The sequence below is a fragment of the Furipterus horrens genome, unplaced genomic scaffold (assembly GCF_987537825.1).
Source record: "Furipterus horrens unplaced genomic scaffold, mFurHor1.1.pri manual_scaffold_11, whole genome shotgun sequence".
Classification (NCBI taxonomy): Eukaryota; Metazoa; Chordata; class Mammalia; order Chiroptera; family Furipteridae; genus Furipterus; species Furipterus horrens.
Window position 1 is genome coordinate 60,505,441 of NW_028327181.1, and position 60,594 is coordinate 60,566,034.

Consider the following 60,594-nt stretch of genomic DNA (forward strand, 5'->3'; position numbering starts at 1 on the left):
GAGTGAATGGGTTTCTGGCCGCTGTGCTATACATCTGAAGCTGAAATAGAATAGTGTTGAATGTAAACTGTGATTGAAAAAATTTCCTACCATTAGGCTTGCTGTTCAACTCACAGAACACGTGCCCTAAAGTGAGCATGAGGCAAGGAGGGGACTCAGCTCCCCTGGCCAGTCCTAGTTCCCCCTTGGATCTTAAAGTGTGAGCATTTCATGTGCTAACAATGAGTCTAGTGTTCAAGGATTTGCATTTTTCATACAGCATGGCTCCTAAACACAAGACATCTACTACGTTTTGTTCTCAAACGGAATAAAAACCAGTTCTGCTGTGCTTACGAAGAGGAGTTTGGGTCTTTGAAGTGATACTTTCCCAAGGAATTCCCAAGAATAATTTTGACTACAATTAATTTTTGACTGACTTGGGAACTTAATCCTTGACTAAGCCACAACCCACTTGTATTATTTAATATGATCGGTGCTAAAGGGAGCAGTTGGAGTTGTAGTATAATGCAGCTCTGCTGTGTGTAGTCAACACTGCTCATGAAAAAGTTTTAGCTACCAGGTGTACATGAAGCTAAAAGATGTACAAACAGTTGCTTTGAAAAATGGACCTCTCATCCTGGCTTGGCCAGTAATGAGCTGCTCACCATAATCTTTCAGAGACTCCAGACTGAAGTACTAGACCAAAAGATAATCTCTAAGATCCTGCGAGCCCTCATGTTATATGATTGATATTAAAATAAATTGAATGATAATGAAACAACTCTTAGGAGGCCTTACTATCTCCTTGTGTGTCATTTTGCAAATTGTATATTCCTTCTGTAACAGATTCTCAGCCCCGAACACGTAATGTTTCACTCTAGCTGTCATTTGTAGGTTTTATAGGCAGCTCAAGGACATCATTTAAAACATTCCACCAAAAAGGATATAAACTTCATTATCACTAAAGAATCATAGCCTTGAATTCCTGAATTTTATAGTTATAGTACTCATAAAAATGTTTAATAACAAACTTGGCTCACTTGGAAGTGACCAGTCTAAAGGACTTTGCTTCAATTTGAGATGTAGATTATGTTTATTTTTAAGACAATATTTAATGATTTATCAACAAGTTCATAATTCTGCTAAAGATTTCTGAACAATCTCTTTTGATCACTCTAAATGTAGGCATAATCCATTTTATGATTCCAAAATGCTATCAATCATCTAATTAAGGCACTGATTTTTTTTGTCGCATTAAGTGGTTATCATGATTTTCTACCTATGTCAGACAATGAAAATGGGACAATATGTTGGCAGGTGGAGGGATTGAGCAAAAAAAAAAAAAAAAGGACTCATGGACATGAACAACAGTATGGTGATTGTAGAGGGGAGGTGAAAGAGGGTTTAAGGGGAATAAATGGTTATGAAAAACAATAAAAATAAATTATTAAAAATTGGGACAATGTGAAAACTTACAGCTGCATATGTATGTGCCTAAGAAAAGCTTCCTGATTATGTTCCATTTGTCAAAGCCTAGAGTAAAAACCCCCATAATCTAACCATCCACCAATGGAATATCTACAAATGGTTGCTTTGTTGCAAATTGAAAAATAACATACAACAACCCTTAGCAATTTATAAATCTGTAGGTTTACTGCTTAGACTGGCATGTCTAAAGTACTTAAGTTTCAAAATGCTTCCACTTACATTATATCTTTTGCTTAGAGAGCTAACATTCTTTGGAATTAGGTACCTGGGTATGTATCCTAACTCTACCACTTTACTAGCTGTGTGATGATGTGCAAGTTCCCTAACCTCTCTGTTCCTACATTTCCTCATCTGTAAGACAGGAATAGTAACAGTATCTACCTCCTGGTTTAGGGTTATGGTAACAAATAAATGAGCTAAAATTTATATATTGTAAGACCTGTGGCGTTGTAAGCACTCAATAAATTTTAGCTATTATAACTAGACTCACATTTCAGGAGAGGAAACTAAGACTCAGATTAAATAACTGTTTATGACTGTTAATAGTAGTTAGGACCTAAAACCAGGTCTACCGTCCTTCAAACCTTGGCCTTTAACATAAGAAAAATTTAATATGCTGCCTTTATTATTTAATATAAGAAATCAGGTTTTTTAATTGAGGGCTTTTAAGGAACAAAATTCCCCATCTCCCCCACCCAGTCCTAAATAGAGAGACACCACTGTTTTCATCCACTTTCAGGTGACACACAGGTTATCTTTTCTCAGTTTTCCATGTACCATGTGAGTGTGTTGCTTTACTTCTATCTGATGAATCATTCTTTTTGGAACAAGGAAGACAGAAAATTAAATTTAAAAAAAAGTTGAAAAGCAAAATTGGAAATTTTATAAGAAAACATTACAAAGGGTATACACTGGAAAAGGTGGGTTTGAGTCACCAGCTCCTGCCCGTTAACTTTATTCTGAGATTTTTATGCTTCATCTCAAGAAAAGCCTCAGAAAAGAGAACAAGAATGCCATAATTATATTTAAATATTTGCTTCAAATACGAAAAAATCATAGTTTATAAACAAAAAAAGAAGTTTAAAAAAAAAGCTATGGGTTTGTTCACTGCAGCTTTAAGTAAAGCCAGTCTAAAGCATTCCTAAAAGGAAACCAGGGTGTATGGTCTCCAGTGGTATTTAACTATTATTTCCTCAAAGGTCTCATTTCTCCTTAAGCATCTCTATCATTTTCTCTTCCATTTGCCCTTCTTTTCTTTTTATCTTCCTTTCAATTCTTCTCTAATTCCACAAAATTTAGATTTTGGTGAGCATAGGTGCAAAGAGAAGTGTTTTCAGAGTAGCCCAACCAGGACCCCCTTGTAGCTAGCTTCTCACAACAGTTCACAGGCATCTTCCTTTCTTCTTGTGAAAGAAAAATGGAGGCAGTGTCCTCTGTGTTTCAGAATAAGATCTCAGCCCCTCAGTGGGCACAGCTGGCTTTTCCATGTTTGGCCTCTATCCTTGCACTCTTCAGTTCCCAAACAGAGACCTGCTGCTTTCGGATTTTTGCGTAAGCCATTACTTCCAACTAGAATGCCTTTCCTCATTCATTATCACTTAACAAAGCTCAAATTCTCTCAAACTCAGATGATCTAACATCTGTTCTAAGAAGCTTTCCCTAAGGCTCCCAGTCTGACTTAGATATTCCTCTTCCATGCTCCACATCACACTGGGCGAATGTCTACCAGAACATAATGGTTAGGGTTAGGGTGCATCACCTCCAAAGAATATGCCATCTTCATCTATTTCTTTTCAACTCCACTGCTGTCTGCTTGATCCAAGTCACCATTCACCTTCTGCCTGGATAAATTATAGTCTCTTAACAAGTCTCTTGCTTACATTCCTGTCTCTCTCCAGTCCATTATTTCTACTGCAGCCTGAGTGATCTTTTTAAGAAAAAATATTTCATGTATACAAAATATAATGTATAAATTAGGTGTAATAAATAAAATTAACACTCATGTACCCATCGAGGTTTTAAAAATAATATATTGCTAACACCTTTCAAGCAGACTGTGTCTCTTCCCTAAAGATAAATAATATTTTGAATTTGATCTTTAATATGCTCTTGTTTTTTGAAATTTATTTTACCACATATGTATATATCTCTAAACAATACATTATTTAGTTTTACTTGCTTTTGAACTTTAAAATGGCTGCATGCCATTTGCTTTGCAACACTGTATGTTTTTTGCTCTCAATATTATGTTTCTGAAATTCATCCATGTTGATTTCCACTTCTGTGTAGTATTCCATTATATGAATATGTCACAATTCATGCAAGTTCCTGTTGATAAATTATTGGATATTTTCCAGGTTGTATGCAATCACCAACAATGCTAAAATAAACAGTCTTGACTACAACACCTAGTGCACGTATACAAAACTCCTCTAGGGTGGGGTTAACAGAACCGACTGTGATGATGAATATGTTCTATATCTATGCTGTCCAATATAGCAGCCACATGTAGTTATTGAGCACTTGAAATGTGGCTACTAGAATTGAGAAAGTAAACTTTTAATTGTATTTAATTTAATTATTTTGAATGTAAAGGGCCATGGTGGCTACTGACTACCATATTGGGCAGAGTATCTTTAGAATATATACTCAGTAATAAAGTCACTAGCTTATATAGTATGTAAATCTTCAACTTTACAAAATATTGACAAATGTTTTCCAAAGTGGTAATATTAATTTATACTCCCACAAGCAGTATGCAAGAATTCTCAATATTCCTTTTTTTACTGTCTGCCTTTAAAATGTTTGCCTCTCTAGATATAAAGTGACATCTTATTACAATTTTATTCTGCACTTTTGTCATTACTGCTTATTTGCCAGTCATACTTTCATTTTGTGAAATGCCTATTTAGGTCTTTTTTTCTTTTCCCATTTCTCTCTCAGGTTGTTTGTCTTTTTCCTTTTTATATTTAGGAGTCCTATATATTTTTAAATGTTATTTTTTCAAATTAAATGTGTTACAAATATCTGCACTGTATCCTTAAAAAGATAAATCAGATCATGTCCCTTCATTCCTTCCCATGGCACTTAGAATAAACTCTAAACTCCTTACTATGGTATAGTGAACATTATAGTTGACTCTCAACATCCATCCCACTCCCTCTCCTCAAACCCCAGTTGGGGAACTGATTACTGCAGTGGGAATAAAACTGACTGATAAAAGGGTAATCCCATTCCTCTAGCCAATGATTGGTTTAGGAGAAAGCACGTGACTTCACTTTGGACAATAAAATTCAGGGAAAAATTTACCAATAGCTTCTGAGCGAGATGGTCTTCACTCTTAAGAGAGGTAAGAAAAAGCCAGACTTTTCCCCACTGGACTTGAAGGAGGAAGCATTCGGTGAAGAAGTCCAAGGATGGTGCTAATGCTGTGGGTGGCAGGTGCCAGTGCTGTGCAGGAGCTGGGTTCTTTATGACCTTGTCGGGGCCTGCTTGTTCCCTCTTCTTGCAGCTTTATCTCACCAATCTTCATATGGCCGGATCTTGATTGCCTTTCAGTCTCAGCCCCAAAGGTCACTTCCTCAGAGGAGCTCTTTATACCACCACTGTCCCTGGCCAGTCACTAATACATTATGCTGCTTTAGTTTCTTTATTCCACTTTTGAAATTATGTTAATATACGTGTTTGTTGTGTGTCTCCCCCACTAGAATGTAAGCACCAGGAGGACAGGAACCTTGTCTGGCTGGCTTTCCTGTGTATTTCTACATCTAATACAGTACCTGACACATAGTAAGTGCTCACTGAATATTTTTTGCATTAATCAAAAAAAGTGATTAGTTTTCTTTTTTATTTTCCACTGGATTAAAGCTCCTTGAGGTCAGGGACTAATGCCTTACTCATTTTTTGAATTTCAAGTGCCTAGTACAGTTGCTGCTAAACAGTAGGTGTTCAATAAGCAGTTGAATGAATGCATAGAGAGAGAGAAATAAAATATTTGAGAAAAGAACAGTGCCAACATATAGCCTTTTATGAGCACTATCACTAGAAGAATATTCTCTCCCATCTTCTCACTGCTTATGGTAGGATTTTGAGGGTATAGTAATATTTCCATGAATATTACTGGCAAGATGGTGGCGAAGGTAAACAGGGCTTGCCTCCTTGCACAACCACATCAAAATTACAACTAAACTACAGAACAACCATTATTATGAACTGCCAGAAATCAAACTGAATGGAAGTCCTATAACTACGGAATCAAGGAAGAAACCACATCAAGACTGGTAGGAGGGGCGGAGGAACAGAACAGGCTGGTCCCACACCCACATTTGGCCGATAAAAATTGGGAGGGATATCTCAGGAGCAAGGGGTCCCAGTCACACACCAGGACCCCTAGCCCAGAGATCCAGTGCCAGAAAAATAAGTCTCCATAACTTCTGACTTAAAAACCAGTGGGGACTAAGGCAGTGTAAGACAGAAACTTCTGGAGTCTCAGACAGTTCCCCTTAAATGGCACACACACAAACTTATGCAGACTTACTCCCTTTGAATTCCAATACTGAGGCAGAACCTTGAAAGACACCGGAGGCACATGTGGAGGAAATGAAGTGTCTGATACCAGGGTGAGAGCTGGGGGGCAGCTTTCTCCTAGACAGAAGTGTCCATTGTTCCTTTACTGAGCCCTCCCCACTCAGAGCCACAGCTCATAAGCAAGAGCCATATCTGAGACTCCATCAACCTGGCTCACACTGTGTGCCCCACCCTAGTGATTCTCTGAGGCTCTGTCTAACCCCACTTTCAGGCCTACCCCCACTGTTTCCAGTGACTTTTCTGTACAAATGGCTTCTCTTGGCTTATGCTTCAGATTTTCCTAAATTCTCTCAAACAAGCAGCATCTGGTCTCAATGATTCACATACTGCTTGCTAAGTGGCCCAGGCCTGGCACCAGTAGCAGCTGGCCTTGGTTCACAGCTTGGCCTCATTGGGGCCCTCCAAGGTCATCTGCAGATTGCTTTGTAACATATGCTGGGTGGCTCCAGACAGAACACAGGTGGTGGCTGACCTTACCCTGCACCTCCTAGGAGGCCCCAGAGCCTGCTCACCTAGTGGACAATTATAGGCCACATTGGAGCACCACCACCCAAACACTGCACAAGCAACACACTGAAGGGGTGGATTCAGTGGGCACCAGAGCCCTGCTGAAGTAAGTCCTGCTTTGTGGAGTGGGCCCCTCCACAGTTGATTCTCCATGGTGGTTGGAGGTAGGTGGTCAGTGATCATAGCCAAGTCCTTGCAGCTGATCGGGTTGGGTAACTCCCTCCCACTGACCTGCCAACAGCAATCAAGGCTCAACTACAAGAGGAGATATACACAACCCACGTGGTAGACACACCTCAAGTACCCAGCTTGGGTAATAGGGGAGACTGTGCGGCTGGACCCTATAGAACACCTACTATATTAGGCCACTCTACCAAGCCAGGGAGTCATAACAACTCTACCTAATACATAGAAACAAACACAGGGAGGCTGCCAAAATGAGGAGATAAAGAAACATGGTCCAAATGAAAGAACAGATCAAAAGTCCAGGACTTCCAGCCAAGATGGCAGCCTAGAGAGACACATTGCATCTCCCTCCACAACTAAGAAGGAATGCAACTACCTCAAAACTAGAACCAGAAGTTCCAGAAAATCGAGCTGCATGGAAGTCCAACAAAGATATAAAGAGGAAATACTCATCCAGACAGGTAGGAGGGGTGGAGCCAGGGCAGAGAGGATGTGGTGTGGTGGTGGCAGCAGCAGCGGTAGCGGCAGGCTGGTGGAAAGCACAGTCACATGTTTTAAAAAGTAGGGAGGGACACCTGGGGAATGTTCCTAGCACCAGACCAGACTGCACAGCTTATGGTTCCAGCATTGGGGAAAATAAAGCTTCATTGCTTCTGACTGTGCAAACCAGTGGGGGTTGGGGTGGAGAAAGAAACTGCTGGTCTTTCAACAGAGTCTGCTTGTTTAAAGGGCCCCCATGGTCCTAGAATGTCTTCTGACCCACCCACTCTGGGAACGATGGCCAGGGCAACAACTAGAGAGGCTCCAGTCCCATAGGGGAAGTGTGAGAAGTGCCTGGGAAAGGAGCGAGTGCTGAGCAAGTGGCATTGTTTCCTCTCCGACCCCTCCCTCACATACAGCACCACAATGTGGTGAAATGAGTTGCCTTGTACTGATGAATATCTAGGGCTCTGCCCCTTACAATATAACAGGTGCAACACCTCTACCTAAGACACAGAGGCAAACAAACACAGAAGCCTGTCAAGATGAGGAGACAGAGAAGTATGGCCCAAAAGAGGGAATGGATCAAGGTTCCAGTGGAAGAACTAAACGATGAGGAGATAGCCAACCTAACAGAGTTCAAAACGCTGCTGATAAAGATGCTGACAGGCTTGACAGATAGGCTTAAGTACTGCTAATGTATAAGGGAAGAAGTGAAGGTTATGCTAAATGAAACAAAGGAAAATCCAAACAAAACCAATGGTGAAGGGAAGAAAACTGGGGTTCAAATCAATGATTTGGAACATAAGAAAAAAAAGTCAGCCAGTACAGAATGAGGAAACAAGAACTGAAAAAATGAGGTGAAGCTTAGAAACCTCTGGGACAACTTTAAACGTGCCAACATCTGAATCATAGGGGTACCAGAAGGAGAAGAGGAAGAGCAAGAAATTGAAAGCTTATGTGAAAAAATAATGAAAGAAAACTTCATTAATTTGGTGAAGAAAATAGACATAGAAGTCCAGGAAGCACAGAGAGTCCCAAACAAGCTAGACCCAAAAAGGGCCACACCAAGACACATATAATTAAAATGCAAAGTTTCAAGATAAAGAGAGAATCCTAAAAGCAGCAAGAGAAAAGCAAGGAGTTACCTACAAAGGGGTTCCTATAAGACTCTCAGCTGATTTCTCAAAAAAAAAGTTTTCAGGCAAGAAGGAACTGGCAAGAAGTATTCAAGGTGACGAAAAGCAAGGACCTATAACCAAGATTACACTATCCAGCAAAGCTATCATTTAGAATGGAAGGGCAGATGAAGTGCTTCCCAGACAAGGTAAAGCTAAAGGAGTTCATCATCACCAAGCCATTATTATATGACATGTCAAACGGACTTATTTAAGAAGAAGATCAAAACTGTGAACATTAAAATGGCAACAAACTCACAACTATCAATAACTGAATCTAAAAAATAAAAACAAAACACAATTAAGCAAACCAGAATCGGAACAGCATCATAGGTATAGGGATCATGTGGAAGGTTATCAGCTGGGTGGGGAAAGGGGGAGAAATGGAGAAATGGTGCAGGGATTAAGAAGCATAACTGGTTGGTACAAAATAGACAGGAGGACGTTAAGAACAACATAGGAAAGGGTGAAGCCAAAGAACTTATATGTTGGAGGGAAGGGGTACTGGGCAGAGGAGAGCAAAGGGGAAAAAATTGGGACAACTGTAACAACATAATCAATAAAATAAAATATTTATAAAATACAGAAAAAGAACTAAACGAAATGGAGACAAGCAATCTATCAGATACAGAGTTCAAAACACTGGTTATAAGGATGCTTAAGGAACTTAGTGAGGACCTCAACAGCATAAAAAAGATCCAATCAGAAATGAAGGATACACTAATTGAAATAATGAACAATTTACAGGGAATCAATAGTGGAGTGGTTGAAGTCAAGAATCAAATCAGTGATTTGGAACATAAGGAAGCAAAAAACAAGCAATCAGAACAGCAAGAAGAAAAAAATTTTAAAAAATGAGAATAGTGTAAGGAGCCTCTGGGACAACTTCAAGCATACCAACATTTGTGTCATAGGGGTGCCAGAAGGAGAAGAGGAAGAGCAAGAAATTGGAAACATATTTGAAAAATAATGACAGAGAACTTCCCTAACTTAGGTGAAGGAAATAGACATATAAGTCTAGGAAGCACAAAGAATCCCAAATAAGATGGACCCAAAGAGGCCCACAACAAGACACATCATAATTAAAATGCCAAAGGTTAAATACAAAGAGAGAATCTTAAAAGCAGGAAGAGAAAAGCAGTTAAGTTACCCTGAAGGGAGCCCCCATGAGACTGTCAGCTGTTGAAACTTTGAAAGCAAGAAGGGATTGGCAAGAAATATTTAAAGTGATGAAAAGCGAGGACCTACAACCAAGATTTCTCAACCCAACAAAGCTATCCTTTAGAATTAAAGGATAGCTAAAGAACTTCCCAGACACAAAAAAGATAAAGAGTACATCACCACCAAACCAGTATTATATGAAATGTTAAAGCATCTTCATTAATAAGAAAATCAGAACTATAAACAATAAAACTGCAATGAATGTGTATCAATAATTGAATCTAAAAAACAAGATAAACAAACAAGCAGAACAGAAACAGAATCGTAGATACAGAGAACATTTTGATGGTTGCCAAATGGGAGGGAGTTGGGGAGATGGGTGAAAAAGATGAAAGGATTAAGAAGTACAAACTGATTGTTACAAATAGTCATGGGGATGTAAAAAGTACAGCATAAGGAATATAGTAGCCAAAGAATATGTATGCATGACCCATGGACATGAACAATGGTGTAGGGATTACTGGAGGGAGGGGGGCATCTGGGTAGAGGGGGCAAAAAGGGAAAAACTGGGACAATTATAATAGAATAAACAACAAAATATAATTTAAATTTAAAAATGCATACCCTTCAAAGAGCTTCAATCTGCTTATAAACCATGTTTTCAATGTTATTTCTCACTTCCTATGTCTTCTTCCCCCTACGATTTACTCTATACTCTTGCCACACCAAATTCTAGTGCAGTTGAATTTTATGCAAGGGATACATTGCTAAAAACTTCATACGAAATTTAAAACATCCATAATTCAACACTATTTAGTAATAGTATTTAGCAAGACTATTTAGTGATAAATGTAAATTTATTGAAGGGAAGAACTCTAATTCACTGAGCTACCAGCAGCTTTTAAAGTATAGAATTCCTGACACATGTTAAACATTGTGAAGGCTTCCATTCACATGCTTCAAATTTCATGCCTACAGTAAGATGTTATTAATAGTTTATCACAAACAGTTTCAAATTTGCATAATTCAAATACTCACAAATCTTGGCCAGACTTTCTCATTGTTCCTGAATCATACTCAAGCCCATTCATGCCTCTTTGACTATGCATATGCTGTTTCCTCTGTCTGGTATGCTCTGTGAGTTGCTGGCACCTAGAACAGTGAATGACAAAAATATCATATCTAGAGGTAGGAATGATAATTGCTGGTATAATGTCATTCTAGAACACTGGGAAATGCTTATTTAAAAAAAAAAAAAAAGAAGAAGAAGACCAAGAACCAGTCATAACTTAAAATGAATGTCAAATATGTTGAAACTCTTAAAATCTGAATTTGAAGTTCTCTGAGCAGAGGGACACAAGGTATGGGTTAAGCCCACATAGAGTGCAGGAATGGTAGGGAAGGTAGGAAAAGTCCTGAAGCTGCCAGTTACCAATACTCAGATGGGTGTATGTATTCTGGAAGAAAATTATAGTGAAGGAATGTAAGTTTCTTTGGGCCCAGCAAGTCCCAGGATTCAGTATCTGAAAGCCTTAGTGGAGTCAGCTCCTGCTGGCTTTGTTCATCCCAGGGAGGCAGGAATTACGGGTTAAGGGTAGGGATAAGGGTGGAGGAGAGAGGTAGTCCTCCCAAACTCCACCTAAGTCACCTTACATGAGGGGTTGAGAAACTCAAGTATCCGGAGCCAAAAAAATGAGTTCAGCAAGCTAGATATAAAGGAAATTACACGGGTCACATTGACCTGTTTTTCCCCATGGCCTGTTGCACCCCCCAAGGAAAGGGTGGCCACTGTGAGGCCAACCTGATACACTGACTAGATCCTAACCTGTTTTTTTTGTTGTTGTTGTTGTTGTGTTTTTTTCACTTTTGATGGAGAAATGACTATGATGAAGAAATAACAAGGTTTTCTTTTGACTTAAAATTTTTTTATTTATCGATTTTAGAGAAGAAAGGGGAGGGGGAAGAGAGAGAGAATTTGTTGTTCTACTTATTTTTATATTCATTGGTTGATTCTTGTATGTGCCCCAACCAGGGACTGAACTCACAACGTTGGCATATTGGGACAATACTCTAAGCAAGTGGCTACTTGGCCAGGGCAGAAACAATATTTTTAAGAGAAGCCAAAAACCCAATTTGTATACAGAACTTCCCAGTTCTAAATATCAGCTGAAAGATTTTAAAACACCTCACAGACCAAACAATACATCCAGGTGAATTTGGCCCAGTAGGACTACAATGTGTGACCTGAAATTTATTGTCAGGTCTGGTGAAAAATGAGGAGGCTTTTTGACCAAAGCAAATCTCAAAGTTAATTGGGGCAACACTTAAAGATTTCATAGAATTGCAGAATTTTTGTGTTAGAGTCTAGCCCAGACTTCCACACAATAGAAAAATCTGGTCTTTTCCATCAAAATAGACGCGGTTGATTGACCCATGTCAAAGACTGGTGGACAACAAAGAGGGGGTCAGAGGATGAAGACTTTGTATTGAGATTAGCCCTGTCTGCTTTAACTGGGGGCAGCCCATGGAAGCAACAGCATATCTGCAATGGCAGGTGAAGTCACTTGACAGGATTTATAAAGATTCTCTTTTCTATTATTGTGGATCACATACTAGAATTAAGTTTCTGGTTGTTTTGTTTCATGAGGTGTCACAGGGACCAACAACATCTCTTCTGGATGGAGTTAGATCCTAAGAATTCTATTCTTATAGAAACATCTTCCTGAGTGGGTCATTTGGGGTAGACCTACTAGGAAACCAGTTTCTTTTTCTACCTTCTCTCTGTGACCATGTGGGGGCCGAGTGCATGGGTGTGAGTTGCTAGGTGGAAAGTCGGTACTAAGGGTGTGACCCTGACAATGAGGGCAGAGCAGAAGAACTGGCAAAGTGATGATGATAGGCATCTCTGGTAATGGGGTAGGGAAATGTAATCATTGGCATGTAAAGGGTAGCAGTAGCTGCAAAACTAGTCCCCTCCACCTTCCCCAAGATTCCATCCCTCCTGTCCTGGGCCCTTATTTTATCAATATATCTAATCTCTCATCTGTCCAGGTTTCTATGTTTCATCCTCTAGGTAGACATAAGTTTTCCTTTTCTTCCAAAAGAGTTTACCTGATATTTCCTTTTCTTTCAACTTACTACAGTGTGGCTTCTGCCCACCCTGTCCTTCCCCTGAAGCTGCCCACTGTAAGGTCACCTCTCACCCAGTTTACCAAACTCAATCTTATCTTTCTGAAGCTATCAGGCTCATTCACCATCTTCTCCTTGCCTTCCTGAGATTCCAGGACATAACTCTCCAGGCCTTCTCCTTCCTCTCTGACTGCTGTATCTTTTTCTGCTGGATCCTTTGCCTTTACCAGGTCTTTAAAGCTTCCTGTTTCCATAACTAATGCTACCCCCATATGGCATCTTTGTAAGACATAGTAAATGGTGCACCATATTGACTGGGCACAGACCTGGGCCAGGGTGCATGGCTTGGCAAGCAGAGCTTGAACTGAACTTCAGGCCCCATTTACCCCACTCAGCCTGGCACCCTTGTGCCATGAATACCCCGTACAACTGCATGCTGCCACCCAGGGTGCTATTCTTGGTTCACATCTCTTTTTTGGTTTACTCTCTTTCCCTCTGCAAATTTGTTGCTTTCATTGTCCCAAGACCTCTGTGTCCTATTTAATTGCTAGACATCTTTTAATTGGCCTTCTGGACTTTTCCTGGTTGAACTGTGAGAACTCCAAACTTGACAATGTCCAAACTGAATTAATCATCTGCTCACTCACATACTCCCAAACATGTCTATTTTCCTGTATTCCCCTTCTTGGTAGATGATATCACTACCCATCCTCTCATTTAACTGAAAACTTCCAGATTATCTGTACCTCTTCCCTTTCCACAGTTCAAGGCTTTTGTCATCTCCCAAAAGGACTACTGGAATAGGCTTCTAACTAGTTTCCCTATCTCCAGCATCTCTCTCCTCCAAATCATCCTCCCACTGCCATTGGGCTTTTTTTTTAAACATAGAACTGAGCATATTCTCCTTTGTTTAAAGAACTTATTTTGGCTTCTAATTAGCCATATGATAAAATCCAGGTGCTTTGGCATGGCATATAAAACCCTTCATATCCTGACCCAACCTACCTTTCCAGTCCTTACACCTTGCCTCTGATCTCAAAACCTTCCTTGCTCTTAACCACATCAAACTATGATGCCGTTTCTTGAATATGATTTCACCCTGTGCTTTAATTCCTCCGTGCCTTTGCTGGCGACTTGCACACCTTTCTTCTGTTTTTGTTTTCTTTTAAAAACCTATTCAATCTTTAAGATTATCCTTACTGGTCATCTCTTCTTTCAAGCACCTTTGGCCCTAATTAACAGCTCTCTCCTTACTGTTTCTACAGCATTACTCGTATGCTAGTACAGGTTGTCTTAAGTTATTTTGCATCTTTCTCATTACATTGTGAGTTTCTTAAGGGCATGATTAAGCTTTGTTAGTCTCCATATCATCAGCAGCTTGCCGAGTGTCTGGTATATGGCAGATATCGAAAAAAATTTTGAGTTGAATTGGGCAGGATGCTCAAACATCATTTTGTGAAAGGATCAATGATTTCTTTCAGCGTAATTTTCAGCCTGTTGCTTTTCTTCATACATCGGAAGACTCTCAGGATAGGACAGTTAATGGGCCCTGTTGGAGATATTCACTAGGTCACATCCCCAAACTTTAGCTAGGTCTTGCTGGAGACACAGACACTGTGATTTCTTAAATGAATGATTAGTGTCTTAGTGTGAATTTTTCCAGATACTAGTTCTTAGAACCAGTGATGCTTTTCAAACCAGGATCTACATTCTAGATTTCACATAAGATTCTCACTGTTTCAATGATAAGAAAAATATATTTGTATTTGTTTTATCACTCGTAGTTCCCATCCTAACATCTCACTAAGGTTTGTGATTTCAGAGCACATGAAACAAAATAAAAGGACTAAACAATCTCAAAACCTTGGAAAACAGCTGAGTTATTTTGACAGCCTGGGTGGAGGCTCCTGCAGGCTTTCTAGAGAGTCTGGCAAAACAGCATTGTCTGCAAAACAGCATCGATGCTTAGCACTGACCTCTGTCAGTTCCTTTGGTTTAACTCCACAGTACATGCTGGGCTAGGTAGGTGACAGTCACCAACTCCATGAAGGCCAGAAGGGGTAGTTTTCTTGAAATTAGCAGATGCACATTGGTGGAACCGTGGTAGTAGCTTCTGAGAGGGTGAGAAGCGGCTTGGTACCCATTTCCCCTCAAATACAAGAACTTGGTTCTTACTAGAACCCAAGCAACAAGTTGCCAGTGAAATCGCAGTGAGGGGTCAGCCAAGGACGCCTCTATATAGGAAGAGCCTTTGGGTCCATCTTTTGTGGTGAGTCAACCCGTCTTAAGCTGTGTCTGTGCTTAATATGCGGCCCCTCAGCTCCACCCTGTCGCCCCCTCTTGTCTCCTGAAGAGGTTTAATGGAATCAATGCTCCAGAGCTAGAGTGTTCGGGCTCTGGGCCGGCAGGGAACCAACTCCTCAGGCTCCGCACGCCCAGCCGGCCAGGTCCCAGGAGGCGCGCGGGTGGCCAAGAAGCCGGATCCCAGCTGCCAGCGGGTGCCCGCGCCGCCGGAGGACCTTGAGCAGCTGAGAGAGGCAGCAGGGGCGGGACGGCCTCCAGTGCCGCCCGGGGGCGCGGACGCGGGCAGGACGCAGCGTGCCTACGAGTCCGCCCCCGTCAGCCCTCCGCCGAGCGGGGCAACAGCCTGTGGGCACTGACTCAGCAACGCGAGGGAGGGAGTTTTGTCCCTCCGCGGACCCCGTTTCTCGCGGCCTCAGCCCTCCGCCCCCTCCCGGCCCGTTTCGTCTTTCCGGCGCCGGGGCTGCGAGAGGCAGGTCTGGACTGCTCGCCAGCGATCCGCAGTGAAACCCGGGCGCTCACCTGAGGACCCTGGCAACTCCCGTTCCCCAGCCGCGCAGTGTGGGCGCCATGAACAGCGTGGGTGAGGCGCCGCTCTTCCTGGCCGGGGCCTGCCCGGGGTCCTCTCTCGTTGCTCCGCGGAGCGCCGGAGGCCTGGGAGCGGGGAAGGGCCGGAGATGGAGCTCTCTCTCTGGGCGGGCTGGAGCGGCCTGGGGGAAGACGGCATCTTGGGGGACGACACCGGTAAAGGGCTTCCGCACTGCGATGGTCACCTCAGGATTCTCTGATGAAGTTCAGAGCCGGGATGTGGGAGTCCCGCATCAGCCCTCTTCACCTTTTTTTGTGTGTTATAAACCCATTTGGTCTTCCAACAGGACTGAATACGGAGAAGGTAGCTGCTCTGATTCAGAAACTGAACTCCGACCCTCAGTTCGTACTCGCCCAGAATGTCGGGACCACCCACGACCTGCTGGACATCTCTCTGAAGAGGGCCTCGGTGCAGGGTACTCAGCATGTGTTCCAGCACGTTGTGCCTCAGGAAGGCAAGCCAGTCACCAACCAGAAGTTGTCAGGTGAACTCTTCAAACTTCTTGCACATGACTTGACCTTCCTGACAGTGCCCCATTTTGAGAATGGTCATAGCGGAACAGAGGTTTGTAGTGAGAGAACTGGTAGAAAATTCCTGGAGAACAGGCACAGGTAAAGGCAGGTTCCAGAACATTACTTTGTGACTTGTGTTGGTGCTCTATGGCTTATTACTGTATTTTATTTGAGCAGTAAAGTGACAAGCCCATGGTCATCTTATTTGAATGTAGTTCAGTAGACTCTATGCTGAAGTTAAGTGATTGCCTCCCCGTGTCTTGGAGATATATGTGCTCTTGATACAAACAGACCATGCAAAAATAATCATTTTCTACAGTACTCCCCAAAATTGCCTTGAAGGCCGTATACAAGTGTACAAAGTGGAAAAGACACAATGTAATTGCATCAACATGTCATAGAATGTTATTTTTAAACATGCTTCTTTGTTGCAACTTGAGAAAATGTTGGCTCAGTTACCACCAACAGACCAGTTTATAATACAGAAAAATATTCAGTTCTCATGTCTTACTGGTCAAGGGCTCTTGTTTTTCTGTCTCCTATCTAGCCGCGCTGTCAGAAAGACAGCTACAGTGAAAGGAATCTAAATAAGGAGGACATTCTCACAACAAAATTGTACTAATAGGACTTTAAAAAACAATCCTCACCAGGGGATATGTTTTTATTCATTTTAGAGAGAGGGGAAGAGAGAGAGAGAGAGAGAGAGAGAGAGAGAGATCAATGTGAGAGAGAAACAGTGATCAACTGCCTCCTGTATGCACCCTGACAAGGTATCCAACCTGCAACCTAGGTATGTGCCCTGACCAGGAATAGAACCCGCAGCCTTTTGGTTCATGGGACGATGCTCCAACTGAGCCACCTGACCAGGGCCTAAAAGGACCTTTTTAAAGTATATGTATATATATTTGTTTATTTCTTAGAGGGAATGGGAGGGAGAGAAGCGTTGATTGGCTGCCTCTCACAAGTGCCATGACCAGGGACCAAACCCACAACCCAGGCATGTGCCCCGACCAGGAATTGAACTGGCAACCCTTCACCTTGCGGGATGACGCCCAACCAACTGAGCCACACCAGCCAGGGCTAAAAGGACTTTTAAAAGTCTATCCATTTTAAAACTACTGCCAGTGTATTTATTTTGACAGACACCAGATCAGTGCTTGCTTAGAGCCAGTCAGACCTCAAAACTGTACATTTAACATGAATACATTTTATTATATGTAAATTATACCCTAGTAAAGTTGATTTTTAAATTTTAAGGAAAAAATAATGACCTTGCAGTAATTAATATTTTGCTGCAGTAGAAAGTGGGTGGGTTGGTATGCACTCTCAAGCCACAAATTATATAGTTAGTAATGTAGTGGCCCTACATAGTTTGGATTGAAATAAGCTCTTAGGGAAAAGCCTGGAAATGTTCATTTGGAAGAGATCAAGTCATATATTCTGTAGTACCACTTTTATTTACAAAAGATACAAATAGCACATGAACTACGCAGTTCATTTTCATCCAGTTTTTTTCATTAACAGTTCATGCAGATTCCTGCTAATGGGAAATAACATAGTAGCTATGAGAGAGGTGGCATACAGATAAACCCAAGGTAAAGGTGAGGTCTACTAAGTCATTATGACTTCCAGAAAACACTGTAGTTACTTATATTTTTCATGTTATAAAGTTACTGTTGGGTCAGTGGAGAATATTTGCAAAATATGACAAATATTTTTTCTGTCAGGTCGTATGTGTGTGTGTGCGCGCGTGTGAGAGAGAGAAATATGGGTGGATACCTTAAATATTGTTAGGTAAACTACCTACCTTTTTCACTTACCAATATATTGTAAACATATTTTCATATCAGTAAAAGTTATGCCCAAATATAAGTTGTTTTTTCCCTCTGAATTTTCCTTCAGAAGAGAGGTATGCACTCTATATTTGAGGCCTTATAAAGACTCTCTTAATGAGCACTCTTAGTTAATTTATTTTGAAGTAAAATACAGTTTGGCAAAGACTTTATTCTGAAATGACCTCAATTCATGCTAATTTTGGATGCTTATAAAGATCAATTGATTGAATCAGTTTTTTAAAAGGCCAGAAATTTGAAGAGTATACTCCGATGTTGAAAATAGGCCTTCTAAAATAAAATTGCTTATGTCATTACAGGAAACAGTGACATTGTAGAGTTTGTGATTATCCACTTTCAGGACAAATTAAGAATGTGATTGTTTAGTTGGAGCGTGGCATAAAATGTTCAGGGACAGCATCATGCATGGATTCAAAACGTTACTAGAAGCCAGACATACTAGGTGGAAAAAGAACGGTGTGTGCTGATTGAAAGAGTGGATCTAATCAAGGCAAAGGCTCTGATGCCAAGATGCATGTGAAGCATATTTTAATTCTCATTGGGAGAAGGGGGATTGACTTAGGTTACCTTATATTGAAGCATACACTATATGGTCCAGATTAAAGGGTAGGGTCTTTTTAAAGCTTTACCACATAGTGACAAATTGCCCTCAGATATTTAGTACCTATTTAGATCACTATCCAGAGTGTATCATAATGCTATTTTCCCAACTCCTTGCTAATATTGGACATTATAAATTAAAAAATAATGTTTTCTCACTTAACAGGTTGTCTTATAATGAACTTAAATTTTTTTTTTTTTTTTTTTTTTTTAAACTGGTGTGGCTCAGTTAGTTGGATGATATTTCGCAAAGTGAAAGGTCACTGGTTTGATTCTTGATCAGGGCACATGGCTGGGTTGAGCATTCCATCCCTGGTCTGGCGCTTATGAGAGGCAACCGATCTATCTTTCTCTTTCACATTGATGTTTTTCTCCCTCTCTTTCTCCCTCCCTTCCCCTAATAATAAATAAATAGCAATCTTTAAAAAAAAAATTTTTTTTGGTTACCACTGTATCTTTATGGCCATTAAATTATCTATGATCACTGCTCATGTTTCTCTATCGGTATTTCTTTTTTCTTTCTTTACAGTTTTTAAATCAAATTCTGGTCAGTTTTATTAAAGAAAAGTGCTGCATAATTTTACCAGTTTGTTGTGGCATACTTCTAGTGATATCAGAATCACCTGGATCAATAATAACCAATGTGCATACTCTGTAGTATTTTCCACACACTATGCCCAGTTCGATATTATTGCCACTGTAGTGATGGACTCCAGTCTTGGCCAACGTGGCATAGTACTGGATTTCAAATTTCCTCAAGGCCAGACAGTTGTTGGCAAGGATGATCAGTTTTGCTTTGCCCTGTCTGATCATCTTCAGAGTCTGCTTGTACCTCACCACGTACTTTCTACTTTTCCTCACAAGTTGTACCTAGAGTTGATCAGCCCCAGTGACTTTTTCATCTTTTTTTTGGCCACCATCTTCCTGCCTTAGGTGTGGGATGGCCCCTAACCAAAAGCAGCTGCCAAGATGGGTAGGGGGCAAGAAAGCTCTGTATCAGTAGTATTTCTAATGTGATTTTCTTGTTTTTAATTTATTTGTTTTTTCAACATTTTATTTATTTTTAGAGGGGAAGGGAGGGAGAGAAACATCAGTGTGTGATTGCCTCTCATGTGCCCCAAACTGGGGACCTGGCGTACAACCCAGGCATGTGCCCTGACTGGGGAATCAAACAAGTGAACCTTTGGTTTGCAGGCTGGTACTCAATCCACTGAGACACACCAGCCAGGTAATTTTTATTTTAAATTTATTGATTTTTAGAGAGAGAGAGATAAAAGCATTGATTTGTTATTCCACTTACTCATGCATTCGTTGGTTGCTTATTGTATATGCCCTGACCAGAGATTGAACCTGCAACCTTGTTGTATGGGCATGATGTTCTAACCAACTGAAATACCTGGCCAGGGCCTAATATGATTTTCTTAGGTGGTTTGTAATGGATTCCTTATGTGATATGTAAACAGATTTTTTTTTAAATGTTAGAAATATTACAGCTTTACATGTATATAGTGCAAATAGTGATTATTACTTTTATTTTTTTCATCTTTCAGGTTTTTCTGATTTAGACTTAAATTATCCAAGATCTTGTCATTGTTGGGAAATACAGTGTAGTCTGTGTGACCACTCATCATAATTTCTTTGTTTGCTTTCTTGTTTTAGGACGATGCTGGATCTTTTCTTGTCTGAATGTTATGAGACTTCCATTCGTGAAAAAATTAAATATTGAAGAATTTGAGTTTAGTCAATCTTACCTCTTTTTCTGGGACAAGGTATGGGACTGATCTTGAAAGATTTTTTGGTTTCACTGTAACGTTAGGATGGACTGTCTCTTCATTTTTTGCTTTTCAAGTTGTAGCCCTACCTCCATTTTGTAGATATGACACCATTTATTCTGATTTCCAAAGTATCAGAAGTTGACTTTTTCAAAGGCAGAACTGCTTTTGGTTGGTAGGTGGCTACATTTTGCAATGAAATAAGTCTACTCACTAACCCTACTGCTTCCTTGTTTCTTTCTTAACTAAATAAAAAGTTTTAATTGTGTTTTTAATAATTTTTTTATTTTAGCACCTTTAGGTTATTTGATTTTTCTAGCACCTAATTCCCCTTCTCTGAGTAGTGCTTGACTGAAAACAGTAAATAATTTTACACTATTTTTTAAAATCTTTAAAGTGTATGTTGTGTGAGTGTCCATTAAATGTTTATTTAGTGAAGGCTGTAAATAACAGATTTTATTTCAAAATAAAGCAGTGCCATGTTTTGGATAAACAATTGGAATGTGTACACACAGGTATAAGAAGAAACTTTAAATATTTTTATGAGGACAGATACTGATATTTAGTTATGTACTTTAGTTTTAAAATACCTACTATGTACATGTGAAACTAATGTGTTATTTCAATTATGTCTCAATAAAAAAGCTAAAAACAAAAACACCACCAGAAACCATCATGTCAATTATACTCAATTAAAAAGAAAAAGCAAACCTGTTACATTGGGTCTATAATAGTTCCAAGCCTTCTGTTCTGTTGATAATGCAAATAAAGGTATTAATTTTATTTAACTTCTCTGCTTTAGGTTGAACGCTGTTACTACTTCTTAAATTCTTTTGTGGACACAGCCCAGAAAAAGGAGCCTGAGGATGGTAGGCTGGTGCAGTATTTGCTTACCAATCCTGCAAATGATGGTGGACAATGGGATATGCTTGTCAATATTGTTGGTAAGAGCTTTTCTCTGATGGAAATGAAACAGCATGGTTAAGCAAGGCTCCATAGTTAGTCATGGTCTGTGTCTTTGATGGTTATGTACAGAGTAGCATTGGTCTCCCAGAGGGGTATATAGTTAACTCCAAGAACTTTTATCTCACAGTCTCACCTATAAAGTACCTTTCTTAAATGAGAGGTAAGGCGATAGGTACTGTGAAGGATGGATTGGAGAAGAAAAAGTTGTATTAACTAGAACTAACTTTCTATAAAAAAGATTTTCTCTTAGTAATTAAGAAACACATTGAGACTTCCAGTCAAGAAGGAGGTATAGGTAGACACACTTTGCCTCCTTGTGTAACTATAGAAAGAATTACAACCAGATCTCAAAAACAGGTAACAACCAGAACCATCAGAAAATTGAGCTATATAGAAGTCTGACAATTAAGGATTTAAAGAAGCCACATTCATCCAGACCAGTAGGAGGGGCGGAGTTGCGGAGATGGGGCAGAAAGGCAGTGTGGCTTGGACACGCAGTGCCAGAATGGGCGGTCCCACATTCGCATGTGGATAAAAATCAGGAGGGATACCCTGAGAGGAAGTGATCCCAGCCCCAGGCCAGGCCACACAGCCCAGGGTTCCAGCACAGGGAAGATAAACCCTTCTTACCTCTGGCTGTAAAAACCAGTGGGGAGTTGGGGCAGTGGAAGAAACTGCTGGATTTTCACCGCTTATAGGGCCAGCATGGTCTTAGAATGTACACAATCCCCCAGGTAGCAATTGGAAGGGCACCAGTTGCATACAGGAAGTGGGTGAAGTGATTGGAAATGGGGCAAGTGCTGGCAAATCACCAGAAGCCAGGCAGTGGCACTGTCTCCTCTCTGAGCCCCTCACTACAAACAGAGCCACAAAGCAGTGAAGCCGGTGGTCCCACTCTGGCAGTTACCTAAAGCTCTGCCCTACACAGTTTACAGGTGCCTTTGCTACATAGGCCACACTACTAAGGGAGTAAAAGCAGCTCTACCTAATACACAGAAACAAACACAGGGAGGCTGCCAAATTGAGGAGGCAAAGAAATATGCCCCAGATGAAAGAACAGAATAAAACCCCAGAAAAAGAACTAAACAAAATGGAGATAGGTAAACTATCAGATACAGAGTTCAAAACACTGGTAATAAGGATGCTCAGAGAACCTGTAGAGTACATCAAAAAAATAAGAAATGAATGTTACACAAGCGAAGTAAAGAAAAATCTACAGGAAACCAACACTTCCATAAAGGGGAAGAAGCTAGGATTCAAATCAACGTTTTGGAACAAAAAGAAGAAATAAATATTCAACCAGAACAGAAGAAACAAGAATTGAAAAAAATGAGGAGAGGCTTCGGAACCTCTGGGACAACTTTAAACATACCAATATCCGAATCATAGGGGTGCCAGAAGGAGAAAAGGAAGAGCATGATGCCAGAAGGAGAAAAGGAAGAGCATGAAATCGAAAACTTATTTGAAAAAATGAGAGGAAACTTCCCTAATTTGGCGAAGGATATAGACATACAAGTCCAGGAAGCACAGGGAGTCTCAAACAAGTTGGACACAAAGAGGACCACACCAAGACACATGATTAAAATGCCACAGGCTAAAAATAGAGAATCTTAAAGGCAGCAAGAGAAAAGAGAGTTACCTACAAAGGAGTTCCCATAAGACTGTCAGTTGATTTCTCAAAAGAAACTTTACAGGCAAGTAGGAACTGACAAGAAGTATTCAAAGTGAGGAAAAGCAAGGACCTACAACCTAGATTACTCTATTCAGCAAAGCTATCATTTGGAAGGGCAGATAAAGTACTTCCCAGACAATGTAAAGGTTAAGGAGTTCATCACCACCAAGCCATTATTACATGAAATGTTACAGAAAGAAGATCAAAACTGTGAACATTAAAATGACAACAAACTCACAACTATCAATAATGAACCTAAAAAACAAGAACAAACTAAGCAAACAACCAGAGCAGGAACAGAATCATAGATATGGAGATTTTTTAGAGGGTTATCAGTGGGAACGTGGGAGTGGGAGAAATGGGGAAATGGGGCAGGGATCAAGAAGTGTAATTGGTAGGTACAATATAAATGGGGATGTTTAGAATAGTATAGGAAATGGAGAAGTCAAAACACAACCCATTGATATGAACTTAAGGTGGGTACCAGCCAGAGTGGGGGCAAAGCGGGAAATATTGGGACAAGTGTAATAGCATAATCAATAAAATATACCTAAAGAAAATAAAACTTGCTGAGGCCTTGGGAAAAAAAAGGAAACACATTAAAACTTCCAACTGTTTGAAAATGTCCTCATCCTAAAAAGGGTTGTCTTTTGGGAAAACCTCATCCACTGAGCACTTTACAAAGTATGATAGATAAAAAAGAATAGAATTAATTCCATGGTAGATGGATAAATATGGAGATTAAGTAACCTGTTTAATTTTATGAAGCATACGATTGTTAAGTTTTATGAATTAGATCAATAAAATATGGCCTAATTTTTGAAGCAATAGCTCTTTTGCAGGGATTTCTAATGCGAGAGTGCTGGAGTTCACTTTTACATTATTGAATATGAAAATTTATTTTCTTTTAGAAAAATATGGTGTTATTCCTAAGAAATGCTTCCCTGAATCTCATACAACAGAGGCAACTAGAAGAATGAATGATATTCTGAATCATAAGGTACAACATATGGAGCAGGGAGGGATTGAATGTACTGGACTTACCTTAAAACTTCTGATTTTCCAAGGGGATTTCTGGACATTTCAGTATATACAGTTTATGTACAAGATAGCTAACCAGTATCTCTTAAAAGCAATGAAGCTATGTACTAACTAAAAAAAAATAATTGAGATTAGGGTTTGTTTTGTCTTTTTATAAGTCTTCTGCTTTTATTTCTGTTGCTTTTAATATTTTCTTCTAGGCACTCAGGAAATAAAATCCTATGCTTATTAATATGGGGCAGAAGAACCCTGGGTACTATGCCTCTCAACTTGGTTCTGGTGGAGGTGGGCTAAGATAGCTTTATGTACTAGTTTAAAAAAAAAAAAAAAAGAACTACTTGTGAGATTTCCTTAAAGAGTACGCTGATTTCAGAGGCTTCCCCAAAACACATCAGTGTAGTTTATTCATACACTAAAGATTTGATGTAGTCACTGAACTTCTTTTTTATTGCTTCATTTATCTTAATAAATCATTCCCTCTCTCTGCATAACCCATTTCCCAAGGAGGATTATAAGCCCTATAGGGATGCTTCTTTGCCAGCCAGACATCTTTTTTGAGAACTAGGAGTTGCCAGAATCTGCTCTCCTGATATATGAAGCTAAATTGGAATTGTCATTCTTGGGAGAAAGATTACATTTTAAAATAAACTGTGTATGTGTTTTCCCAATTAGAAGTAGGTTATTTTCTACGTAGGAAATGCTGGGGATTCTTATCCATAGGCTAAAAGATCACTAATAGTATAGCACTGGGTTCCATTTCAGATGAGAGCAAAATGCTCTTTAGCATCGTGGTTAGATTTCAGACTCATCTTTATTTATGACATCTCTAAAAATTGAAAACAACAAAAATGAAAACTATATTGGGGGGTTTGTCATAGCCATGGACATAATAGTTTGGCAGAGAAGTAGACAACCAGTAAAATTCTAAATAAAAACCTGTGAGAGTGATTTAATGGCATAATCATCTTAAGTCTCCTCCTTTTTCTAAGGGTCACAGGTCTTATAGAATCAGATGTTTTCCCCATATCCAGGCATGTACTGTCACAAAGAGTACCATCTCTTACAGGGCAGGAGCTATTCATCTAGTATGTTTTGGGAATAATCCATGTTTTTTGTTTTTTTTACGGGAAGTGTTTTTTAGTTATGGATTTCAGTAGACTGGTTTGCAAAAAACATATTTGCTTTTATGAACTTTGCCCTGGCTCTTTGCTGAGTTATACTTGAAAATAGAACTAGCATTGGTCTGTTAGGCTAATTTGCAGTTGAATTTGGGTAAATATTGTAATACTGAATAACTAACTAAATGTCATAGATGAGAGAATTCTGTATACGACTACGGAACCTGGTCCACAGCGGAGCAACCAAAGGAGATATCTCAGCTGTACAGGATGCCATGATGGAGGAGGTAATAACATTATTTGGATTTTTTGTGATCCTTCTAAAGAACTCTCAGAATGTTCCCATTGTTCAACTGATTAGGAAGTATAGTCATTGCAGTAAATGTTGAATTGAATTGAAATTTACTTATGTTACAGCTGTAAAAACTGAGGTATAAACTTTTCATTTCAGTATGGGACTTGTACGTTCCATCTTCTAATTACCGATTTAGTAGTCTATATAATTCATTCTTTTATTCATTTCATAAATATTCAACACCTGTGAGTTTGACACTGGGGATACAAAGATGAGAAAGACAATTTGTACTCTCAAGGAGCTCAGTCCTTTGGGAAAAAGAAACACATGGATAACTATAGATGCTGTGATAGAGATGTGTAAAGAAGGATTTGGTGGTCATGGATGACAGAGTGACTAATTCAGTCAGCTGAAGATTTCATGTGAAAGGTGTTTGAACCAGCTCTTGAAAGAACAGTAGGAATTTACCAGATGAATAATAGGGAAGACCATTCTAGACAAAAGGAATAGCATGAACAAAGGTGGAATTCTTAGAGAATAATGTAGCTGAAACATAAATTTTGTGAGTGTGATTGGTACCAAATTAAGCTAGAAGGGCAGAAATGTGAGGGATCTCAGGAGATACCAAGGCTTTTGTAGGTATTCTGTAGGAATAAAATGGGAAACTATTGATGGTTATATCCATTAAAATTATGTATGTATAATAAAATTGATGGTTATATCAGAAAACATTTTGGAATACCCAAAATGCATTAAGCAAATATAAGGTAATAATATTTATTATCAAGGCAGTTAAAAATATAACTGAATACCGTCCACAATCCAGATGAATATGCATAAACCTCTGAAATTGCTTTGAGAAAAGAATAAACATTTCCCTTTTTCATCTAGTGGACCCTTAACTAGGAATCACTCAACTAACAGCTTCCTTTTACTGCAATGGACCACACTCATGTTTTCCCTTGAATTTTAGAGAGGAAGTGTAGTGTATTTGAAAGTGTGGTCTGGAGTCAGATTGTCTTCCATTCTGATCTTATTACTTAACAGCCATGTGACCTGGGTCATTCCTTAAGCTCTCCAGTCTCAGTTTATTTAAATGCATAGCCCATGCTTAACACAATAGCTGTTTCTGAAGTATTTGTTGAGTGGGTTAATGCAGAGATTTCATTTTGCCAAATGCATTTCAATTATCTCATACTTTGCTCTTTCGTTACTTCTAAATGTTCTCATTTGAGAGAGGTATCTGGGTGTAGTAGAAAAAAATAGGCAGACATGGGTTTCAATTCTGGCTCTATCATCACTTAACCTGTCTAAAAATTCAATTTGGGACTTAAAGTATATTCCTTATTGGACTTTGTGGGAATCAGTAAAAATTAAATATAAGAATACAGGGCATAGTGTCTGGCACATAGCAGTTGTTCAATAAATGTTTCTCTTTCCTCTCTGCTTGGAATGATTTCTCTTGTTGAGGCCATATCTCTTGCATAATTTGCTTTCATTCATGATTATACTAAGATGGTGGGGTGTAGTAAGGTTGATGTTTCTATAAATACTTACGGAAAAGAACCCAGGTAATACTTCTTGCAGATCATAAGCATTCTGCTGGATTTTGATGTTTGCTTTAATGATCTTTTAAAGGATGTATTCTAAGATCCACTCCTGGCCGTGGAACTGACTGATATGTTTCATATATCTTTCTTCTCCTACTCCTGTTCCTTGGAAAAATAGTAAGACATCATCATACCAAATCCTGAGTATGGATGTTTTTAGAATTATTTAGTTAATGATTCTGCCTAAACTGTTGACTACAGAATTCTGTACAGTAGATTTTAGATTTTACAATCCTCTAAACGACTCCTCTTTATTGAACCTGACTCTTTGGTAATGAGAAGTGTGGCTGTGGTTTCAAAGCCACAGATTAGTACCTGTGACATGCCTAGCCTTGTAGGTATATCAAAATGATGACTCATCAACAGCCAAGAAGCTCAGAAAGCTTTGAATGAAAGGGGTTTATGCTTAAGGCATTCTTTCTAAGGGAAGAGAATTACAGGTTGCTTGATGAGATGACAGACAAGTCAGATCTGTTTTAGAAACGTGTTGTCACTGCTGTTGCAGTGTTTTCTCAGTGCATTTCTCTCTCTCTCTTTTTTAGCCTCCAGATACACTTAGGATTATTAATGTATTCTCTACCAAAACTGTTAAAAATAAAACATAAAACAAAGACTAGAAATTATATTTGTCAGTACCATGAAAAGAGACAAGAAGCCATTATTATTTGCTTAGGAAATTCTATAGCAGTGGCTCTCAGCTCTTAAAAACTATATAGTTGTAGCCTTGCTCCAGACCTACAAAATTTATTTACTTGAGAAAAGCCAAGTTATCTATATTTTTTTATGTTTTATTGATTATGTTGTTACAGTTGTCCCAATTTCTTTTCCCTTTGCTCCCCTCCATCCAGTGACCCCCCCCTCTCTCCAGCAGTCCCCCACCCTTAGTGCATGGGTTGTGCATAAAGCTCTTCTCAACATTCCCCTGTTTATTCCCACCCTCCTACCTTGCTTCTTAGTTCCTGCACCATTTTCCTCCCTCTCCCTCTTCCCCCTCCCAGCTGCCCTCCCCCTACATGCTCCCCATACCTATGATTCTGTTCCCACTCTAGTTGTCTGCTTAGTTTACCTTTGTTCCATTCCCTAGCTTCTGTTGTTAATGGTTGTGATATTGTTTTCATTTTTAATCTTCATAGTTTTGATATCCTTTTTCTTAAATAAGTCCCTTTAACACTTCATATAATAATGACTTGGTGATGATGAACTCCTGCAGCTTTACTTTGGGAAGCACTTTATCTGCCCTTCCATTCTAAATGATATCTTTGCTGGATAGAGTAGTCTAGGTTGTAGGTCCTTGCTTTTCATCACTTGGAATATTTTCTGCCGGTCCCTTCTTGCCTGCAAAGTTTCTTTTGAGAAATTAACTGACAGTCTTATAGGTGCTCCTTTGTAAGTAATTGTCTTCTCTCTTGCTGCTTTTAAGATTCTCTCTTTATCCTTAACCTTTGGCATTTTGATTATGATATGTCTTGGTGTGGCCCTTTTTGGGTCTAGCTTGTTTGGGACTTTCTATGCTTTCTGGATATGTATGTCCATTTCCTTCCCCAACTTAACGGAAATTTTCCTTCATTATTCTTTCACATAATTTTTCAGTTTCTTGCTCTCCCTCTTCTCCTTCTGGCAACCCTATGATTCGGATGTTGGCACGTTTATAGCTGTCCCAGAGATTTCTAAGCCTCTCCTCATTTTTTAAAATTCTCCTTTCCTCCTTCTGTACTGGTTGACTGTTTGTTTCTTCATTATGTTCCAGTTTGTTGATTTGAATCCTGGTTTCCTTTCCTTCACCACTTGTTTCATATGGATTTTCATTCATTTCAGCCAGGATAGCCTTCATTCTTTCCCTGTTCTGTTTAATCTTTGTTGTCAGAGTTGTGAGCATCCTAATCACCAATGCTTTAAACTGTGCATCTGTTAAGTTGTCTATCTCGTCATCCGTTAGACGTGCTATCTGCTCATTGCTTAGTTGTGCCACTGGGCCCTTGATCTGCCCCCACTTCTGGGTCGTACTACTCTCTCCTATGTTTGCCTCTGCGATTTGGGCAAGGGCTGTCGCACCTCTTACGTTATAGAGGGCGGAGCCTTAGGGATTCATCAGCACAGGGCGACCCGTTTCACCACGTTGTGGCGCTGTTTGCGGGGGAGGGGCCTGAGAGGGAACAATGCCACTTTCTCAGCACTTGTCTCTTTTCCAGGCACTTTCTCTCACTTTTCTATGGGACTGGCGCCTCTCTAGCTGTTGCCCTGGCTGTTGTCCCCAGAGTGGGTGGGTCTTCGGACCTTCTAGGACTGTGGGGGCCATTTAAACAAGCGGACTCTGCTGAGAGACCGGCAGTTTCTGCCTCTGTCCCAACCTCCACTGGTTTGCACAGTCAGAAGCAGTGAGGCTTGATTTTCCCTGGTGCTGGGACTGTAAGCTGTGTCCCTCCTGACTTTTTAAAACGTGTGACTGCGCTTTCTGCCAGCCTGCCACTGCCGCCTCTGCAGTCGCCACCACACCGCGTCTTCTCCACCCCTCCTACCTGTCTGGATGAGTATTTCTTCTTTATACCTTTGTTTGTTGGACTTCCATGCAGCTTGATTTTCTGGAACTTCTGGTTGTCTCTAGTTTTGAGATAGTTGTATTCCTTCTTAGTTGTGGAGGGCGACCCAGCGTGTCTGTCTAGGTCTCCATCTTGGCCAGAAGTCCCTATATTTTTATTTTAGAAACTTCTTTGATTAAAAAACAATTTTAACATCAAAAATATAAAAAGACATACAGTAAAAAGTCTTTTTCCCACCTGTTCTCCATCCTACACACCCCAAATTAGTTTTATTAGTTTTTGTATTAGCAGTTAATCTCCTTTCAGAGATTCTTTTTTTTTTTTACAATCAAATACAACTATATAGTATTTTCCTCCTATTTTGGGGGCACAGAATGTTAGTATATTATTCATATTCTGTACAATGCTGTTTTAAATTTAACAACATTTTGGAAATCTTTCCATATTGACACATAAAGAGCTGCATTTAAAAAAATACTTGCATGGTATTCCATTGTCCGGATATACCATAATTTAACTAATCCCTCTTAATGGACATTCTGGTTATTTTCAAACTTCTGTTTAAAAAAACTCCAACCCTGGCTGGGTAGCTCAGTTGGTTAGAGCATTGTCCCAATATGCCAAGGTTGTGGGTTTGATCCACAGTCAGGGGACATACAGAAGCAACAAATGAATTCATAAATAAGGGGAACAACAAATTTATGTTTCTCTCTCCCTCTCCCCCTCCCCCTGACTCCTCTATCTCAAATCAATAAATAAATTTTTAAAAAACAGAAAATAAACTGCAAAAAATAATCTTGTACAACACATCATTTTGCATATGTATCCATATACCTGTAGATTATATCTCTACAAGTAGAAGTTTTTAGTGACTTTATTGGAGTTGTGTTGGTTAATAAAATTATGTAGGTTTCAAGTGTACAATTTTATAATACATCATTTGTATATTGTATTGTGTTCACCATCCAAAGTCTAGTCTCCTTCTGTCACCATTTATCCCTCCTCTACCCTTATCTCTGTAGGCTAGTTTTGGCCTGGCCAAAACTTTGCCTCTCCTCTCTAAAGTATTATATTTTTTAGACCCTTCTAAACTACTTTGCTTTGGAGAATGGTATGGCCATTCTCCATGCTTCAGAATGGTATGGCCTAACATGTTGGTATCTTAACTGCTTTGAATTTCATCTGGTTTCATCTGGCTTTGTAATGCAGCTGCTTTCAGGAGGCTATAGCCCCACAGCTAATAATTGGTAACATGAACTATATATAGATAGCTCAAAAATTATCGTTTTCTGTAAGAAAAAATGTTTACATAGATCCTTCACATTGAAAGAGAGAAAAAAAGGATATTTTCATCATTTTCAACTATGAAATAGCGAAGAACCTACAGTCACTTTGTGGGGGGGGCGGGGCACTGACGGAACAGTAGTGACCAAGGCAGACATGGTCCTTGCTCTCAGGGACTCTACAATACACAAGTAAATAAGCAAGAAACCATATGAAGTGATATATGTTCTGAAAAACATAAAACAGTGTGATGGATAGGGTGGTCACAAAAGGCCTTTCTGAGGTCAAGTCTAAGCTGAGACATGAGTAACAAGAAGAATCCAGATACGTACAGGTCTGGACACAGCATATCAGACAGAGGGGACAGTAAGTGCAAAAAAAGCCCTAAGATGAGAGACAACTTGGTATTTTTGAGGAGTAGTGTGACTTGAGCCTGGAAAGAAGGTGGGAATGGCTGAAATAGATCTTGTAGAGGAAATGAGAACCAGCTTATACAGGGCCTGTAGGCCATGAGAAGCAGTTTGTGTTTTATATTAAGTGGAGTAATCATTGGAAGGGGGTTTAAGCTGAAGAGTCATGTGGCTTAATTTTTGTTTTTAAAAAATTCTCTCTGAATGCTTTGAGAATGGAGTGTAAAACTGGAGAGGAAGTGGGGAGGCCAATTAGAAGGCTATTATGGTTGTATAGATGAGTCTAGTGGTTTGGACCAGGTTTGTGTATAGTACAAGGGAAAAGAAAGAATTGGTGATGGCATGGTACCTTGAAGTGGGGGGCTTGCAGACATTAGAGAAGGCCTTTTGGCGGTTGGGGCAGTGTGAGGGAAATAGGATGTGGAAAGGGATATGTGAATGAGAGAAATAATAATTGAAGAAGGAAAGTGTTGGAGGAGGGAAAGAATAGATGTGGTCTAAAGTAGGGCTTTCAAGCTTTAATGTGTGTATGAATCCCCTGGAGAGCTTGCTAAAATGCAGATTCAGTAGTTCTGGGGTGTGCCTAGAGAATCTGCATTTCTAACTATTTCTTTGATTCAAACACCGCTCTGGAAGTAACCTCAACATCATCATTTGACTGTTTTCATCTCTATGATGCTCCCTACATAAACTTATTTTCTTTCAGATGACAAAGGGCACATTTTTTTAATGTACCTTTTTATGTGTTTTCCTTGTCTGAAAATATAATGCCTTCAGAAAATATCTTCCTGCTTGCTTTTGCAGGCACAGCGTGTTTTTGTTTTTGTTTTAACAGATCCTTGCCTTTTTTTCATTCCCCACCAGAAAGCAGAGTTTTCTTCCCTTCTTTCCCCTTTCTCTGCATGTCTGCAGTCACCAAGGTCCCTACGCCTTCCCTCTTGTAACTAGCTCATTTACCATCAGCACTCAGCTATCTTCAAAATTCACCTAGTTTCTGTGACCACTTTTGTGTACTTGTGGCCATTCTGCTCTGTGATCGAATAGATGATTTTACCTTTGAGCCTAGTTTCTCTATCAGTAAAACTAAAAAGTTGGGGTAGATAGTTTCTTAAGGACATTGTAGCTTCGCATTTTCATAATAGAAGTAACTAATATATCTCCTGTGTTTTAGACTTTAGTGTACACTCAGTAACCCAGTATTGAGTCTGCCTGTAGCTGGCTTTAAACGCTCACCCTCCTAAGTATTTATGACCGCTTGGCAACCATTTCATCCTGCCTTTCTCCTCTCACTTGATGTCTGTCTGCTAGTTAGCCATGGGTGTAGAAATTGACTCCGTCACACAGGATTTGTCTTTAAATCGGGAGCTACAGATTCTTTCCCCAGGTTCCATGTCTCAGGCTTTCTGTGTCCTTTTCCTTTTTTTCATTCCCTTTCCGGATTCTGTTACTCACCAATATTCAGTTGTGCTCACTGTCTGGTATCTTTTTGTTCTGAATGCCAAGGGCATCCTTATGAGAAGCAGGTGACACTCCCAAGTTGCCCACCAGAGAGCAGGCTTGGATATCCAAAGCTCACTGCCAGTTTTGTGCTGTTGGGAACAGGGAATGTTATTTCAGAACAGCAGAGTTTCTGATCAAGAAAATATAGTATCAGGGACCCTGGAGATAATACTTTGGAGAATTTCTTTTAATTAGAGCTTGTTTAACTATATTAATTGGCTTGGAGCCAAATATCCTTCTAAAGTGTTACAGCCTGATTTGAATGTGAATGGTTTTGGATATAAAATAATGCAACATGTCTTAAATCACAGTTTTACTAAAATCCAAGAGAAAGAGATGTGACCCTAATCCTCATTTATTCCTTCTATGTACTCCTGTCACATTATAAAACATGCGGTATTTATCCTGCAAAAGGGTTCACAGTAGAATTCCTTTAGATGGCAATAAATGCAGATTTCCTCTCCTGCATTCCAGGGGAGAAAGAGGCAATGATTTAACACTTTTACTTTAGGTAAGGAGTCAAGTGCACACTAAGGCACTATGTAAATTGTAGTGTAAAGCATTCATATTTATATTTAGAATGTGTTTAAAAGTAAATGGAAATTAACTTTGGTGTCTTTATCTTCACTGGGCCTGGGCCTAACCTCTTTTTTTTTTGGTAAGGGCCTGGCTGAGCTGGAAAAACCACCATTAGATGACTGAGAATTGGTCAAAATCCCAGATATATGTTCATACACATGTGACAGCAATTACTAGTTGAAAATACATATCGTTTAAATCCATAATACTTTCCTCATCTCACCCTGGCCAGGTGGCTCTCTTGGTTGGAGCATTGTCCCATACACCAGAAAGCTTGTGGGTTTAATCCCCTGGTCAGGGCACATACCTAGGTTGAAGGTTCAATCCCTGGTCAGGGCATGTGTGGGAGATAGCCGATTGCTGTTTCTCTCTCCCTTACTCTCTCTCTTAAAAAAAAGTAATAAACATATCCTCAGGTGAGGATTACAAAAAGAAATATAAACTTTCCTTCTCATTGTCATTGTCTTGACCATAGTTGCCAGTGGCAGTGTCCTTATGGTAAAGTTGTCATTTGTGGCCTTGGTGCTGTACAAGTATGAATTCCAGAGCTCGTTAATCCATGGCTAGAGTAGCTCATTACACTTGCTAATGTGATACCCTGCTGCCTCTTTTTTGTGCTAGACACCATCCTAAGAAGGACATAACATCAAAAGAGAGATGGTTTAAGGTGGTTCAGGCTCATAAAACACACAGTAAATCCTAGAAAAGGAAGATTCTGTCTTAGAAATCAGAACATAACAAGGAAAGGAAGCATAACTTCTGTAAATTAATCTGCCTTTGTTAAAAGACAGTAGAATCAGGTTCTGTCTTCCATAATAACACACTAATGGTGAGTCTCTTTATCCTTAATTACAGTTGTAATGTCATAGGCAGGCCTTCCCTTTTGCCTGCTCTTAGAGGATACCTTTGTACTTCGGTTCACGTCATCCTCTGATGTCTATCATCTTGCCCTGGTTGAGATCATAGGGATAGAAATAGCCCACATAATTAGGAGGGCATTATTTAAATGATCAGATAGTTCCACTGCTCCAAGAATGACTACAACATGCATAGGATTGGTTACCCTAATCCTACCTGTATCTGGTACACCTTTTCTTGAAATTTAGAAACAGTTCGGCAGTCACTTCATCCAATACAGAATTTGCCATTGTATGAGATTCTCATCTATGAAATGAGAAGACAACAGTGTATTTTTAGAGCCATTGTTCTTCCCTTAACTAGAGGAAAAAGGAGGTAAGTGGCCATAATTATAAATGGAATTGATAAGTGATGATTTGCTGTAATTGGCTTATGGCAGGTGTGACTCCATGGTCTATCAGTCAGAAATGGACTGGAGCCCTGACTGATGTGGCTTGGTTGGACCTCATCCCGCAAAGCAAAAGGTCGCTGGCTTGATTCCTGGCCAGGGCACGTGCCTGGGTTGTGGGTTCAGTCTCCAGTTGGGGCATGTATGGGAGGCAACTGATCGGTGTTTCTCTCTCACATCGAATTTTCTCTCCCTTTCTTTCTCCCACCTTCCCCTCTCTCTAAAAATAAATAAATAATTTTTTTAAGTAAAAGAAAGAAATAGACTGGAGCTGACATGTTTGACTTAACTACCAAGTTCTGGATGGTGGAATCTAGGGAAACATTGCGTATATATATATGTGTAAGGCCTCACCATCAGAATGTTTTTAAAGGGAGCAGAAACCCAATCTGAACTCCTAAATTCAAATTTCACACCAGTCACTGGAGAAGAACTTTTGACTTAATGTGGTTCTTCTAGGGTTCATTAGGATATGTCTAAGATGTAGATCCTGTTCCTAGTTGATTAAGCCCAGCAAGGGGGACATTAGAGAAACATTAATGGCACTGTGGAATTAAATACTAAATGTTTATACCGGAAGTATTCAGAAAGGGGAGCAGTTAGTGTGAGCCTGAATATTTAGTGAAAACTTTCTGGAGGAGGGGCATCTTGCACTGAGCTTTAAAGCATGGGAGGAGGATTGGGATCTGAGGAACAGAGTTATAAAGGTGACAGTGAGCTAAGTGCATTGAGCAGGCACAGTAAGGAGAGACACAGACAAACCTGACTGGAGTTCAGAGTCTTCCATGGAAAATAAGGTTGGGCGACATTACTAAGAGCCTTTAAAATCCGACCATGCTTCTCAGGGAAATGCAAATTAAAACTACACTGAACCATCACATACCCACCCAAAAGGTAAAATTACAAAGCCAGGTATTGGCAAGAATGCAGAACAACTGGGACTCTCTTTGCTGGTGAGAATGTAAATTCCTTCAACCCCCTTGAAAACTCTTTGGATAGAAATATAAGCAGCATTATTCATAAGAACTCCACACTGAAAGCAGTTCACATGTCCATCAATAAGAGAGTAGAAAAATTGTAATCTATATATACAATGGAATAATACATAGCAGTAAAGAACAAATTACTGATATAGCACCATGAGTGAATCTCACAGCATTATGTCAACAGAGGAAGCTAGGTACAAGAGTATGCTGTGTGATTCCATTTACATAAAGGTGAAGAACAGGCAAAATTAATTGATGGTTATAAAAGTCAGAATAGTGCTTACCTAGAGGGAAGTTTGTGCTATTAACTGCAAAGGGGCCGGGGAACCTCTAGAGGCCTGTAGCTATTCTAGATGTTGATCTGAATGGTAGTAACATGAGTGTATATGTTTGTAAAAAATTGAATTGAGCTATATACTGAAGGTTATGTACTTCACAAATGTACTGAATGTAAGTTATGCCTATGTAAAAAAGTAAAAAGAAAAGAAAGGTTAAAAAAGTAAATCAGGTCATGGTGTTTGGATTTGTTGTGGAAAGTAACAGGAAAGCATTAATGACTCTGCAACAGGAAAGCAACTTGAAGAAAGTGGTGCTTCTAAAATTATTCATCCTGCCCTGGCTGGTGTGGTTCAGTGGATTGAGTGCCGTTCGATTCCCAGTCAGGGCACATGCCTGGGTTGCAGGCCAGGTCCCCAGCTGGGGACATGTGAGAGGCAACCAATCACTGTTTCTCTCTCACATTGATGTTTCTGTCCCTCTCTTTCTCCCTTCCTTCCCCTCTCTCTAAAATAAATAAATAAATAGAATAGAATTTAAAAATAAAATATAATAATTCATCCTGTAGTGAGGTGGAGAATGGAACAGTGTTCAGATCAGCTATTAAATTTAGGTCAAATATAGTGCCAGATGCTGTAAGAGACACAAAATACACAAAATACTTAATTTCTCTTGAGTCTTGATTTCCTTTGAAAAAAGAAAAAAGAAGGGGAAATTATACCTTAAAAGAGTATTAGGAGAATTAAATAAACCTAGCCAGATTTATAATATCTAGCACAAAATAGACACATGTAATAAGTACAAAATTCATTTCTCTTGATTGTAATGGAGTAAACAAATGTGTGCTACAAATAATGCAGGGGTGGGTGATGTGATTGGATCACAAGGTGACAGGTGGAGAAAGAAGGGGCAGATCATAGTGTTATATATTTTTAAAGATACAGCATATCTGATGTAGAGGAGGAAGTACTTTCTGTGCTCTGACCTCATACAAGGTATGTCTCTGCATTTCTATTTTTGTCTTTTTATAAGATGAAAATAATATAAAAGGGTGTCCTTAGATTATTATGATGCTAACTGGAAGGTGTTGTGACATTGTTAGAAAATATGTTATGATCTCACAACCTGAAAAATGGTGCCTTACTACTTACTAAAAGTTATTCTTGTCCTAATAATACTTTCAACAGACACTATCTGTTAACTGAAAAGTTAATGGCATTTTTCTGAGTGGTGACTCTGTCACAATCAGAGCAAAACCTAAATGAATAAAGGAAAGGAAATCCATTTATAATATATATGTCATATATTGATATTTGAAATCTAATCAGCATAGTAGCAACCTAGGTCTTGTTGTGTATCAGTGGTAAGCAGCTTTTTGGCTAAAGAAGTTTAATTTGCAGGGCAAATACTAAACACTAAATATTAATGTTTCAGAATTGTATTGTTCAGAGTGTTTGTTTAAGAATTCAGAAGTTGACTGGACTTTAACCTTCCAATTTTGGAACAATGTTCGATTGCCTGTGAAATTTCTGACTTGAATTTAGTCACTGATTTCTTATGTTTCCCAAGTTTGTGGAAAATGAAAAGGTAAATAACACTTTCCCCTAGCCGTCACTAGTCTGTCCTCTTTTTCTTGCAGATAGTCCGAGTGGTATGCATCTGTTTGGGTAATCCACCAGACACATTCACCTGGGAGTATCGAGACAAAGATAAAAATTATCACAAGATTGGCCCCATAACACCCTTGGAGTTTTACAAGGAACATGTCAAGCCTCTCTTCAATATGGAAGATAAGGTTGGAGACTGGCACTGGCAGCCACTGGCTGTTTACTTTCAAATGCCTATTGACTATAAAGAAGGGTGTAAGATTCCTGGGTTAACATGCATGATCATCAAACTAGAATCTAAACACACTTTCCCTCCCCATCTTCCTCTGAGGTGTTTTATGGACCTAACAATAGAGTTGATATCAGATTCCCCAGTGCCCCTCTTTAGAGACTTTTCAAACTGTAGACTAGCAATCCTTTCAAGTCTCACATGCTACTCTGATTTTGGGCCAGAATCATTCCCATGTGCAAAGACAATAAAAATGTATTGGGTGTTTCTTACTGTGGTTTCAGAGTACCTCTGAAAGGGGCACTCCACCCCCTGCCCCAACCCCAAGGACTCTCATGGAAAGGAGCAGTGTCCCATCCTAGTCTTTCCTGCTCTCTTCCAATATTCTCCACTGCCTAGCCAGATGATCAGAGAATCCCTTCCTTTATTTTCATTTTGACCCTTTTATCAGCAAATGGCTTTGCTTTATGCTTGGAATCCCAACTCAGTTGAGGCATTGCTGGGTGTTGAGCCCATCTTATAACTTGAGAGCAGGAATCTTGTAGCGATGGGATCTGCATCTTGCCTGACTCAGTGATGCAATTCTTCAGAATTAATTTTGGGGTCATTCTTGCCAGTAGGAAAGATGCAGCTCCCAAATGTGTCCCTTGCACTAATCAGAAGGTACAAGGACCTCTGCCATTGACTTTGCCACCTTCTGTTTCTTTGTTATTTAGCAATGTGTTTGTAATGCTTATTCTTTTAGGCAGAGGTGATGAGCTTTGATGCAGACATAGGTACCTATAGGAGAGGTGTGTGTCTTGCTTGGCATTCCTGGTTTAATAATCTAACCAACATGTTCTTGATCTCAATAGATTTGTTTAGTGAATGACCCGCGGCCCCAGCACAAGTACCACAAACTTTACACAGTGGAGTACTTGGGCAATATGGTTGGAGGGAGAAAAACTATATATAACAACCAGCCCATTGACTTCTTGAAAAAGATGGTTGCTGCCTCCATCAAAGATGGAGAGGTTGGTATTGTTCCTGTGCCTTCCGCAGTGGGGTTAAAACCTCTTCTTCCCATTCTTTGGTGTAATAGGAAAATAGAATTTATGTTGAATTTCTTCCTCTTTTCTCTATTTCTAGGCTGTGTGGTTTGGCTGTGATATTGGAAAATACTTCAATAGCAAGATGGGCCTCAGTGACATGAATATGTGAGTGCAAGAAATTTAAAATAGCCCTGGCTGGTGTGGCTCAGTGGATTGAGCACTGGCCTGTGAACCAAAAGGTCGCCAGTTTGATTCCCAGTCAGAGCACATGCCTGGGCTGTGGGCCAGGTCCCCAGTTGGGGGCATGTGAGAGGCAACAACACTCTGATGTTTCTCTCCTCTTTTCTCCTTCCCTTCCCCTCTCTCACTAAATAAATTTAAAAAAAATTTTTTTTAAAGAAATTTAAAATAGAAAGTCATTTGTGGGTTGTTGTTGTTGGAGTGCGCTCTTGATACGAAATGACTCAGCTGAGGTTCACCCAAAGAGTAAGGTTGGCTGAAGGTGGGTCTCTTTCTTTCCATCTTGTAGAGTTTAGGACTCTAAATAAATAAACTGCACATACTGTATGCTCTCACCTGGGAAGTCAAGATCATATTTTATGTCTGCATCGAAATTGTTGGATGTTCATAAAAAGCCATCCTATATGAGAAAGGCACTTTTAAAAAAATAATTGATTACTGTGTAAATCTGCTCAGAGATTTGGGAATGTAATGAAATGTCTTCCAGACCTTGTTTCGCTATTTGATCCTTCTGAACTGCTTCTCTTACTTTGATGACTTACATGTATTTTTTTAATCTATTGATTTTAGAGAGAAGAACAGGGAGAGCGAGAGAGAAACATTGATTTGTTGTTCCACTTATTTGCACATTTATTGGTTGATTCTTGTATGTGCCATGACTGGGGATCGAACTCCCAACCTAGGCATATTGGGATGATCCTCTATCCAACTGAGCAACCCAGCCAGGGTGATGACTTATATATTTTGTCTTTTTGACAACTAGAACTAATTTACATACACACTTTAAAACCTTCCTCCTGGTTGTTGATGACAGTGAAGGTTCATTTGTGAATAAAATTATACAAGACTTCTTGACTGTTAAAGTATACCACTTCAGAGTTACTTATAAGTGATTGTTACTTATAGAAAGTTGAGTGAATAACTTGACAGTTAACAAGAGAAAAGAAATCTGCTAAAAGAGAATTCATGTTTTTTTAACTTTGAAAATATTTTCCAATTTTTTTTGATAGTATTTATTTAAATTGCACAGTCCACAATGGTCTAAATGAATTCAGAAACTGGGTACTTCTGCCAGCTTAAGAGATCACTTTTGATAGCAGTCAAAAGCTTTCTTTAAAGTTTCTTGCCAGAATGACAATCCAAGCTCATCTTTTCAACTTTTTGATATTGGGAGTTCATGGTTAGTCACTTCATATTTTCTTGAGTACTCTTGTGTCACAGAGAATAGATGCCAGTGAGAGACTGAATTCTGCATGTACCCTGTTCTCTGAAGAGGTACAGCCCATATTTATTTGCGCTATTGGGCCTCTTTGGTTTCTTCTAGTTTATTTTACAATCAGAAGCTTTCTTTCCCCCTTGATTGTGCTTTTTTTTTTTTTTTTTTTTTTACAGCTATGATCATGAGTTAGTGTTTGGCGTCTCCATGAAGAACATGAATAAAGCTGAGAGGTTGACTTATGGTGAGTCACTTATGACCCACGCCATGGCCTTCACTGCAGTCTCAGAAAAGGTACGACCCTTTCCGCATGCCCACCGCAACATTTACACAGATGGACCTCCGTCCTCCTGTGGACTGTTTGTCCATCAGCGCTTCATTCAGAGGGTATATGAGTTTTGTTAACAGCTTCCAAGCAAGACATTGTAGCTGCGTCACTTGAGGTTTGGCTGCATACCCAGAGGAAGTGAAAATAGGAACTTTCCATGAGTAGTAGCATTTGGGTCAGCAGGGAGTAAGGAAGTAACTGCTTTTCTGTAACTTTGGAAGTTCTTGGTGTAAAATGAGGTCATCAAAAGAACCTGGAAGAAGATAACTTCTGTTGAATAAGGAATTGAAGTTTGCCCTCAGAGTGTTCATATCTTGATAACTTGTGTTCAGACTTACCTTCTTTCCATCCATCATTCAGATTCTTCTGCAGTAAAATGTCTTAATAGTAATTTGTGGATGCCATGTACATCCATTATTGGACTTATGCAGAGCTTCAGGAAATTGGATGTGAAGTATTTTGAATTTCATATGAAATACTCTGAATAGTAATATAACTATTTCTAGGACATGCTGTTGGAAACAACAGTTGAAGCTTTATCTTTCACAAATAAGCCTTCCCAATTCTAGGCTGCAGAATGGATTTCTACACCAGTGCTCAGGGATCATCAGGAAGAAAAGACTTTAAAATGCTTAAATTTTTTAATTTATTTTTTATTTTTCAATTACAGTTATCCCATTTTCCCCCATTTCTCTCCCCCACCCAGCCCACCCCCTCTCCCACAATCATATCCCTCCCCTTTGTTCATGTCCATGAGTCATTTATACAGGTTCTTTGACTAAACCCTTCCCTTACTTATCCCCCTTCTCTCCCTCTCCCCTCCCCCCTATTGACTGCTGTTCTGCTCTTTGTTCTATTTAGTTCTTTTGTTTGTGTTGTTCTTTAGTTTCCTGTATTAGGTGATATCATATGGTATTTTTCTTTCTTCGCCTGGCTTATTTCACTAAGCATAATTCTCTCTATTTCCATCCATGTTGTTGCAAATGGCAGGAGTTCCTTCTTTCTTTCTGCTGCATAGTATTCCATTGTGTAAATGTACCACAGTTTTTTGATCCACTCATTTACAGATGGGCACTTAGGTTGTTTCCAGGACTTAGCTACTGTAAACAGTGCTGCAATGAACATAGGGGTGCATAAGTTCTTTTGAGTTGGTGTTTCAAGATTCTTCGGGTATAATCCTAGTAGTGGAATCGCTGGTTCAAAAGGCAGTTCCATTTTTAATATTTTGAGGTAATTCCATACTGTTTTCCATAGTGGCTGCACCAGTCTGCATTCCCACCAACAGTGCAGTAGGGTTCCCGTTTCTCCACATCCTCGCCAGCACTTGTTGTTTATTTTTTTTACTACCACAACTAAAAATGTTCTTTTTCTAACCTGTCTAATTTAGGGAAAGAAAGTCACAGAATAACTAACTTGACATTAGAAGAAGCTTTTCATAACATACCATAAATAATAAAATATTAAAGTAAATCAAATAGAATAAAATGCTACTAAAATACTACATTGTTCATATTTATATGTTTGGACCTACTAAATTCAGTGGATTTATCACTAAAGTTTCTTAATTAAGGTTAAACTTTTATATTTTTAGAGAACTATTAAGAAACAAACTAAAAATCTTGTAATTTCTAAGAGAGGTTTGGCTTTTTATAATTTTTGATCTCTTATAGAGTATTCATATTTTGTAGAATTAATAATCATACATAGTTATTAAGAAATAAAAATCATACATACCATGTCGTATTCTCTGAAACTTTCATTCTTTGATCATTTTTTTCCTCAGGGAAATGGAGCTACCTTACATGCTAATAGTATAAAGCAGAACTTATATTATCACAACTGGAATTTTATAGTGAGATTTCTCTCTTCCCTCTAGTTTGAGTTTTTGACCACTGAAACTAGTTTGCACTGCATTTGAATGATAATGCAGAGATAAATGCCAGTAGCTATATTCTGAGATATTCTTTCTTATTGCTGCTTCCTTAGAACCCCTGTAAGGGAGGTCCAGGTATCATTCGATATTTGTAGATGACAGAGAACATCTTGATCTAGGTCATGCAGGAATTCATTGGCAAAGAAAAGAAGAGGAAGCATTTTCAGACTTATTATAATAAATGACCTTAGGTAATATAGATTCTGACAGTGGTATTTAACAGGAAAGTAAAAATGGACTATAATGAGGGGAGCAGAAAACCAAAACAGACATTTAATAGGCTGGTCTTAGAATGTATCGTTTAATGATGTAGTTTCGAAGGTATCTGGGGCTACGATTAAGGAGTTGGTACAGATAAGGGTGTTTATAATTTGTAGGTTTGGTTGTTGGCTGTTTCTGAGACTGAAAATTACTGAGCGCCAAGAAAAATGCCAAGAATAGAGTCAAATCCACATAGAAGAGACCCATGCAGTTATATGCAAGTGGAAGCTGACAGATGGTATCATTAGGAGATAATACAGGAGCCAGCTCTCTAGTCCTGCTACAAAGATTTAAGTTGTTTTGACATCAGTAAGTGCCCTGGCTAAACATGAAAGAGAAAAGTCTTTCCCCAAATGAAGCCTTTGTTTTGTCCCTCTCTGTGTCACTTCAGTAAAGACTATGAATGAAGGTTTTCATGATGCATATCATTGTTCCTTTAAGAAGATGAAACTTAAGCTTATTATATTAAGGAAGATAGAAGGGGGAAAACAGTAGTACTGCCTGGGTTTTGTTTTATGAAAATAGTCTTTTTACTTTTGCTTTGCCTTTCAGTCTCTACTGGATTAAATTCAATATTAGTATAACTGAATCAGCAAAAGCACACACTTGGGTATCCCCTAAGTAGGAAATTAGGCAGTATGATGAGAATGTGTTTTCTTTCTTAAACTCTGACCAAATCTTAGAATCATTTCTAAAATAAATACATTGGGATGCCTTTGCAAAGAATGCTGATCAATTAAAAGCAAGAGTCTTGGCTTCAGATGGTGTTCACTGCTTTTAGTAATATAATATTTTGTTTTTCTTAGCCAAGTAGCATTTTAATATTCTTATTTTCTGTATAGAATAGATTGTAAAGTAAAGAATAGTACAATTGCTTTGTTAGGCTCATTGCATTTTTGCCCTAAGAGCTTCAAACACTTGTATTGGAGTCTCCCTTTATCTGTGGTCAAAGAAACATGGCCCTGATTGTACATGTAGGCATATATCATGGCTGTATCTAGAAGGCTTTTTCTCTGAGTGGCTGAAGAAAAGCTAAAATTAACGTGACGCGTCAGCAGGAGGGATGTAATTTCACACTATCCTCTCTTATCTACTCTTTTGCAGGATGATCAGGAGGGCGCATTCGTGAAATGGAGAGTGGAGAATTCATGGGGTGAAGACCATGGTGCCAAAGGTGAGCTTAAGCTGGTGATACCAACTCAGGGTGCCTGGAGTCTGCTCTACTCTCTGTCTCAAGAGTCATGGGTAGAAAGCTGCCCTAGTGTGGAACATTTTTCACTAATTGGTCCCATTGGATAAACTATTCTAGAGAAAAATCTGAGGATCTAGTTTGCTCCCAGGATCCCTGTGACCAAAATAGCATGCCTGAATCCCCCAAGCTGACGCTGACACCAGTATGTGCTGGCATTTGTTCCAAACCATGCTGATCATACTAGACCTTTTTGTACCAGAACATCTTGGCCAGAGAGACGATTGAGTGCCCTTTGCCAGGACTCTTGCTATATAGCGTTTGGTGCATATTCATTTCCCACCACTGACTGGGAAAATGACATTGGCAAGAAACCTGGTATTTATTGGAGACTCTAGGAGTTGTGAAGTCTATAGAATAAAAGAATGCTTTTGTTATTGTTTAGAACTGTGTTATTCTGACAAATCAAAACCCAGGCAGAAGTCATAAGTAAATTATAACAATTAGACTAAAAAAAACCCACAGGTAATAAATGACTTGTGGAAAAATAAAATATGTAGCTAAACAAAAAGAAGAAAATAAAAATCTCTAATAATCTGACCACCCATAAATCACCATTAACAGTTTAAGGTATTTTTTTCTTGCAAATTTTTGAGAAAATATTTTTATTTTTATTTTTTTTACTTTTTAAAGTATATTGATTATTTTGTTACAGTAATCCCAGTTTTTTTCCCTTTGCTCCCCTCTGCCCAGTACACCCCTTCCCTCCAGCAATCCCACCCCCCTTAATTCATATCTATGGGCTGTACATATAAGTTCTTTGGCTTCACCCTTTCCTATTATTAGTCTTAACTTCCCCCTGTCTATTTTGTACCAAACAAAATGCTTCTTAATCCCTGCACCATTTCCCCATTTCTCTTCTATCCCCCTCCCAGCTGATAAACCTCCAGTGATCCCCATACTTATGATGCTGTTCCTATTCTGGTTTGCTTAGTTGGATTTTGTTTTTATTTTTTAGATTTAGTTGTTGATAGTTGTGAGTTTATTCTCATTTTAATGTTCATAATGTTGATCTTTTTCTTAAATAAGTCCCTTTGACATTTCATATAATAATAGCTTAGTGATGATGAACTCCTTTAACTTTATCTTGTCTGGGGAGCACTTTATCTGCCCTTCCATTCTTAATAATAGCTTTGCTGGAAAGAGTAATCTTGGTGTAGGTCCTTGCTTTTGATCACCTTGAATACTTCTTGCCAGTCCCTTCTTGCCTGCAAAGTTCCTTTTGAGGAATCAGCTGATAGTCTTACAGGCACCCCTTTGTAGGAAACTCTCTGCTTTTCTCTTGTTGCTTTTAAGGTTATCTCTTTATCTTTAACCTTCGGCATTTAATTATGATGTGTCTTGGTGTGGTCCTTTTTGGGTCTAGCTTGTTTGGGACTGTGCTTCCTGGACTTGTATGTCTATTTTCTTCACCAAATTTGGAGAGTTTTCCTTCATTATTTTCTCACATAAGCTTTCAGTTTCTTGCTCTTCCTCTTCTCCTTCTGGCTCCCCTATGGTTTGGATGTTGGCACGTTTAAAGTTGTCCCAGAGGTTCCTATGCCTCTCCTCATTTTTTTCCATTCTTGTTTCCTCATTATGTACTGGCTGTCTGGTTTTTTCTTCCTTATGTTCTAAATCATTGATTTGAACCCTGGTTTCAGGCCCTTCACCATTGATTTTGTTTGGATTTTCCTTCGTTTCATTTAGCATAGCCTTCACTTCTTCCCTTACATGTTTGCCATACTCAAGCATATCTGTCAAGCCTGTGAGCATCTTTATCACCAGTGTTTTGAACTCTGAATCTGTTAGGTTGGCTATCTCCTCGTCACTTAGTTCTCCCACTGGAACCTTGATCCATTCCCTCTTTTGGGTCATACTTCTCTGTCTCCTCATCTTGACAGGCTCCTGTGTTTGTTTGCCTCTGTGTCTTAGGTAGAGCTGTCGCTCCTGTTACATTGTAAGGGGCGGAGCCTTAGGGATTAGTCAGTACAGGGCGACCCATTCCACCACGTTGTGGTGCTGTTTGTGGGGGAGGGGTCTGAGAGGGAACAATGCCGCCTGTCCAGCACTCGCCCCTTTACCAGGCACTTCCTTGGAATCTGCTGTGAAACTCAGCGGCTCAGTGTTTATATGTAAACAGATACAAGTGTTGGTGCATTTCTATTCATCATGTGATGGTTACATGTCCCCTTTCTCTGATTTCTGTTATTGCTCTGTGATTATGTGGTGCTTATTAAATTACTGCTACATATTACAGTGCAATGTATTTTTTAATTGATGATTTCTTATAAGATGAATTTCATTCTAAGACAAATAAATGCACACTGGTATGTAGAGAGGGATATAAACCTTAAAACAAGCAGAAAGCTTAAAAATAAACAGTTTACAATTTACTTATGTCTGTAAATTAATATTAGTTAGGAAATGGATGCAAGGGAATAGCTTATCTAGAATTGGAAGGATTTACTATTTGTAACATTTTAAAACATAAGCTATTGCTTCAGATGAACCAATCTATAGCTTGTTTCATTTTTGGTCTAATTCGGTCTTTAGTTGGGTTTGTTATCATAGAGGTTAGTGTCTAAGAAAAGGACTAACATTATGGTTTGTTTAGATGAGCCTGGATGAGTTGGCTTGCTTCTGTGACATATTTCTATCTTTAAGTCACTGAGTTTGTAGATAGCAATGCTGTCCATGTAAGAGAGGATAAACACTTATAAAGGCAGGCAAATGCTCAGTGTTTTGGGTAGTGTGAATTATTGTTTTTATCACAGCACTTTGAACTTAAATACCTGCTCTTAAAGAGACTTCTGGCCACTTTGCCTGTTTTTTGTTTCATTCAGCTATACCTCTCTACTCTGGCTCAGTACAGGTTTTGCTTTTGCTGACTTATTCATTCTGTTATTACAGTCTTCCCTCTGTAGCCACAGAGCATTGGTTCCAGGACCCCTCTGAATACCAGAACCCACAGATGTGGAAGTCCCTTATATAAAATTGTATTTGCGTATGGCCGACACACATCTTCCTGTATATTTTAAATCATTTCTGAAGATTTATATACATAATACAATATAAATACTTTATAAATAGTTGTTATACTATATTGTTTAGGGAATAAAATAAGATATAAAATCTGTACATGTTCCATACAGACACAACCATTGTATGCTTAACTATATAATACACGTCAGCAACGACGTGACTTTTCCCTCAAATATTTTTGACCTGCGGTTGGTTGACTCCATCGGTGCAGAATCTGCAGATACAGAAGGCCAGATGTTGAGAGAGCTGGAGTCTTCATCCCAATGATCTGCTTGTAATCCTTCCTAGTGAAATCTGCAGCTAGCCAGTTAAAATGAAAGTAACTTTTTTTGTTTTTCTGAATAACTGAAATGCCTGAGATTATACAGAGCTCCAGTAGAAAGCCAAAAGATAAATTGACCTGAGTGGAAGTAGGGAGTAGTCCATTCATAGCCAAAGTAAATTATTCTCATGTATTTCTTGGTAATGAAGATTTAACAGGAAGGAAGGAAAGAAAACATGATCTAATTTAATCGGCACACTTGGCCTGACCTTAAGAGAACGTATACTGTTATTTTGCTGGTGATGTGTGTTTATTCCAGCAGGGCCCTCCTTCCTGTCTGTCATCCTGGTGAGTACTGGCTGGCATGTCTTGAGGCAGAACCTTGGTGTTCTCTCTGGGCGTGACAACCTTAAACAGCATTGCTGGGATTTTGTTGCTATAGATAACATTGTTAATAGTTCGTTACTATTCTCTTTGGGGCTTCTGCCTTTTAAGATTGATGGTTTCTGAAAAAGTAGTGTTAATAATACAAACTGGAGGTAGAGAGAGCAGAGATACCTGGGCAGGGTACCCTTCCCCTCTGCCCCATCCTGGGGTTTAGTCTTCTCCCATTGGTCATGTTCTTGGCCATAATCTTATTATTTCACTAAATGGACCAAGATCCCTTCTGATCACAAAAGACATAAAAGGAAATTAATTCTTGTCTTACTGGGTCCTTTAGATTACTTCATGTTGGTGAATTCTAATTCCTTAGCTGGACTGAAAATTGAATGTATATCTAACATGTTGTAAACCCAACGTGGCTTTTTTTTCTTCTCTGCTTCTTAAACTACTTGACTATGCATTTCTAACTTGTTAATGAATCAGTCATGTAAGAAACAGATTTCACAGTTGGATGAAGGAATAGACCTTGGAACTTGTTACATTGTCTTTCATTTTGAAAACTTTATAGGCTTATTAGAGTAAATAGTTTATACAGTTTAATCTGGGAAGAACATAATCTTTAAACCAAGATGACCCTTGTCTGATACTAGAGCCTGTTTTCTTAACCACTAAAATATGTTTCCTCTCAGCTTCTCTGTTCTAGTAGCATCTAGTCCACTCATGGAAATAACAGGTAATTCATGATATTTTGTGACCAGAAACTAGTGACTGAGGGGACATAAAACTTTATAAAGAATCTGAAGACATCGTGTAAATAGATGTGTGATGTCAGGAGGAAGGGCTCTTAAAGCACCATTTGGCTGAGAATGTGAATAGGAGGGAGGGCTAGGTTCGTGTCCAAAGTTAGTGCACTGTGAGTCAAGCAAGTAAGAAGTTGTGTGTAGTCATCCCAGATTCCCCAGAATTATTTTGCAAATGCTGCTTTACGTTTTTTTTACAAATACTGCTTTATGGGTTTTTTTGTGTGTGATTTTTATTTTTTATCATGGACAATTTCAAGCATATATAAAGTAAACAGAATGGTATTAAGGATACCCCCTTCACATGGGCCCATCACACAGCTTCAGTAGTCATCAGCATTCTGCCGTGCATATAACAAAGTGTTTTTGGTAGTTAATAAATTAAATTCTTACCTGGTCTCCCTAATGAACCAATCTTATTATAGAACTTTTTAATGATTGGTTCACATAATTATGAGATGGTATTCCAGTCCTGAAGTCTGGTACAGCACAGATCTGTATGCTTGTTCAGTGTGGTTCCTTAGAATGCTAAGGAACAACTTTTAAGTGAGGGTAGGCCGAATGTTATTTTCTATTTCTTCATTGGCCACTCAAAGAAAATCTTTACTTTTTTAAAAAATTCTGTTTCTCCTGGTTTTCATTTTGAACCAAAATTAATGTTTCATTTTTCAAATTGCTTTTCTGCCTTTCAGATAAATGAGCATTTGAAATTGTTTTTAATCCACATTTTTCATCTTTTCTTTTATAAATAAACCTCCCCGGTCCTGATTTCATTTTAGTAAAATTTCCAGATTTCCTCCTAAATGGTAGTCTCTTGATGATTTCAGTTATATAGAGATTAATCTGGAAGGAAACTATATGCCTGATTCAGATTATATCTGGGCTTTTGCTTTCTGAAAACCAATAGTATGCCTTAATTGCCTCACCAGCCAAATTATCCCATGTGATTTTGGGAGATAGAATGTCCACAGCTAGGCACAAAACTCATCATATCCTTCATATAATGTTATATTGTGGAACTAGGAGAGACAGTCACTTACCATTTTCTTAATTATAAATGCTCCACGAGTAACTTAACTTCTTATGGTTTCACATTTCTCCATTGGTGACATGGGTAATTACCATCTCCTTATGAGGTCCTACAATTTGTGTGTGTGTGTGTGTGTGTGTGTGTGTGTGTGTGTATCCATCAAATGAAGTGATGTGTGAAAGCAGTTTTCAACTGTATACTACTCTATAATGAAAGAGTTTAATGAATATTTCCTATTTCTGTCAGAGGTACTCAGGACATGTTCATAGCATCTTGCTTCAGAAAAATTCAGAGCTTGCTAATACATTTGTACTTGTTTTTCCTCATGACTTCAACATAAAGTAATTCAAGATGAATATTAGTGATTATACCCGTGTTCTACGTGAAAAAACTGAATCTTATTGAGAGGTTTTGCCTTACGCAGTTGCACAGTGTCAGAAATAGAATTGGAATTTAAATTTCTTCATTTCACACAGGTAGCTTCCCTAAAAATGTATTGGGTTGGCCAAAAAATTCATTTGTTTTTTTCTGTAAGCTGGCTCTAGTAGCGCTTGGTTGTCTTTAACTTCATTTGAGAAAATCTCATTAGATTGTATCGTGACAGCTGTCATATCAGCATACATTAAAAAAAGAAAAGCTTATCAAAATTGGTGAATTTTTGTGTAACCATTTTAATATTGAAGACAGAAGAAAATAACATTTTCGGCATATTATGCTTTATTATTTCAAAAAAGGTAAAAACACAACTGAAATGCAAAAAAAAAAAAACACTTTGTACTGTATATGGAGAATGTGCTGTGACTGATGAGATGTGTCAAAAGTGGTTTGCAAAGTTTCATGCTGGAGATTTCTCACTGGAAGATGTTCCAGAGTCTGGTAGACCAGTTGAAGTTGATAGCAGTCAAATCGAAACATTAACTGAGAACAATCAATGTTGTACCACGTAGGAGATGGCCAACATACTCAAAATATCCAAATCAATAAAGTTATTGTGAAAATGAAAAATGTGTCTTTATTTTACAGAAAAAAACAATACGGACTTTTTTTGCCAACCCAATATATTACTTAAAGATAACTGATTATTTGCAGATCTGTTTGAGATTCAGTTTTGGGTTTCTAGCACAAATAATATACATTATAGACAATCTTGAGCTGAACTTGCTGAAACAAGAGGACATTATATGAGCTAAAAGCAGAGGCTTCTGATTTCCTAGAAAAGGGCAAGATAGAAATTTGTTATGTCACCTCAGGGTTTTCCTGTCTCTGCAGGCTTGAGAAGAGTGCTACCACCGTCAAATGCGGGTATCTTGAGTTCTCGCAGAGGGCCTTCTCATCCTCCATTTTTATTAACTAAAGAGCCTGCTTGACCAGGATAAAAATAGTACATTTGACTAGAGCAGGAAGCATGTGCTGTCAGATTGACTGCTACTTTCTTATCAAACTGTGTAACTAGGAGAGCGCTACTGTTTGTGAGAGGGGGACAAACTATGGGACAGAGGCCCTATGACCAGACATCAGTTTCAGGGAGAAATCCCCTCACGTTTAATATAGGTTTTGGGGTGTCTGTTTGCTTTCTCCTGTAGAGAGGATCTGTTGTTTTCACCAGATTGTCTCCCAGCTCTGTTTGCATTGGTTTGAGAAAGATGGGAGTTTTAAAACACAGAACCTAGAGCCAAACTACTGCAGTATGCATCCTGGCAATCCCACCTTTTGTCCGTGTAGCCTTGGTCATGATATTGAATCTGTCTGAGCCTTAGTTTCCCCCGCTATAAAATGGAGTAATAATTGTGCCTGCCTCAGTTGTTGTGAGAACTGTGCCAGGCATATAAGAAGTGCTCAAAACTATTAGCTGTCATTGTCACTTGTTAATGTTAACTGTAGGCAAATGAGGGCAGGAGGACAAGAACATAAGGCTCCTTAACCTTCCCTTCCAGAGGAGTCCTGTCTAACTTCCCCCTGGCTCTAGCTTTAGATCTCTTAAGAATTCAGGACCCTGGTGCGACCCTTGTGCTGCCTCACTGGTTTCCTGGAGGGATGACTTGTCATGTGAGCTTAGTTACTGCCGTGAGAAGCAGTGGAGGTGGATAAACCTAGTACGGAGGGAAAACCATGAGCAATACCATCACCTCACCTTTATTGATGGGGTGCAGGGAACCGTGCACAGACCATGGTGAAATGAATGTCTCTGGTCCCCCCAAGGAATTTATGCATATTCACCTGGGACACAGGAAGGGAATTTGAAGAGGGCTATGATATGGCACAGTGGCATTCATGGTGTGCTCCTCAGACTATAAGAAAAAGGATATACAGGCTGAGAAAAGCCAAAGAAGAGATGATTTCTCCAAGAAGGCAGATGACCGGAAGAGGAGGAACAGGGAGGCCCCCTGAGTGGGGAGATGACGGGAAGACATAAAAGCTGAGGTTCCTGGAACAGGTGAGAAGTTGGAAGCCGAGGGGACTAGATGATGACAGGGAGGACTTGGTAGATAGTACTACAGCAGAGCGGTCAAGAAGTGAGTCAAGCGGAAGGTTTTGGGGTTGGATTTTTAAGGCAGTTGTGGGAGATTTTCGGAAGGGTGGGGCTGGAAGCCCAACGGTCCTGTTATGCCATGCTAGCAATATTTTAGTACTTCATCTCTTCAAATGCTGGGGCAGTTGCGGCTATAAATCTTGCTCCATAGGTGTTAGTAATGTGTTATAAAAACAAATATGTGAAGCATGAACACAAGATAAGCACAAAATAATACAAGGGGTAAACTGCAAGGCAGATGGTGAGTGACTGGAAATGTAAAGGCTCCTTAGCCATTCGTCAGTGGCAAGTGGAGTTTTAGGAAAAATGTTAGGATTGTGGCTTTTTTTGGGAAAGGAAGTAGCAGGCCAGCCAGGGAAACGGTGTCTGAGGAGCAAGGCCAAGAAATAATGTGGCCTGCCATCCATGGAGCTCTTGAGGAATGATCAAAAAGCAGGCTTTGCTGGAAACAAATAGGAGTAGTGGTAGTTAGGGGGTCAGAAAGAAGTCATTGAATTTCTGCCAGAAAACAGCCTTGGACGACACGTAAATTTCCCCCTCCTGTTCAGTGGCAGGATCCTGACAGGACTGGGCACTCTCACGTGCCTGGATGGTGTTCACTGGTGCAGGGAAAGGGGAAATCAGACTGTCTGGAGAGCTGCCCTCCGTCGCCCAGAGGTGGACGGGCTTCTTCTGGACTCCATAGCAGAGGGCACTTCCTCAGGAAGTGTAGACTTCTGCTGACCCAAGTTTGTTGTGGTTTGATGGTTTAAAAAATACAGCCCACAAACCAAAACAGCTCTCTTTCCCTGCCACACTTTGCACTCTGCCTTTTTTCTAGTAGATTTATCAGGGAAATGGTGTCTTCTCTAATTTTATTTTTGAAGGAGGCCACAATTAATATTCCAGCTACAAGGGTGTCCCTTCTCTTATTAGCAGAAAGGTTCAGGAGCATGAATGTGTCCTTACCACACAGTTTTGTGTTTACTCTGGAAGAAAAAGAACCCTCTTCTCAGATCACTGTGCCAATATCTGTCTCATAAGTGGTGATTTTGGTTCCCTTCCTCTGGTTGTGTTTTTTGGGTTTTTTTTTTGGCAGGGGGTGGGGGGGAAGGGGTTAACATCCAACCCATGCTGTTCTCCATTCTTCTAAATACGTGCACTTAGAATACATGGCATCTCTTTGATTTAAACATACAAAAGACCTCATAAATGGGCCCAACAGAAACTGGGCACGTGACCATTGACGTGGGATGTATAAGCAGATGAAATTGGTTCTGAGCAGCTAGCTGCCTAGACTAGATTACATGCTGTTGTTATCTGTTGCCCAAGACATAACTGTCTGCCTCTTTCCCACTGAGTGCTCTATTGGATTTCAGTGTGAACTTTACTTACTAATGGCTGCGCAACTTTAAACAACTCACCAACTGCCTGCCTTGTAATGTTGTGAGGATTAAAGTCAAAACAAGGATAGCAGATGTGAGATTGTATTGTGAAGTGTCAGCTCCCCACAGAATTATACTGTGTGTGTTTGTTTTGCTTTCTAAAGTATAATTCATTTAGTAAATAATAAAATTACATTGTTCCAAAATCAAAATACAAAGAAGTATATAAAGAGGAATCTTGTTTCCATCTCTGTCACTTCCCCTCCTCTTCTTTCAGGTTACCATTCCTGTTCGTTTCTCTTACATCTTTCCAGCGTTTGTTAGTGCCCCAAAGATAGCGTACCTTTTCCCTGCTCTGCATCGTGCTCTCACGTCACTAACTGTATGTCCTGGAATTTCCTTATCAGTATGTTTCCACATCAATACAGCTTCGTCATCTCCCTTTGTCTGGATGTATCCTAGTTTATTTAACCAGTTCCCGTACTAACAGAACTTGGGTTGTTTCCAGTCTTTTGCTGATACAAACAATATTGCAGTGAATTATTCTATGTACAATGCTTAGAATAGTGCCTGACACATAGTAAGAGCTAAATAAATATTAGTTATTGTGCATAAATAAACACAATGTATAATTCATATTTTGTGCCTGCAAGTACTATGTGTCTGTAGGGAAGTCCCAAAATAGCATTACTTAGTGGAAAGGATAAATAAATGTATTTGAAATTTGTCTAGATATTGCCAAATTCCATTCAATAAGGGTTGTGTTATTTTGCACAGTCGCAACATACTCTATATCAGTGGTCTCCAGCCTGTGTGCTACAAGAATTTTTAAAACGTGCATGTGCTGTGTGGCACACTGGTTGACTTTAGTGTTAGGTATTGCATGTTTTAAAAATTCTTGCAGCACACAGGTTGAAAATCGCTGCGCTATATAAATGTAAGGTATTGGGGCATGCTTCACACGGTGGGTACCTAACAGAAGGCGTTGATAGATTGTCGCTACTTCGTTATCCATTAAAATTGTGTATGTTCATAATTGGGGACTAGACTGTGTCAAGGCCTTAGTGACTGACGAGTTTTTCATTGAGACTGTATTCCTAATGTTTTCTTACTGCTTAGCCTACTTTTTTTCTCTTATTTATTTTTTCATTACAATGGCAGAAAAATGTTTATATAATACCAAATTTGGAAGCCAGGAAGGAAAAGATGGATAAGCTTGACTTCATAAAAATAAAAAGTTTTAGTAGACTGGAAAATATCATAAATTAAATTAGAAGGCAAATTAAATAATGGGAAAAAGTGTTTGCAACCATTATTATGATATATAAATATTTAGTTCACTATTAATGAATACTGTGAAAAAGGCAAACACATTAGCTAAAAATAGGCAGAGGTCCCAAGCAAGCATTTTATAAAAGAAAACTGTAAATAGCAAGCAGACACACACACAAGTTGAGATTGGACCCAAAGAGAATGTTGTAATTAATATATATCAACTATTGCTGAGGATATAAGGAAATTAAAAGATAATTAAGGATGTAACAAAGATTTAGTTACAAAAATGTTCACAGCAGTGTTGTTCCTAAGCATGAACAAACAATCTAGATTCCATCAGCAGGGGACTGATTAAATACATTTCAGTTTACCCATACTGATTCAGCACGTTTTTAAACATAATGATGTCAGTAGATGTACTTCTTTTTTTATCAGTGTGAAAAGAGCAGTATTGGAAAACTGCATGTTTGGTACTTTGTAATAAAAGAGCATGTGCAATAGCTTGTTTTTATTAAATGCATACAGTCTATATGTAGAAACCATCCCAAGGTGGTAGAATTGTAGGCAGTTTCCTACAATTTGTATTTGTCTTTTCCTCCTTTTCATTCACCTCTTTCTCCTGCCCCTCTTCCTTCTCCTCTTTCTCCTTCTCCCATATTTTCAAAATATTTTATAATGAGCATGAATTATTTGGGTAATCTTTTAGGACTCAAAAAAGCAATATAACATTTCAGAACTTTAGGGGGAATCACCTACCCTATGATAGAAAATTATCATTTTCTCATGATTTCTCCTCTGTATATCTCAGTTTGTAAAATAGTTGTAATAATATAGGACATACCATTTTTATATACTTTTGTCACTTTTAAACATTTTTCCATGTGACTACATAGTTTCACACTTTCATTTTAAATGACTAATGATTTAGGGAGTGGTTTCTCACTCTTTATTAGGAAGTTTGAAATGGGAGACAAGTGTCAGCAAGGTTTTTACCTTCTTTTCTGGAAACCTTTCTTCAAACTTGAGTATCACCGGCAGGTGGAGGAGTGGCAGTGACTTAACGCGGCCTCAGGAGACCATTTTCACTGAGTCCCACTGCCAGACAGACCCATCAGAGCAGAACAGATGTCTTGATTTTATCACACCCTTTTTTTAAAAACAGCAACAACAAAAATTAGCCACAAATAGTTTGTTAGTAAGGTGAAATGCTTCATAGAACAAAGTCAGAAGAAAATATAAAATTTATCTAATTCATAAATGCTGATTTATTTGTCACCTTCATCTAGTCTTAGATCTCTGGTAGGATTACAGAAAACTTCTCAGGTAAAGTGACCATTTTGATTGGAGGAAAGTTGCAGCTTCTGGTCCTTAAGCCCTCTGGCTGTTAGAAAAAAGGTGTACCCCAAGGAAAAATGAAAAGAAAAGAAAAATCTGCAGGGACCCCAAGGTTAAACTTTCCCTTAAACTAACCCATTGAAGCTATTCTGTTGCTGAATGAATCTGGCCTAACTTTGTAGAGCTACATTCACAGTTTTCCCCTTTACAGACCGTTTCTCATAACAAATACAGAAACATTGCCAGTTTCTTTGAGAGTCTGTTTACTTATTTGATTTCTTTCTCATTGTGTGTAAACAAAACATTGAAGTTCAAACAAAATTAAATTTCACCTTAGTTCCTAAAGCTGACTTTCTTTATCCAGTTACCTATTTGTTTCTCTAAATGTAACCTTGGGATCCCTGCAGCAGATTTTTCTCTTTTCCTTTTTCCGTAGGGAACGGCTTTTTCTCGTGGCCTGCAGCTTGCCTCAAATCAAAATGGCCACTTTATAGCCTCCTGAGTGGGTACTTTGCTGATCCCTTGGGTTTCAGACATACTGATCCCAATCTTCTCAGTCCAGCTCCAAGACACGCACTGTCAACTGTTACAGCAGCCACAAGTTCATTATCTACTCGGAGTGCAATTACTTTGCAGCCCTCTAGACTGTGAGGTTTTTGTGGGCCCCCAGAGAACTCATATCCTGAAGAGAGAGACTAATCATGGCAGGTCCTCTTGGCAGGGCCACTAAAAGGGTGGATTGCAGTTGATAGGAGTTTTAATTTGTGAGGACTTAATCTGATATGCTCTTGGAACAAGATGTGTAGATGCACTTATTGTCCATTTTCTCTGTGCATTCTTTGAAGACTCATTTGATTCTGTGATGATAGTATTGTCACAAGGACACAGAACTTTATTACATGAATCTGCCTCTGTCCTTCACCTGCCTGGCTGCCCAGTGCTACTCTGAGCATTCAGTCAGCCTGCATTGTGGTGGGGGAAGGATGACTAATGTCTCAGATGGTGTAGTGTTTAGTAGTCTGCTCTCTTGCCCACTCCTTTCTGGGAAGGCAGACACTGAGTTTCTCAGGAAGCAATTTCTTAGGATGCAGCAAGAAATGGTGCTGGTTGACCCTTCAGATGACCAAGCTTTGGTTGCTGGAACCCGGTGGCAGTGCTGTAAGTGATGGTAAGGGAGGGCCAGGTCCTCACTGACAGACAGAGCAAAGCTGGGGACTCTGGAATATATATATAATCAAGACGGACCAGAAACGGCACAGGCTGCAGTGTCTTCACGCTCTTTCGCTGTATCTACTGAGAAAGGAGCACTGGGCAGGGGGCTGGCATCAGGGCACAGGGCTGCACCCTCTCCTTACTGGGTCAGGGCCCCTGAGCACTCTTCCAGGGCATTTTCTTTTGAGGGTAAATGTGCTGGGCCACATCAGGATGAGCTGGCTTTGACCTCTGTCAGAGGTGAGAGTAGGATTGAGCATAGATGACCTCACCAAAGCAACTGTGTTTTCAAGTTAAATAATGTCCTCTGTCATACTGTTTAGCTTATTAAATTAGACTTACCATCATGTTGCTTTTAATTATTTAAAAGTCTTTCTTTTAGAGCAGCAATTCTCAGAGTGTGGTCTTTTAGGGGGTCTGCAAGGTCTTCCCTTCTCCAGCAACATGTCTGTCTGAGGTCAGGTTTTCGCCATCTACTTCAACCAGAGCAACAGACTGCAATGGACTGAACCCAGAAGGCAGATACAAGAATTCAGCTGTCTGCCGTGAAACCAGACATTAAATTGTAAAACAATACCGCTTTTCTAACTAAAGTTTATTTTGTTTTGGAGGATATAATTATTTTTTTCCTGAAAATATATTATTTATATTTGTGTTTTTGTTTTTTCTAATTCTTATTTGTATATGCATTAATATTTTAAACTTTCTGTTACACAGTAAATATCAGAACTTATAACCCACCTAAACAACTTTAGGTTTTCGATGTACAGTCTTGGTCCTGGGGCCAAGAAGTTTGAGAACAGCTGTACTCGGGGAACACCTTCAGAGGAATACCTGCATCTTCTCCCTTCCCCTTGGTCCTGTGTAGTGAGAAATGACACAGCACAGACCCAGATTTGCACAGATGCTTTCAGAGAAAAGTGACCCATGTCTGGTGTACATACAGTAGGTGCCAGACGGTTAGACGGTGGTGGTGGTGATTGTGAGTTGCCCGTGAGCCCTCAGATGGGCAGGTGCCTGCGGTGTCCCTGTGTGTATGTGCGTCTGTGCTCTATACTCGCTCCCTGGCGCAGTCTTGTACCCACACTCTAGTCTCGGGTGGAGCACTTTTCCCATGTTCAAGTTTGTTGGAAGTATGTTCCTGAAGGGGACTTCGTGTTGTCCTAGTAGAGCCTGAGACTCAGGTTAACCTTCCTAAGAGGAACAGGCGGGTTTCTAGGATGGATACCTCACGACACCACACTCTTTCTCTCAGCTGAGCTCTCAGCCTGGGACGTTAGCTCAGCTCTGTCTGTCTGCAGTCCTTCCCACTGGAGAGATCCATAAACTGGGGAGGAGAGCATGAGTGGCTATCTCAGTCTCTCAGTGCTGCCTGCCCCTTATGGAAGATTTCCTCCTCGGAAAGCAGGGACTGTTATCATTTGATTCACATACCACCATCTGCAAATGAGTGTCTACTTGGGAATGATCGGGATTCCCCTAGCAGCTTGTTGGTTATTCTAGGATAGAGAGGAAGGGTGGAGAACAGCCAGTGATGCTGGAAAGGTGGATAGGGTAAGAATGGAACTGGCATGCTTGCCCTTCTGACCCTAGAGATGAATCCTGCAGCGTGGCTGTATCAACAAGAAGCATTTTCACCTACCTTCTAGGGTCATCCACTCCCCTGCAGTGAGGCAGCCTGCACAGTGTAACAGCACCGGATCTGCTAACAGCCTTAGGTCCAAGGCCCAGCTCTAAAGCTTGCCTGTGGAGCAGGCACGTTGCTTAGTTACAGTATTCCCTCACTTATCGCGGGTATTATGTTCCAGACCCCCCCGCAAAGTAGGAACCTTACATTTATTCTACACTCTTAAACCTACGTAACTTTAATAACATACGTATACAGGACCACAAAATCCTGCGATACAGTGAAAAATCCACGATAAATAATTAAATATAATATATTTTTAAATCCCACGATATAGTGAGGCTGCGATATAGCAAGGGACTACTGTACTCTGAGCCCCAGATTTCCAGTTGCTGAAAATATAGCCATACCTCTCCAGTCAGCTTCACAGAATTGCTAATGAGACCTAGATTAAGTGAGACTATAGATGAGCAAGTGAAAAACAAGTATAAATACTAGTTTTGTAAAAGGCTTCTTTATAGCCAGTAGGGTTTCTGTTCTTTGACCCTTGCTCTCTGGGCTCATGAGGCTTCTATTCATTCCTCCAGGTTACCTGTGCATGACCGATGAGTGGTTTTCTGAATACGTCTATGAAGTGGTGGTGGACAAGAAGCATGTCCCTGAAGAGGTGCTAGCTGTGTTCGACCAGGAAGCCATTGCCCTGCCTGCCTGGGATCCCATGGGGGCTTTGGCCAAGTGATATCGCTTCCAGTTCTTCCCTCCTCCTGTGGAACCTGAAGTCGCTGCAAAGGACAGATCCAGGAACTGAAGCCAAAGTTACACAGGTGACTGTTCCCACAGGATGCAGTCACACTCTTGGATTACTCCTCCAGAAACCTCTCGGGAAGTGTGCTTTATGTAGAAACAAAATATTCTTTAAGAAAATAAAAGGGAAAGATCAGGTCACATTATCTATGCTCCTCACCTCCACCAGCTCAGGATCTCTTAGCATTTTAATCAGATGTAATTGTTGGTCTTAACTCTGTCAAAAAGGTTTGGTTCAGTGTCTGTTTTAATAAGGAGAGGATGAGCAACTGAGGAGTATGGAGAGAAAACGGACCTAATGCTCCTTGTTCCTAGAGTAGAGTTGGGGGAGGGTTACCCTAAGGCTTGAACTCTCAGAACTGCATGCTGCCTGACAGTACCGCTGTCCTTCCTAGATGGCAGTCACTGAATTCAGTTTTTTCAAGGTAATTTTATGTGCCTCTAAAAGCCCAGGAATAGGAGGTTGATCTCACATCTGACATGATTCCTTCCTATTGTTCTGAAGTGTGGGGGAGCACAGCTCTACTTGAGTTAGGGTTAAGTAGAGACTTAGAGAAACTTGGATTAGAGAACAACCAAAACTTTATCATGATCTGAATTACGATTATTGGGAGGCGCTCTGGCCAAATGATTTAACTTCTGCCTCTGGAATTGGAAGTTGGGTGGGCAGAAAAAGGTGAGACCCATTCTTTCTGACAACTAGATGGTGCTGAGAAGCTTTTAAATAAAATACTTTGCTAAATGAGAGTAAGTTGGCTTATTTGATCTAAGACGTGTTGTTTTATTTAGCTACAAAAGAAGACAACCAGGTGACTCACATTCTGCAAGGTGAAAAAAAGAGCAAGATGGTTCAGGGCTTTCCTACTTCAGCCTCTCTCTGGGATATATGGTTCTTACCAGCCTGTACTGATCCTCACTGGCTTCTGCAGAGGGCTTCCAAGCACCATAGTT

The 60,594-nt window shown here is 39.5% G+C and overlaps 1 protein-coding gene and 1 pseudogene across 1 annotated transcript; one reads left to right on the forward strand and one right to left on the reverse strand.

The window, feature by feature from the left end:
• The first annotated feature begins 15,506 nt into the window (after positions 1–15,506).
• BLMH (bleomycin hydrolase) lies at positions 15,507–60,390 on the forward strand. The gene is made up of 12 exons (XM_090291994.1): positions 15,507–15,579; positions 15,872–16,069; positions 20,210–20,319; positions 21,125–21,266; positions 23,872–23,960; positions 25,314–25,406; positions 37,542–37,697; positions 38,593–38,751; positions 38,867–38,934; positions 40,402–40,519; positions 43,852–43,921; positions 59,427–60,390. The coding sequence occupies exons 1-12, from the start codon at positions 15,567–15,569 to the stop codon at positions 59,576–59,578; spliced, it is 1,368 nt and encodes a 455-aa protein (XP_090148120.1). The 5' UTR covers positions 15,507–15,566; the 3' UTR covers positions 59,579–60,390.
• On the reverse strand, positions 16,079–19,470 carry LOC149997920 (large ribosomal subunit protein eL30 pseudogene; annotated as a pseudogene).
• Positions 60,391–60,594: the final 204 nt, after the last annotated feature.

Excerpts from the sequence above, each read along its gene's own strand:
- BLMH (XM_090291994.1), top strand. Across the intron at positions 21,267-23,871 it reads TATGCTTGTCAATATTGTTG|AAAAATATGGTGTTATTCCT; the intron begins GTAAGAGCTTTT and ends ATTTTCTTTTAG. Across the intron at positions 43,922-59,426 it reads TGAAGACCATGGTGCCAAAG|GTTACCTGTGCATGACCGAT; the intron begins GTGAGCTTAAGC and ends TCATTCCTCCAG.